Here is a 72089-nt window from a genome sequence, read left to right as displayed (position 1 = left end):
CAGACGCATCCCGTCGCAAGGTTAATACGCACTAAAAGACTCGATTAAGTCTCAAACTCTACGGATTTCAGGAATCCGAATCTGACTAAGAAAACAGCCCAGACCCAATTTTCAACGCCTGGCTCTGGGCGCCGAAATCTTCGGCGCCCAGGCCTGGGCGCTGAAAATACCTGGGTACGTGTTTTTTCCTAATTCTTTATGGATTAGAACTCTGCAATTCTATCTTTCCACGAACTCTTCCCTATAAATACAGCCCTAAATTCGACGTGAAAAGAACACACACACAATTCATATTCTGAGTATTGACTCCAACCCTTAGCCTAAGCCTCACGCTGCGAAACTGTTCACGCGTTCTGTCGCAATCGATCCATAAATCGAACATAACGTATCCTGTCCCATAATTGAGATTCGTTAAATAAAAAGGAGAAATAGCAAAGTCAAAGTGGTTAGTTTTCTGAGAACCGTGACGCACCTCTCAAAGGTGCGTCGTAATGTGTCCCTTTTCGATGATTTAACTGCTTTCCTCGCCCTTTTTATGAACTGGTAAACTAACTAAATCTGATTGTTCTATCACGCCTAACAAATATAATATTTTTGGGAAATTGGATTATCATGCTAGGTCCCTTAATACTACTTAAATCAGATAATCACGATCGATCTAGTATTATATGTTGCATATTGCTAAAATCAACTCAGATTAGTTTAATAGTTAACGCATGTCCCTTCAATTATTTATGCTGAGCTAGTAAGGATATCCTGCCTCTGGAGTTATCGACGAGAGAAGTACTCCTCTCGGTAGTTACAGTCCCTCGAACCCTCAATCTCTACCTTGCGGGTGTATGTTGAGAGATCCCCACACCAGGGATCACAAGGGAACCTACGGCCATCGTGGTCAAACATAATTGCACTCCCTTTATGTCACGATAACCGGGTTTTGTCAGTTTTTCTCATTGTCGTTAAAAACTGAATGGAGACTCCTATATTACTAGTCAATTGGGTGTATACTCATAGGAAATCCAATTACACTTGATTGAATAAAAGAATCGTCACACCCACGAGGGACGAGGTCACGCATTAGCCTCGTGCTTTTTCGACCCCCTCACAGTGGCGACTCCACTGGGGAAGTGAAGGAAATACTCGTGCTTGTAGGTAATGAAAATAGCCGAAGGGTGAAACGATCCTACCCCGCGTTTATTTCCCCTTCAAGTTGGGACGACCTGAAAATCAGCATATTAATGTGAACGGGCAGAACCGCATAACGAATCTCGGCTCCCTCGGGAGTTGGGACTAAGGATACCTTTTTCCGCCAATAGGGGGGTGCATACGCCGCGCATGTTGCCCACTCGGTACTTGTGCAGGTAGTACACCTATCCCGAACCCAATCGCTCGCTCATTAGGTCCCTCTCGCCTGCATGCCCCCTTGGCTTGCACTTGCGGGTTGGCCTCTTGGGCGAAATTCGTCTGTTGAAGACACTACCTCGACCGGGGCATGTGTTGGATCTACGATAGAAGCGGTACCAAGCCAGGCGCAAATAAACTACCCATAGAAGCTTATCATAAACTATGTGACATGTTTAACTTTCAAATCCATGTTTGTAATGTAGTTATGTGTAGCGAAATATGTGATTGTGTGTGACAAACTATCCCGGAAAACCAACGACCTTAAAAACTGCCCAAATATTCATAGACTAATTTGCAAAAGAGTTATACCGAAACACGTGTTTCGCAAACCCGAATGATCGCCACAAAAATAAGCGACGCTCGGGATGGCCTGTAACGAATCCCACATACGTTGTTACGCGTAAAGAACGTTATTAGGCAAGCACGCAAATCGAAGTCGCATAAATAGAAGACAGAAAACGAGAACCAGCCAGGGACGCATTTTCAACGCCCCTAGCTGGGCGCCATAATTTCTCACGCCCCTCGCTGGGCGCTAAAGTTGCTGCTTGGCCTTTGGTCAAGCTTAGCAGCCTCGGTACCCGCGCGAAAGGAAAATACGTAGCACAAAAAATGTTCGTAAAAAGAATTGCTACGAGGGCGTAAGAAAAGCACTCGATTTCAAAAGCGACTCGTGAAAAAATTAATAACTCTTTGTGTCGTTGTTAGGCCTCCTACGACGACAATGCTCGGCACCCAAAACCGAACGTGCTAATAACTATGAATGTCACACGGGCAAGTGTTTCGAAAATCCAAAGAATGACCAAAATAAAAAAAACCAAAAAGTGTACCGACAAAAGAAAGAGTGAAAAACCAATTTAGAGAGTCGAAGTCTAGACTAAGTAATGCTTGAAACTTTGGGAACCTAAACTTTAGCTTATCTTATGCCTAGGACTGGTCCTGCCATTTGGTGCCGATCAGGGAATCAAGGGTTAGTGCGTCTCGAAGATACATCGCCAACATCAGGTTTAGTGACTCCAAGCTCCGTCCGTCATCCCTCATTTCAAGGATCTCCGCTTCCCCAACCTCGATTCGCACCTTCAAACATGTCCATCGAAGATTTGCAAGAGCAGATGGCTCAAATGACCCGACTCATGGGCCAACTAAAAATGGAAAATGATGCTTTAGCGGCTGCGCAAGCCAAAAATTACCTCGATAACGAGAAGAGGATTGAAAAAATGGTCCTACAGAAAACCATGGGGAGCAAATACTTCTCCCTCGATCCTGAACCTTTTCCTGGCAAACTACCAGAAAAGTTCAGTTCATCTGACTTACCAAAGTTCAAGGCCACGGACAACCCCCGTGATCATCTACTGAGCTTTGTGAATGCCATGAACTTGAAAGGCGTGGACAAGTCCATGTACTTACCTGCCTTTCCTTTGTCCTTGGAACCTGTGCCGCTCAAATGGTACTATCACCAGGACCCTAAGCTCTTCCCCACTTAGGAAGACTTTGTCAATGTCTTCATCAAGCCATACTCGTCGAACATGGATTTCCAAGTCACCATGCGCGAGCTGGAAGTTCTCTTCCAAAAGAAAAATGAGGGTTTCACGACCTACTTTGCTAGATGGAGAGACCAGGCGGCCCAGCTAATCAATAGGCCTCCCGAAACAGAATTGGTCCAAAAATTCATTGACAACCTGGACCCGGCTTACAGACAACACCTTAGGTACCTGGGACTTGAAACTTTCAAAAGAGTTTATGATGTGGGAATAAAGATTGAGGATGACCTCGTCAAAACCATACAAAGCAAACCCACATATAAGAACAACACCTATAATCGGGGTAACACATCCCAAGCCCAAGAAGTCCATGCTGTAGAAGAGACTCCCGCCCGAAGAAGCCCTGGAAGATGGGTCCGAGACCGAAAGTTTGCCCCACTCGGGTCGACTTTGGTACAAGCCTTTGAAAGACTAACCAACAAGGAAAGTTGAGACCTATAGGCCCCACCCGTGACCCTCCTGTCAAAAGCAAATATTGGGTCGAAGGTACTTACTGCAAATTCCATCAAGGAAATGGGCATGACACTGAAAACTGCTGGAATCTAAAACATACGATCCAGGACATGATAGAGGATGAAGTGATACCTCTCCCTAACGTTGGCAAACCCAACAACAACAAGAGCCCACTCGGCTCTTGTCACATCTCTCTCGACCAACCAGAGAATTTCGACCCCACGGTGTATATTACACTTCAAGGTGCACCACTCGCTGTGGTCCCTATGGATCGAATCGGGAGGGAAGTGTGCGGTGTGTGGAATGATGATGCTGAAGATATTTACCTATCTCAAGTGTCGGGCCAGGACCTCTTCACTGAAACTTGGCCCGGGTATGCTCTCATTGACACCACCCCTCAGGAGCCCGAGGTCGACAACCTCACCCGATCCGAAAGAATATACCAACCGGATATTCCCCCACCTCCTATGGACGACATCCCGGTTAGGCAAACTCCTGAGAATGGACGGCACGCCACCGTCGCAGAAGTCATTGAAAATCCTCTCCTGAAACAACTAAAAAGAACCAAGGCCGAGATTACCATCTGGGATCTTATGTGTACTTCAAAGGAACATCGCGAAAAGCTTATTCGCTCACTTGACCTCATCTCAGTACCTACAGATATCACACCTGACTCATTGGTTATCCATGTCACGAGAGATGCCGGAGAAAAGGCCATAGTTTTCACTGATAAAGACTTACCCAAAGAGGGGGGTGCTCACAATAAATCCCTTTACCTAGTGGTTGGATGCAAAGGACAAAACATCCCCCTAGCGCTCGTAGATAATGGTTCGGCGGTTAATGTCTGCCCATTGCGAACCGCCCATTGCTTGGGGCTAGGAAACGATGACTTCCAATCCTCCACGCAAGGGATACGAGCTTATGATAACTCCCGAAGGCCTGTATTGGGAAAAATCAACCTTACCATACAAACCGGGCCTGTGGCACGCACCATGGAGTTTCAAATAATCGACATCAAGCTCACTTTCAACCTCCTCTTGGGGCGACCTTGGCTCCATGACTTAGGAGGTGTGGCTTCTACCTTGCACCAAATGGTTAAACTTAACCATAACGAGGTAATACTAGAAATCCGCGCCCCTCCTCTCGACGTCAGTTGCACTATGGTTGGAACGGCCGAAACTGCAGACGACGTTTACGGGTTTCAAATGGAAGAAACAATCCAGTTCATCGAAGATTATGACCCAGCATTCCTAGACCCGCATGCATCCCGAGTCATCCCTAGAATGCTGTTAGCTCAAGGTTATTTCCCAGGAACCCCATTGGGCATAAGGAAGAAGGAATACACATTCCATCCTTTTCCCGACAAATCTACTCCCTTTGGCTTAGGTTATGAACCAACGGAGGAAGATATTGCTGACCGCCTGTCTAGGCTACGCCTTAACAAAGCCAAACAAACCACCCTCCTTCCTGTTAGGTTATGATACATATGACAATTCATAAATCATGCGAAAAAACCATTAAGCCAGGAATACATATTATTTACACATAATCATTTAGCATAGTTTAGATGCATACTCTTTGTTGCGTGCCTTCCCTAGCTGCGCCCGAACCGAACAAGAACAAGTCTTTAGGACTCCAAGTGTCGTCCCTCCGTAGATAGTCCACAGCACGTCGGGATCCGCCTTAAGATTGACCAACTAGAATCGCCCTTAAGGTACTCTGAATTTTCGGCACTTTATAAGCAATTGTGTGACTGAATTTTGCTCTCAAAACTCACTTTGAATACTTGAATTCTCGATGTAAATATGTGACCCTAGGCACTTATTTATAGAGTTTATGGAAAGGAATTATAATCCTATTAGAATACAAATCTATTTAATTATAATCCTACTAGGACTCTAATTAAACAAACTTTATCTATTAGGATTAGATTTAATCATATTACGAATCCCGGTAGCCTTAGGATTTGAGTAGCACACACGAGTGGCGCACAAGCACCGCACACCCGCACGCAGGCCTTGCGGCCCACGCCGAGCGCACGGCGCAAGGCCCACTGTCGCAGCCTTGTCCGCGCGCGCGCCGAAGATTCGGCTGGGCCTGGCTTTTGCGCTGGGCCTGGTCGTATGCTTGGCGTGTGGTTGTTGCGCTTGGCTTGCTGGGCGATGGCCCGGCTTCGTGCTGGGCCTTCGTCTGGCAGGCCTCGTCCGATGCTAATTCGTACGATACGCTTCCGATTAAATTCCCGATTCCGGAATTCATTTCCGATACGAACAATATTCAATATTTCCGATTCCGGAATCAATTTTCGTTTCGAACAAATATTTAATATTTCCGTTTCCGGAATTATTTTCCGATTCCGATAATATTTCCGATTCTGACAATATTTCCGTTTCCGGCAATATTTCCGATTCCGGCAATATTTCCATTTCCGATAATATTTTCCGATACGTACCATGTTTCCGTTTCCGGCAACATCTACGACTTGGATAATATTTATATTTCCGATACGATCCATATTTCCGTTTCCGGTAATATCATCGTTTCCGGAGTATTCATTTCTTTCCTGTGACGATCTCAGCTCCCACTGAAACCAAGATCCGTCGATTCCGAATATCCATAGATGGAGTATTTAATGCCATTAAATACTTGGTCCGTTTACGTACTATTTGTGTGACCCTACGGGTTCAGTCAAGAGTAAGCTGTGGATTAATATCATTAATTCCACTTGAACTGAAGCGGCCTCTAGCTAGGCATTCAGCTCACTTGATCTCACTGAATTATTAACTTGTTAATTAATACTGAACCGCATTTATTAGAATTAACATTGAATTCATACTTGGACCAAGGGCATTATTTCCTTCAGTCTCCCACTTGTCCTTAGGGACAAGTGTGCATTTCCTAATTCCTTTGTCGCTCGATGCTTGCTTTTGAACATAAGGTAAGAGTTGTCATCCTTATTATGTCCAGAGGTGTTCCTCGGTTTCAGAGTTCAACTGATCAAATAAACAGATAATCATAGCCTATGATTCATCCGAGCACGGCCATGCATTTCACAGTTTCTAGCTCTCCGAGTGGCCTTGTACAACTTTTAAGCATCTCATCCTGATTTATGGGAGGACAATCCCAATATTGCGATCTTGAGATTAGACTTCGTTTGATAGGTGATTACCTGAGCGTTGCCTTTATAGCCTCCTTTTACGGTGCGACGGTTGGTCAACGTCAAAGCAACCAGTTCTCAAACAAGTAATCTCAAATCACTCAGGTATTGAGGATTTAGTGTCTAATAATTTTAATGAAATTTACTTATGACAGATTTTCATCTCTTACAGTAAAGTTTCATAGGTCTTGTCCGATACTATTCTTCCCAAAGTAAGTATCTATGCAAATGATTATGACATTGCCATGTCCACATAGTTCAAGAAACAGAACTACTAGTCATCTTGCATTCTAGTCGTCTAACGTTTTCTATGCGTCCAATTTTATAGAAAACTCCGACTAGGGACCATTTTCAACCTTTGACATTCAAGTTCACTTGATAGACATTTCTTAGTCACAGGACTGGTCCTGACAGTCTATCTTGAATATATCGTCAAATTGAAGGGACTCATCATTTAATACTAAACCAAGATTAAATGGAATATGAAAATGCATTTCATATATGATAAATGTTCAACCCCAATGTTTTACAACCATGGGCCTCAAACCCATCTTCTAAAACAGTTCATGGAATTTCAAAGCTATGCTTGATTTCCAGTGCTACAATGTAAGTGTTGCTTCTCACTTGTTGCATAGGTTTAGTTATCATGCTTTGCCAATCTTAATATCCTTTTCATCGAATGTCTCTTCGAGATAGATGATAAGATCTTTTGAGTATGTTTATTTTGTGATCTAGTCTTTCTCGCTACATTAGTGGTTCTACGCATTTTGCAATGAAGAACTATTAAGTCAACAGACATGTGATCTTCCTAAGTTCAATGAAGAACTCATATAAACAACTCTATTTTATTGCTTCTTAGGCAATAATTACTTTTACTTCAACTGTATAGGTTGCTAGTGATGCTTTGTTTGGATCTACTTATCCAAGCAGTTCACAGATATGTGGAAGACTCTCCAACTATATCTTAGAACATAGAAATTATTATTTTAATTTCCCACGCAACAACTCATGGTCTTCAATCCATGTTGCCATTTCAAAACACGATGCTCTTTAGCTCGTCCTTGTCAATGGTTAACTCCAAAGGGTCTTGCTTGATCCTTTGCCAGTGTTTATGCGTGTAGCATCAATATTTATCATATCTTTATTTCCTTGAATCAAGAACTATTCCTATGTACCTTTTCAAGTACCATAAGTGTTTTTGATCTCAATCTAGTTGATCTTCACTTAGATCAATAGAGATTGGTATATGTTCGTCATGCCTAAAGTCTTACGATACATTTTTTTGGCGATCCTCATATTATATCATACATGATAAATTCTTTTGCAGAATAATTCCCAATTGAATTCTATTCATGTAACTTTAGCTCATTCAATTTCAGTAGATACTGAATCCAGCTAAATTCTTTGACATATAATATAGGTTAAGAATCTTACTCAGATCCTTTGATGTTTAACTTTAGTAAATGCTTATACATAGTTCAAACATTCTTTACTTAGATTTATTCACATGGGTCGAATATCTCCAATGGAGTATTTCGTGTTTGATTTAGTAAATGCCATTACTTAATCCAAAACAATAATATAAGATCTTTGTAAATAGATCTTAATACCCAGTATGTACTAAGTTCCGCCATGGTCCATCATTGATGAATAACTAAGTCATTAGCATTTGAATGTTATTTCACAATAGAGAGATATGTGTGATACACATAGGACCAAATAAGTTTTACGTACTCCCACTAAACTTCTTATATATCTATAAGAATCATGTACATTTTATGAAACTAAAATACTTATTAGCTTCACTAAAATACATTTCTAATTCCCAATTGCTTGCTTAAATCTGTACTTAGATTTTATAAGCTAGCTTTCCTTTTCAAGCATTTATTTGGATCCACAAATTCTATGACATACCATGTACATATTATATTCCAACATTTGATTGAGGAATACGTTTTGTCATCCAATTGCTATATGTCCCAATATGCAATCATTGCTTGAATATAGACTTGAGCATTACGATTATGCATGAGGTTTCAACACAATCCACACCGTGAATTTGCTTGTAACTTTTAGCAACTAATCTAGCTTTGTGTGTGAACACAATTCAATGTTTGATGGTTTTTATCCTTTAAAACAAACTTGCAACCAATAGGTGTGAAACTATTCTTGCAAATCAACAAAATTTCAATTTTGTCATCAAAACATTGAGTATGTTTTATGGCCTCTAACCATTTAAAACATTTGAGTCTATATATGGCCTCTAACCATTTTAGGAAATCTGGGTTTCGTCATAGCTTTCTTACAGGTCACAAACTCATTAATCTACATGATAATAGTTTGACTGCAAGTTGTAGGTTTCTTCACTATTTAATAGAAGAATTGCATAGTTTCAGTGACCTGAACTCCATGTTTCTTCACTATATAATAGAAGAATCTCATAGTTTCAGTGACTTGAACTCTATGCCTACAAGGGTATAGAACATCAAACAACAGAATGTCAATAGCCACTTAAAAGTCCTTTGAATATTCTGTTCTCCTTGAAGCACTTGTAAAGTCTTCTAAGAGATGTCTATTCTTTAAAGCCACTTCTAAAGTCCTTAAAGAATACGTGTTCGGATTTTCTAAAGAACTTCGAAAAGCCTCCGGAATGTCCGTTTATGTTTGTTGATCGCCTCGAAAACTTTCGAGGTCTATTTTCTCCCACTTGTCATTTTGGAAACGAATCTCCAAAAGGACATTATTTCGAGCAAACAAACATTATGTTCTCAAAAGTTCGTGGTAGAAACAATACCCTTGTGTCTCATTTGAATAAATCATAATGAAACATATATCTATACTTGGGCCTTAGTTTGTCGAATGACAAACACTAAGCTCCCACTGAGTTTTGCAACTCTCTAGATATATTTTATGAAAAGTTATTCTGAAATTACTTTTCAATAGCTTTGACGAATTTGGTTTAGTTTGGTGGTAGTTGAGCATTTTGTTTTAGAAATTATAGGAAAAGTCTTTATGATTCATCATTAATCGAATCAAGTACTAATTGACTTCGATTATTCCAACTAAGATATGCCATATCTTATGGACCTAGATTGTGAAATTACAACACACAATCATTGATGATCATATTTGGTCTCAAGTAATCATCAACATGATCTAACCTAGATCTTTATGATTTCTTGCCAAGTGGATTTTATACTTCTGAATCTTTGAACTAGCCAAACAGATTCAACTTATATCACATTTGAGTAAATAAACCTATATTTACTCAAATCCATGTGAAATAATAAAGTCATAAAATCTTTCTTTAGCTTTGAACTCTATTGTCTAGGCGTTCTAACAATAGTTCATATCTTTTGTTACTTTCAACAAGTAAGACTAGTTGTCTTAAAATGATCTAGAAATCAATCAACTTTTAAAAGTCCATCAAAATAGAGCTTTTGAATGTTAACTTGTTGATATGGTCTAAGCAACAATGTCAAAGATTAGTGGAACTCAAATCAAGGGGTTGATTTGAACCTAGTAAAGTTCTTTAAAGAGTTGTTTGTTTTAATCAAGCATATTGACTCAACCCTTAAATGACCATTTCATTCAAATAAACAAACAAACATTGTTTTTGTTCTTCTGAATGTGAGTCTTTCTGTGTTTGAAAACAGAAATTTAGGTATGCTGATTATGGAACAAAATAGCCATTAAGTTCCAGCCTTTGAAAGGACTTAAAACAAACTAGATGACCCTACAACTAATGTAGCATTGCCATGCTTCATTTCCCATTTGTAGGCCATTAGTGTATCCTAGCTTCCATTGTTTTGAGTTATTACTGAAGTAAGAACCTCAAGCGGTATATGATACCAAGGAAGTTTGATTGCTAGGTCACTTCTCTTTAAACATAAACTTATAGGTAGAACCGGAATCGTAAATTCCTTTCATTTGTTCCTCGTTTTCCTATTTCTTGTACCCTTTCTTATAGTCTTAAGAATTGAATTCTTTAGTGTTGACTTTTATACTTTGTTAGACATGTCCAATGTCACCCCAACAAGGTTCTTACCATTTAATTTATGTTGAATATTAAGTTTCAACTAGATGATCTTACCAGAAGCTTCTAAAGTTCTCTAAGCATCGATCTATTCGAATGTCTAGGGACTAGACTCATTCGAGAATTAAATGGACAAAGATATTAGGTTGTTAACCATTGGTAAAGCTGAGCGTATTAAACTCAATGCTTTATGATCTCAAAACTACATTGTATTTTGAATTCACAAGCACCAATTGGTTTGCCATTCGATTTTGATATTCGAAAACAACCATAAAAGTCGCTATAAGAAACGTACATTATAAATTGCTCACTTTCTCTCATTTCCGTGAATCGTTCTTGGATTCACTACCAATCGAGGAAATTTACTGTTACCTTTCTAAAAGGATTTACCGCAGTGCAAGATATTTAATTATAAACAATAATTAAAACATACATTGAAGCATGCAAAGTCTAAACATTTATCATGAATAATAACTTGAAAATGAAAACAATCATGCAATTTAAACAAGTCATTAGCATTTTATTCGAATTATGTGTTCCGGCAGGTGTGAATAAAATGATTCCAAGACCCTAAAACCATTGAAGAATTAAGCACAGTTTGTCGACTCAATTCTAAAACATTTTAGGTAAGCAAAAGCCTTTTGCTAATAGTCTAGAAACTATTCTTGGTTGATAGGTACGTCTAAGAACTTATTAGGTAAACCTATCGATTTTGCCACGACATAAAAGGACTCCTTACTTGTATCGTTGAGTTTCACCAAAACTAACATGTACTCACAATTATTTGTGTACCTTGCCCCTTTAGGACCAATAAGTAACACCTCGCTGAGCGAAAACTATTACTAGATTGATGTAAAGGATATCCAAGCAAGTGTATATTTTGGCATGGCACCTTTTAACTCAATTTTTAAGTTTGGAACTTAAGGCTCTTACTATGTTGGTTAGATTTTAAGTGAACTAAAATCCTTAATCATGCAACATAATCAAGCTTTTGATCTCATGCATTTTAAGACATATTTAAAAGCAATAAATAACTTAAAACATGCATAAGATAAATGTGATCTAGTATGGCCCGACTTCATCTTGAAGCTTTAACTTCAAAGTCCGTCTTAAAAATCTCCGTGGGAGGCACCATTTTCTTCAAATAGGATAAGCTATAATTAAAACTAATTACAACTATTTGATGGTACGCAGACCATATTTGAATTGAAAAACAACTTTGGTACTTTAGACCAATTACATTCAAATTAATGGTACGCAGACCATACTTTCTATCCTATTTGGGCCATACTAGTCACTTCATAACCTGCATAACAGTACATATACAATATATACCATTCACCCATTCATTATCATGAATGGCCCACATAGCTGGTTAATAAAACACATTATGCATCACGTAAACATTTGCAGCAATTAATCAAGGGCACCAATAATCTACCAATTATTCAGTCCTTATTAATTCTAATCAAGTTGTTTTAAACTTAAGGATTTGTAGACCTAATCAAGAGTTTATGACTAAAAGGGCTCCCACTTAAACCAATAAATTCATATGCTTTACTAATTTTAAACATAAAAATGTATTTCTAGTCTAACCGGAAACATACAAATTTAATTAAAATTTAAAGCTCATATAAATTTATAATTGAATCCAAAAAGTTTAATTTAATTTCAGTCGTATTTAAATTAATTCACGATTTTAATTTTAGTAAAATAATTAGAATAAATAAAATTTATTATAATTACAATATTCAAAATTAAAATCCAAGAAAATAATTTAAATTATTAATTTTAAAATTAATTAAAATTACGTAAACTGAAAATTTCAAATTAAAATTTCAAAACGATCTAATGGCAACGCAAACACCCTACGCAACGTACGCCCATGGGCCACACGCACATAGCCATCGCTGGCCATGTGCGCGCAGCCCATGCGCTGCGTCGCATCGCTGCTGCTGCTATCCTTCGCAAGGCTCCACGCGAGCTGGTGCTCGCTGCGCGCGCGCCAGCGCTCGATGCACGCGAGCCAGCGCTCGCTGCGGGCGCTCGCCAGCGCTCGCTTTGTGCGGGCCATTGCTCGCTGCGCGCGCTTGCCAGCGCTCGCTGCGCGAGGCATCGACGCTGGGCGTAGCACTCGTGGCACGCGAGCTTGCGCTCGCTGCGCGCGAGGCTCCGCGCGCTTGCGCGAGGCAGTACGCGTTGTGGCGCAGCTCGCTTGCTGCCCACACGCGACTGCTGTGCCTTGCATTCGCCCTCGCCCATTCGTCCATTGCTCATAGCCCACGACACAAGGCAGGGCTGCTGCCTTGTGCTCGTGCACCATGGCCTTGCTCATTGCATTCGTGCCGCATGGGCGACGAGCTCCCTTGCTCTTCGTCTCATGCCCGCACTATACAACACCCCTTAAGGGTAACACGTAGCGTCCATTGCTTTGTGCGTGCAAGTTATATGAACGAATCGCATAAAATTTAAAAAATTTATATTTAAAATTAATGACAAATTAATAAATAATATTAATTTCATAATTTTAGGGCGAAAAAATCGAAAATTTATTATTCAATTGATTTCCGATTAACATGGATTCAAGTCTAGGTCATAAAAAATTTAAAATTTATCATAAATTTACAATTTTTATGGTGGTTTTTAATCATAGGTATCTAATTAAATTATAATTAATTATGAAAATCAAATTAATTCTAAATTATTCTAATTTTCAACAAATTAATCATAATTACAAATTAGATTGCATAATTAACAAGGCTAGGCATTCAAACTTGTTAAACATATACAGTAGGTCAATCAAAAATTCAAGATTTATCAACAAGAATCGCAAATATTTAATTTAACATCTTAAATTTACGAAATTTTGCATTCGAAAAACTAAAACCTCCGAAAAGTCATAGTTAGGCTTCGAATTTGAGAATTCTGGGTTCGGCCGAAAAGTACTATTTTTGTCAAAATTTTAGAATGCCTTTTACATGCGGAATTGACACAAAAATCACTCGATTTGGATGAGTAACGAAGAAACTGCCGAAAAACTGCGTACGTATAATTAAATAAACGCAATTTGCAATTAATTAACAATTACGAAAATTAATCACCCCTTTTAATTCTTGCAAATTTGTAATATTTAACCATGTTCATGCAATTTAGATTATGAAAATAATAAGAGGCTCGTGATACCACTGTTAGGTTATGATACATATGACAATTCATAAATCATGCGGAAAAACTATTAAGCCAGGAATACATATTATTTACACATAATCATTTAGCATAGTTTGGATGCATACTCTTTGTTGCGTGCCTTCCCTAGCTGCGCCCGAACCGAACAAGAGCAAGTCTTTAGGACTCCAAGTGTCGTCCCTCCGTAGATAGTCCACAGCACGTCCGGATCCGCCTTAAGATTGACCAACTAGAATCGCCCTTAAGGTACTCTGAATTTTCGGCACTTTATAGGCAATTGTGTGACTGAATTTTGCTCTCAAAACTCACTTTGAATACTTGAATTCTCGATGTAAATATGTGACCCTAGGCACTTATTTATAGAGTTTATGGAAAGGAATTATAATCCTCTTAGAATACAAATCTATTTAATTATAATCCTACTAGGACTCTAATTAAACAAACTTTATCTATTAGGATTAGATTTAATCATATTACGAATCCCGGTAGCCTTAGGATTCGAGTAGCACACACGAGTGGCGCACAAGCACCGCACACCCGCACGCAGGCCTTGAGGCCCACGCCGAGCGCACGGCGCAATGCCCACTGTCGCAGCCTTGTCCGCGCGCGCGCCCAAGCTTCGGCTGGGCCTGGCTTTTGCGCTGGGCCTGGTCGTATGCTTGGCGTGTGGTTGTTGCGCTTGGCTTGCTGGGCGATGGCCCGGCTTCGTGCTGGGCCTTCATCTGGCAGGCGTCGTCCGATGCTAATTCGTACGATACGCTTCCGATTAAATTCCCGATTCCGGAATTCATTTCCGATACGAACAATATTCAATATTTCCGATTCCGGAATCAATTTCCGTTCCGAACAAATATTTAATATTTCCGTTTCCGGAATTATTTTCCGATTCCGATAATATTTCCGATTCTGACAATATTTCCGTTTCCGGCAATATTTCCGATTCCGGCAATATTTCCATTTCCGATAATATTTTCCGATACGTACCATGTTTCCGTTTCCGGCAACATCTACGACTTGGATAATATTTATATTTCCGATACGATCCATATTTCCGTTTCCGGTAATATCATCGTTTCCGGAGTATTCATTTCTTGCCTGTGACGATCTCAGCTCCCACTAAAACCAAGATCCGTCGATTCCGAATATCCATAGATGGAGTATTTAATGCCATTAAATACTTGATCCGTTTACGTACTATTTGTGTGACCCTACGAGTTCAGTCAAGAGTAAGCTGTGGATTAATATCATTAATTCCACTTGAACTGAAGCGGCCTCTAGCTAGGCATTCTGCTCACTTGATCTCACTGAATTATTAACTTGTTAATTAATACTGAACCGCATTTATTAGACTTAACATTGAATGCATACTTGGACCAAGGGCATTATTTCCTTCACTTCCCCCATATCAAAGGACCCTTAACGGGATGTTCGTTCGGGAAGGAGAAGAACACCAATGCTGTGATTTCCCTGAACCCTTCGTTCAGGATGGCTTGCTAAAACCCGGATTTGAAGTTTTCCATGACTGCCACACCTTGGATGAGGCACCCCTCCTCACCAAGACTAAAACAGCTGAAATATTGGACAACCAGGCTCTATGGACATTGTTTAACGAATCGAGGCCTATGGAGAACGAGACTGTGATGACTACCCTAGCTTTACAAGATGAAGGTTTCGATCCAACCCGGTTAATCTCTCCTGCATCAACACTAGAAGAGGTCGAGAACGGATGGGTGAAGACATATCAGTGGGTCAATGCAAAAGGAATGGAATTCAAGATGAGTACCGGTGAAGGACCGAAGTTTTATGAGACTAAACCCCAGGCTTGAGCCACATAGAGCACCATTAGTAAAAAGCGCCTAGTAGTTCTTTAGATTGATAGAAAAAAATAATAGAGACTTTAGATGGTCCTAAGGCCCCTTAGAATATGGGTCAGTTTTATTTCAGTGTGTTTTCCTTACTTTCCGAATCAATAAAGGCATAATATTTCTCCTAAAATTTTATTCTAACACTAAATAAACACCAAATGTACTTGCAAAATACAAAAATAAAGAGGCGGCCCACTCCAGGCCCAACAAACAAAACCCACTCGGTTTTGAAATAGTGCCATGGGAACCAATTCCCGAAACCCACAAAATAAACCACACTATCCCATTCACATCCCGAAAACCTAGCCAAACCAGTGTCATCATAAGAGTCAATCCATGCAACCCAGAATCAAAGGAAATCAAAATCCAAAACAATGCAAATGTTACCAAAAAAACAGATTCATAAAACATAGATTCCATCATACCCTTCACTAACAACACGTCAAAAACCTACACAAAGATCTTCATAACTTCCGCACCCTAACCCCATTTTCAAAACTGTTCCGAGTCACGAATAGAAAAATTTGATTCGGACAAAAACGCATTTCACGCTAACAGTCAAAAAAGCCTCCAAAGTAGCCTCAAAATTGGCCTTTAAATACGAGCAAAATATCAAGGCACAAAAAAAAGAAATGCAAGAACATGTGAAGCAAAGCGTCAAAAATTGACCGCCCAAGTCATTTTAAGCGCCCAGGGCTGGGCGCCGAAATTTCTGACGCCCAAGCCTGGGCGTTGAAAATCTCTTCCTGACAAAAAAAAAAATTCTTTTCAAAAGTGCTCGTCATTTTATCCGCACACAACGGAAAAATAACGAACACTTGGGGGGTACAGTACGTATCCAAATAGGCTTACCAACCAAGAATATAGCCATACGAATTAGTCGAATTTCGAATTTCATATTTTACACGAGTTATGGCAAAAAAATGGCAGATGAAAATAATGATAATACTTCACTCATTTGACCGACTAAGTAATATGTTTCCACCTCAGGGCATATCTACCGAAATCCGGCATACTAGAACTTATTCAAAAGCTAGAACTACGCGCGACCTGATTCTGACAAGATACGTAGGCAATCCTTACCAAGGATTCGGTCCAATAAAAAAAAACAAATATTCTTTGTGCAAAAAGTGTTAGACATATAAAATACATAAAAAAGAGGAGAAACAAAAATAAATGAAAATGAAAAATAAAAATACGCCTTTATTAAAAAATAATAAGAAGGAAAACAGAGTGCTAAAAATAAAAACAAACACAACTGAAATAAATGGAGGGCACCTACACCCTAGCAAGAACTACACTACTCTAGTTCTTCTGGATCATCAAATAAAGTCTTGTAGAGGGCAATATTCGCAGGATCCACCCCCACAGTCTTCTGCGCTGCCCCAATGTCAATCTCCATAAGAACCGGCTCCTGGACACTAACTTCCAAAGATGCCAAGGCTTCAGAAACATTCTCAGTTATAGCCTGCTCAGCCTCGAGGGCACAGGCAATGGTGGGAGAAGGATTATTATCATCTACTAGACTAGCCACTGTTTCTACAGGCGGCTGAGCCTTCCTAACCCATACATTGTTCCGGCGACGATCTCCGCGAGAGCTTGCATTTCTTTTAACAACAGGAGGCCCCTTCATGTTAGGCATCTTTTTAGGCCTGAAACTGGAACGGGTAGGAAATTCCTTTCGCTTTCGATCAGGACGAGCTTTCACAGTCTTAATACTATAGGTACGAGGTCTGGCAGAATCAGGACCCTCATATTTAACACGAATACGAGGTATCAAAAGCTCAGTCGGTTCCCCATTTCGAGCCTCGGTCCTCACATCTTTATCATTGGAGCTCATCCACAACTTGTAGTTTTCAGAAAGACCCACAAAGCCATTTGTAGCTACGGCCCAACGCGGGAGACCATCATAATACTTAGCCCACGCTAAGACCCGTGTTTGTGAAAAGGCCGCTACCTTAGGTGGTACCGTATCAGAAAAGGGGATAGTCTGCCTTAAACCATATTGACGCATGACTCGGTAAGGGAAAATATAAATGGGACGAGATAGCCCCAACAAAGAAACATAAACCGATACATCAGAACCACCTGTCATAGTAGTCAAACCCCACCATGGTACCACCCACTTAATAGAACAAATGCCATAAGTAAAAAAAGGAGGTCCATTCGGCCTCGTCCTGGCCTTGGTGCAAGTATTTTCGGTTACCCGAGGTTATAGGGCGATAATGTTTAGGATCGGCAGGACCTTCCAAAAGTCTAAGCCGTTCCGCAAGCCAAATCTGCGAAAACAGGTACAATCGAATCAAAAGAATGAAAAAAAAAAAAAAAAAAAACGGTCCCTGGGGCGCAGTTTCAACGCCCAGGACCAGGCGCCGAAAACTCCAGCGCCCAGCCCCGGGCGCTGAAACTCAGCCCCAGGCAAAAAATATATATGCAAAAGTGGCGTATGCGTGCGCAAAGAAGAAAATTGATTACCTGCAGTAGTAGGGGGCTTCCCTTAAAATGTTCAGATTTGGCATCCTTCTTCAGCTCATCCGCACTCAGCAAAGTCTCGGCAACAACCAACGGCATGATAGAATAGCAACTTTCCATCTGGCTAATCAAGGGGATCAACCTTATGTCACCAAACTCACCATTGTTATTCGATAGCAAATAATGATTCAACAAGCAAAATACAAGGGCTCGAATATTCAATTTCTGTTCGGTCATATTCTTACTAGGCCTAAAGTAATGTTTTACAAGTTTTGCCAAGTTAACCTTATCATCTACAACAATTTCAGCAAACATGTTATCATCTAGTCCTAGGAAAGCCCTTATGGTTGTTTTACCCTCTTCAATAGTGCCAGGGGTAACAGGAGTAGCATTAGTAGGATAACCAAGGATCGCAGCAAATTCATCGGGCAAAGGACATATTTCGTTGCCCCGAAAGGCAAAAACATGATGATCGGAGTCCCAAAAGCTTAGGGCAGCATGCAGAAAGTTATAATCAATATTAATTTGTTGTAAGCCTAAAAGTGCCTCTAAGTGGTATTCTTTTAACAAAGCTTTTTCTGTGGGAGTAAGGGCCCGCAGCCAACGCCTAACAGTCCGTTGGAGTGAGAAAGTAGGGATCGACATGGCAAAAGCAATGAATAATTAAAGCACAGCAAAAAGGAGAGAAAGAATTTGAGAGTGGTGGAAAATAGGGACGTATCTAGCCCCTATATATAGCTGAACGCACCCAATGACATCCTGATCCCATTCGGAAACGTGTTAGGAAATCCGAAAGTCAAATATCACCAGGAAAAGACTTTCAGCGCCCACGGCTGGGCGCCGAAATGTTTAACGCCTGGCCTTGGGCGCTGAAAATGCTGCCCAAGGCCCAGATTTCACAAAACACGGAACAGGAAAGGACTTAAGACCGTGTTGCTAAACACGAGGCCCTATTGCAAGTAGGATCAAGCCCAAAGCACCTTTAGCTCCCAAATAAGCAAAAAAAATAAACATTAAAAACTTGGTCGAACCTAGACTCGTCTCAGAAAATGCTTATGTACACTTTTCAAAAAACAACTTAAATATCATGGTCATTCTTCGAAACACCAAAAATGTGCATCGTTAAGTCATTGGTTTTCCAAATAAAAAATGTTTGTCAGTCAAAGGATTAATCCGGGCCAAGCTAAAACCGGATGTCGCCTGAAAACTAAAGTCGCACTCCACGGCTTCGCTAAAGTAGCACACTACTATAAAAGGTCGCTCGCACATACGAGCATGACCCCAAACATGATTACAAGATGCGAAAAACGACCGACGAACCCCAGTGCTTGGGGGGTCGCGAAAAATAGACTCCAACAAGGAGCGCACGATCAAAATCATATTCCCGGACTGCGCCATACACCATATCATGTTTGGATATCTCAAAAAAAAAAAACAGGTTCGACCTCATCGAAAGGTCGTCATTGACACTTGTGCACGATTCTCTGATCGAAGATCAAGTCGAGCCGTAAAGACTAGCTCAAAATCACGAAAGCAGACGGTCGCAAGACAAAGGTCCGTCTGAACACGTTGTCAGCCCACGTTCAGGTTACAACTAAATTCGAGCATCCCCCGAAAGAATTCGCTCTTGCAAGAATGAATAAAAAGAAATTCTCAAAAGAAATCACAAAGAACCAAAGAAATAGGAACTTGCCCATCTTCAGTCGGCAAGATCGCGTCACAAACCGCGCGAGTTCCCAAATCGAAAAAAAACGAATTCAGGGACGTCCACCCTCAGCGGACAGGGCTCGCCCACCCTCAGCCGGCGGGGTCTGCGTCACTAGCCGCGCAGGTCCTCAGTTTTCGAAAAAATAAAGTCTTCAAATTTAAAATAGGCTCGCCATCTTTAGCCGGCGGGGTCTACGTCACAAACCACGTAGGTCCTTATTTTCAAAAAAGCAAACAAACTTCAAAACAGATTCGTCCACTTCTATCGGACGGGGTGTCCACCCTTAGCGGACAGGTTCGCCATCTTTAGCCGGCGGGGTCTACGTCACAAACCGCGTAGGTCCTTATTTTCAAATTTCAAAAACAGATTCGTCCACTTCTATCGGACGGGGTGTCCACCCTTAGCGGACAGGCTCGCCATCTTTAGCCGGCGGGGTCTGCGCCACTAACTGCGCAGGTCCTTAGTCGCTGCAGCGATAACACTTTCTGGTTTTCCCTTTTCCAAAAATTAAAAGGATTGGTTTTCCGTTTTTTCCAAAAAAGAGCGATGTGCTGGATTTTCCTTCGTTTTACGTCCCATAAAAAAAAGGGGGTTTTCTCGTTTAGTTAGCCCTGAAAATGAGAATCTTTAAAAACATTTTTACCTCGTGGTTGGGCTTGGCCAGGCCCAATTGCACTTTATAGCTTTGATTTCGAAAACATTTGTAGCTACTCCCAATGACAAAGTGAGGGAGTTTCTACGCACCTTTAGATCCTTCCAATGACAAAGTGAGGAAGTTTCTATACTATCAGTTGACTAATCCCAATGACACGTGAGGGATATGTCGACATTTCAAGTGATGACCCTTAAGTCAAATGTTATCACTCGGGGGCTCGTGAGACCCTCGCAAAACAGGTCACATACACCATGGCTTGTGTGATGCACTCCGTCTAATACTTTGACCATCGTCTTACTCCAAGACCCAGTCAAAGTGGGGGCTAACTGTAGACACCTACTTTTGTCCCCATTCCCGAAAGGGAAAGGTTCGATGATGAAAACATAAATCTCCACTTGAGAACGCATCTCCTTAAAATAAACGAATCTCAATTCCCCTTTTCATTTCCCCCGAAACCTGATATTTATAGAAAATTGCTATTTATGGAAACCTGCTAAAAATAGTAACTGCCGTAAAAGGTAGCTTCTAAAAGTGGCAAATCATAAAGGATAGAAACCTGTCAGAATTAGGTGTTGCATTCCAACATAAATCCTAAATGAGATAGAAAACTGCGAGAATCCTATTCCTAATATGATTCGGAAATAAAGAGTTACGTAATAATTAAAATCCTAACGAGCCTAGAGTTCGTAACGGGCCCAGACGCATCCCGTCGCAAGGTTAATACGCACTAAAAGACTCGATTAAGTCTCAAACTCTACGGATTTCAGGAATCCGAATCTGACTAAGAAAACAGCCCAGACCCTATTTTCAACGCCTGGCTCTGGGCGCCGAAATCTTCGGCGCCCAGGCCTGGGCGCTCAAAATACCTGGGTACGTGTTTTTTCCTAATTCTTTATGGATTAGAACTATGCAATTCTATCTTTTCACGAACTCTTCCCTATAAATACAACCCTAAATTTGACGTGAAAAGAACACACACACAATTCATATTCTGAGTATTGACTCCAACCCTTAGCCTAAGCCTCACGCTGCGAAACTGTTCACACGTTCTGTCGCAATCGATCCATAAATCGAACAGAACGTATCCTGTCCCATAATTGAGATTCGTTAAATAAAAAGGAGAAATAGCAAAGTCAAAGTGGTTAGTTTTCTGAGAACCGTGACGCACCTCTCAAAGGTGCGTCGTAATGTGTCCCTTTTCGATGATTTAACTGCTTTCCTCGCCCTTTTTATGAACTGTTAAACTAACTAAATCTGATTGTTCTATCACGCCTAACAAATATAATATTTTCGGGAAATTGGATTATCATGCTAGGTCCCTTAATACTACTTAAATCAGATAATCACGATCGATCTAGTATTATATGTTGCATATTGCTAAAATCAACTCAGATTAGTTTAATAGTTAACGCATGTCCCTTCAATTATTTATGCTGAGCTAGTAAGGATATCCTGCCTCTGGAGTTATCGACGAGCGAAGTACTCCTCTCGGTAGTTACAGTCCCCTGAACCCTCAATCTCTACCTTGCGGGTGTATGTTGAGAGATCCCCACACCAGGGATCACAAGGGAACCTACGGCCGTCGTGGTCAAACATAATTGCACTCCCTTTATGTCACGATAACCGGGTTTTGTCAGTTTTTCTCATTGTCGTTAAAAACTGAATGGCGACTCCTATATTACTAGTCAATTGGGTGTATACTCATAGGAAATCCAATTACACTTGATTGAATAAAAGAATCGTCACACCCACGAGGGACGAGGTCACGCATTAGCCTCGTGCTTTTTCGACCCCCTCACACGGGCGCACTTATTTTTAAGGAGCCGCTTGGCGTTCGAATCTCATGTGCCCAAGTACAAACTTCAATTATGCACCTTTCAATATCGCAATTTCAATATCACACTTTCAATATCGGACTTTCAATATTGCACTTTCAATACCGCAATTTCAATACCGCAATTTCAATATCGCAATTTCAATTTCGCACTTTCAATTCCGCACCTTTACTTGCCTAGTCCATTTCTAGGCAATGTGGACCTACTCCCTAGTCTTTTTCTAGGGGGTCTTGTATTTACTAATTCCGCACTTTATTTAGTATTGTGATGTTGCTTTATGTGCTTTATCGCTTTCATCACCAACATGCTAAATACAACAAAATACAAAGGTTACATCACGCTTAACGAAGATATTTTTGGACAAACCGGCCTTAGGTTCCTTAAATCAATCTTTAAAGCAAAGTGACCACCGTACAATTACAAATTCTATTTTTCTCTAAATTTCAAACCCACATAGTCTAATCTTAGGGTTTATTTTCGAAACAATGTTGTGCCAACGTACTTGAATATTTCTAAAGCTCGTCGAATAAGCATTTTCGTGCCCGAGCACGGATCTCACCCATCCGTTTCAAGGATTCAAGGCCTTATCCAAAAATAGAGTCATTTTGCGGTGTTCCCAAACGGGACCTAAAATAAAGTTTTGTGGCGACTCCTTCAAGGTGCAAAAAAAACAAAGTTCAAACGGTTCTCTAAACGAACCGCCCCTTGTAGGAAACGGGAGAACATATAAAAACACCCCCTACAAAAACCCTTCCACAACATGGACTCCGGGGGATCCAAGGGAACAAATCTACCTCCAGTACTATGTTGAAGAGTCACTCGCTCACCATATACCACATGAAGCGATAAACCCCCGGGATGAGCACCCGTCGCCCAAACAAGAAGAAGGCATGGACAGCCGAAGGAGGCACTGGCGCTTCAGCAAAAGGGCGCCAACACACCTACAGAACAGGCAAGTCAATCAATATACAAAATACAAATGGGTCAAAGCCCTACAAAATTCAAACATACCTCCTCGGGAGTCAGGACCCGCAAATTGCGGAAGGTCGCCAAAGACACCATCTTGCGCGCCGCTCTTTCCCAAGAGGCAGCAAACGGGTAAGCCGCAACTCTAGGGCGAGTAGGAAAATGCTCATACGCCCAGATCTTGAAAAGAAAATAAGACATCAGTCAGTCTTATGCATGCAAAATACAACATAAAAGTACGAAGTACAAGATTCAAAGAGTTCCAAATACCTCCAGCACCCTCCACAAGGCGACTATACTCACCGAACTCTCCTAGGCAGTCTGTGAGGCATTCTTCATCTCATACATGAGGTAGCCATATGCTAGGCTAGCCCACCTAAGGCCCGAGGCAGCCCGCAAGTCTCTCAAAGACCCCAAAAGGCCCATAAGCACGCGGCTATTCCTGCCAGGTGTGAGGGGGTCGAAAAAGCACGAGGCTAATGCGTGACCTCGTCCCTCGTGGGTGTGACGTTTCTTTTTGTCAAATCAACTGTAATTGGATTTCCTGTGAGTTTACACCCAATTGACTAGTAATATAGGAGTCGCCATTCAGTTTTTAACGACAATGAGAAAAACTGACAAAACCCGGTTATCGTGACATAAAGGGAGTGCAATTATGTTTGACCACGACGACCGTAGGTTCCCTTGTGATCCCTGGTGTGGGGATCTCTCAACATACACCCGCAAGGTAGAGATTGAGGGTTCGGGGGACTGTAACTACCGAGAGGAGTACTCGCTCTTCGATAGCTCCAGAGGCAGGATATCCTTACTAGCTCAGCATAAATAATTGAAGGGACATGCGTTAACTATTAAACTAATCTGAGTTGATTTTAACAATATGCAAGATATAATACTAGATCGATCGCGATTATCTGATTTAGATTGTTTTAAGGGACCTTGCATGATAATCCAATTTCCCAACATATTATCTTTTTTAGGCGTGATAGAACAATCAGATTTGATTAGTTTAACAGTTCATAAAAGGGCGAGGAAAGCAATTAAATCATGCGAAGGGGCACATTACGACGCACCCTTGAGAGGTGCGTCACGGTTCTCAGAAAACTAACCACTTTGACTTTGCTATTTCTCCTTTTATTTAATGAATCTCAAACTACGGGACAGGATACGTTCTGTTCGATTTTTGGATCGATTGCGACAGAACGCGTGATCAATTTCGCAGCGTGAGGCTTAGGCTTAGGGGTTGGAGTCAATACTCAGAATAATGAATTGTGTGTCTTTTCACGTCGAATTTGGGGCTATATTTATAGAAAAGAGTTTGTGGAAAGATAGAATTTTAGAGCTCTAATCCACGAAGAATTAGGAAAGAACACGTCCCAGGTAATTTCAGCGCCCAGAGCCAGGCGTTGAAAATAGGGTCTGGGCCGTTTTCTTTGTCAGTTTTGGACTCTTAGAATCCGGAGTGTTTGAGACTTATTCGAGTCTTTTAGCGCGTATTAACTTTATGACGGAATGCGTCTGGGGCCGTTACGAACTCTAGGCTCGTTAAGATTTTAATTAATACGTAACTCTTATTTTCGAATCATATTAGGAATAGGATTCTTCTTGTAATTTCTATCTCATTTAGGATTTATGTTGGAGTGCAACACCTAATTCTGACAAGTTTCTATCTTTTATGACTTGCCACTTTTAACAACTACCCATTAAGGCAGTTACTATTTTTAGCAGGTTTTCATAAATAGCAGGTTTCGGGTGAAATGAAAAGGGTGATTGAGATTCGTTATTTTATAGGAGATGCGTTTCCAAGTGGAGATTTATGTTCTCATCATCGAACCTTCCCTTTCGGGAATGGGGACAAAAGTAGGTGTCTACACCAGGGGCAACTACTCGGCCTACAAGGGCCAAAAGAAAGAGCCGAACCCTCTGCTCCGTTGTTAGACCATCTAGGAGAATCCCTGCCATAATCACCTCTGTCGAAGCAGAAGAATCACTATCCGTGATCAAATCAATAGCAGGACCGATCAAGTCCCTAACGCCCTCAGAATTACATTTCATGGCAGTGTCGAAATTAACCTCCCTCTCAGGAAATGGGAGGCCAGTAATCATGGCAAACTCAAAGGGAGTGATGGTGATCCCTCCCAGCTCATGTAGAATGTGTCGGTAGCTTCCCACCACAACTCCAATAGGGCCTGTGTCCGGGCTTTGACGCCCACCAACTCTCTAAAGCCTTTCGTCGCCTCCCAAAAAGGAGCAAAATCGGCCAGAGCCCAAATCACTCAGGTCTCCTCGACGCCAAGAATGGTCGGAGAGACGGTACAAAGCTCATCTAAAGACCAGAACACTCGGATCATTTCCCTATCAGTCTACAAAAAGGGGCAGATCTTTACAAACTTATAAAAATTCAAGTAGGAAGTTCAAAAGCATAGTACAAAGCATACCAAGCCAGCGTGTGGCCGCTGAGACAAGTGGAACCTCGGGTGGAATACAAGGTCCTTGGGTTGCCTGCCATGACCGTCAAAAACAGGTCTTCCCCTCAGAGTTATGCCAACAGGCGGTGGGTCCATCTCAGCTGCTTTGTTGTCTGAAGCATCATCCATAGCCGCTCGGCTGCTCGAGCATTCACCAAGCTTACTCCGAGTGTGACGAGGCATACTAAAGCATTCAAAATTAAAAAAAAACAAATATCCAATTCTGGGGGATATCTTATACTATACTTGCCCGTACAAAATGTTCAAGAGCCTAAAAATACCTAGTGGCCATGCAAGTCTTGCAAGGGACCTCTAATTTCAAAGGATTGTTCAAAGTCTACACCAACGCCTAGGCTATCCATGCCGAAGCAGGTATACAAGTTCTACACAAATGCCTAGGCTATCCATGCTGAAGCAGGAATACAAGTTCTACACCAACGCCTAGGCTATCCATGCCGAAGCAGGGATACAAGTTCAACACAAACGCCTAGGCTATCTATGCCGAAGCAGATGTTCAACATCTACACCAATATCTAGGCTATCTAAGCCTATTTCTATACAAAGACCCATAAAGGTCCCTAGTGAAATCACTATCTACAAACCCTAGATACAAGATTCAAAATGCAAGAATTCAAGTCCACATTCTACAAAGTTCCAACAGTTCAAATTCAAGGTGGCTACCAAACAATTTTCTCCATACAAAATACAAGAAGCCTACTACTATACGAGTACAACATCAACAAATATAAGAGAGTTTCAAGTACAAAAAATCTACCCTTCATGCAATCCTAAGGTAATTTCATAAACAAACACTAGTAGAAAAATCCTTATAATTGACTCATTATAGGTGGCGCTTATCACACAAGCTCCACCTTTGAGGGAAAAAAATTTAAAAATTTAAAAATTTCCTCAGGTTCACACAAGCGCAGCCTAACCTAAAAACATACTCTCATTCTTTGCTCCCGTGTTCTCGCTGCTCGCAGAGTCTCCTGCGCAAACTTGAACTAACGTTCCAATGGTGGAATCTACTTCCAACAGCCGCACCAGAAACCTTAATTGCCTTCTACTGCGCTCCGGCCACCTAGTTGGACCTAATTTTGAACCCAATGCCGAGGTCTTCTTCTTTTCTCATTCTTCCCTTCTATTTTCTGAACAAATCGGTTTTGAATTTTGTTTGGGTATTTCTTCGAACACTTTGTGTGCATATAGATGTATACGGTTGTTTGGTTTGTTTTCCTTCATAGGTTTGCTTTAATTTTTGTGGGTTTTTATTGAATTTTGCAGTTGAGGGATTATCTTTAGGAATATGCTAGAGTTTTGGTGGACGGGGTTGGTGGATTAGGATGTGAATTGTTGAAGGATTTGGCTTTGTTTGGGTTTAAGAACATCAAATTTCTTAACATTATCGCACGTTCGTAAAGTTAAGTTCTTTGGGGATGTTGTTATTGATTTATGCTTTTGTTTTGCTGATGGTATCAGCTTGTTATTCATATAATTCATGTTGTCTGCTCCATGGTCGACAATTTAACATTCGTAATGTGATAGAATACTAGCGTTTTTGGTATTTCGGGTATCTTGAAGCTGCGTAGGAGGATGGAAGTAGTTTAGAAATTTGCAATTGCATTTCAGATTATGGACCTCAAACTAAAAATGTAGGGCAGCTTCAGTATCACTATCAATTATTCGTTTTTGGTTTTATGACTTCAAAAGTGTTTTTATATATTACTATCTAGTATTTTTCAAACAATCTCTAGTCATATTAATTGTTAATACTCACACCAAAAAACCAGTAGCTATGTTGTAAAGCTTATTAGAGCCCATGTTAGATGGGTTTTAGAATGAGGTGTCCAAATGTAGTTTCGTGGTTGCAGAAGCAGTCACTGTATTTAACATGGTGCAACCGTCATCTGTGTGCCTTTTAGTCTCCAACTAAAGTGAAATAAACAACATTATTTTACTAAGAATGAGAGTCTCTTATCTTAACCAGTTCGGCCGTAGTACAACCAAAGTTGAAATATCATTTTCTATCTGTACCAGGCAGAGTGGGATTAGCTTGGTTTAGTCAGTTCTATTTAGAAATTTACTTTGTGACCTTTATTTAGGATTGGTGAAGTGGCTATTTTGTTTGACTTGACTTCGGTTAATGCTCTGGAGTGGGATTTGGGAAGGTTGAATGGATCAGAATATCAGATACTTAAGTTAAGCTAATTATTTTCCATCATTGATCGGGGTTCAAGAAATTCAATCTGCACTTCAGTTTGTTAAGCTCTAGTTATTACCAAACAATTCCAGCGTCTTGCCAGATTCAGCCTAAAACTGAAGTTCTTTGGCGCGAAATGCTAGCATCTTTGTCTTCAAGAGACCTAATGAAGCTCCTGCATCAGTTATTTGTCATTTGTCAAATAACTCATTTTCAGATTTTCTTTCTCCAGGCACAATCTTACCCTAGCTTATTAAGGTTTCCTTTGAGCTGAGCTAGAGGTCTTTCGTTAGCATTCCTTATTGCTCATAATGCTACATGATTCAATTTCTTTTTCACTAGTGCTTATGGTGATCATTCATTAGCAAGATTTTATTTTAGCATGTACTCATATCATTTGCCTGCTAATCTATTGAAGAGGTAAATGGTTACTTTCTTATTTTGAAAGAATCAGTATGACTTGCAAGGCTGCGAGTTTGTTTTTGCTTACTTGCAACATTCATGTTTGTTTGCAGACGATTAATCAATTAATTGAGACTGGTGATAGTGAACTTTCAGAAAGCAATACAAGAGCAAGGTCGTGGTCAGGTGTGTCATATATCCCTGTTTTCCACTTTCTTTCCTCTATATTACCTTCCCGATGGGGTGAAAATCTAGGTGGAGTAGTAAGACAGTAGAATCACCCCCTTAAGTCTTTGGCAGAAATTTCTTTTCTGCAAGATACCTAGTGTAGTAGTGCAAAATTTTGTAAGGCTGTCAATTCGTTAGATGCTTTTAATTTAAGGAAAACCATATTCCAATACACGTAAATTTCGAAAAGCATTGGAAATTCGGGTTATTGTATTTTCTACAAGAAAAAAAACAAAAAAAAACTCAATAAATGCTAGGGATGATAATCTTTCTTAGGAAATTGCTCATTAGTTCTATATCCATAGAAATGAGAAGAATATTAAGAATAAAAGTTGTCCCATAAGGTTAAAATCATTTTATACTTCGACTTGAGATATTGGGACGGATAACAGTCGGGATGACTCGGGAATGCCTTTGGTACGCAGCAATAAGAATTGGTTTGGAAACCTTTTTTGTCAATCTGTTGCTTGTTTATATGCATGATCAAGCTCATGTTGAATTCTTGACTTCGATTTAATTTGTTTCTTTCGAGTCTGTTGTAAACTTATAGTGTTATACGGAGTATGCTATATTGCTAGGCCCATGGTATTCATAGTTGTATTTAATATTAGCTACCCGTTATTGTAATTCTCTTTATCAATTATCTTGTATAAGCTCATTTTGGTCAGTTCGTGGGGCATAATTAGTGGAAGAGGCCCTGTTTTGCAGGCCAAGGCCCACCTTGGGTAGTTAAAAAACTACATAGTTCATACCAACTGCCATAAGCTTCATGGGTGGGCTTTGGTTCGCTAAACGAGATGCCTGATATACGTTGCTTGTTGGTTATCCAAAGCATATGTTATACAATATATTTGAACAGAAAACATCAACTTTAACTTATAGTCCCTCTGTTCAGAAATTAGTCACATAATCCCAATCCCATATCACATGAACCTTATATTCACTACTACAAAAACACATTTTCGTGTCGCCTTTAAATTGCCTCTAGTGTCGCCTATGGTGCGACTCTGAATCTAGGGACTCTAAAACTTTTTGGTGTTTTGGAGTCGCCCCTTTGAGGCGACACGAATAACATTATACATGTCGCCTGTTATGGAAGAGTCGACACTGAAGATATATTTTTCAAAAAAATTAATTTATTAATTAATATTTCCGAGTCGCCTATTATAATAAGAGGCCATACGAAAAGTACTTTTTTATTATTTTAAAAGAATTAATTAACCTTTAGTGTCGCCTCTAATCTCTATAGGCGACACGGAAAATAATTCCCGGAATTATTTTTTAAATTTTTTAGTTATACGAGTCGCCTCTAAAGTTTATAGGCGACACGAAAACATATTTTTCGGGCATTTTTATTAAATTTGTTAATAATCGAGTCGCCTAATATACTAAGAGGCGACACGAAAGATGTTTTGCACAATTATTTTTATTAAGCTAATTACCTTTAGAGTCGCCTCTTAATGTTACAGGCGACACGAAAAGTATTTTCCGAATTATTTTTTAAACGTTTTTACGAATTTTGAGTCGCCTATTATACCAAAAGGCGACACAGAAAGTATTATATATATATATATATATATATATATATATATATATATTAATTAAACATAAGGAATCGCATGTAATTATAAGAGGCGACACCTAAAGTGTGTATTATGTTTTTAGTTTTTTTATTTATTTTGTTCTTGCTAATTTAAATTATTTCTACATACGTAATAAATTCAAAAAAATAATAAATAGAGCTGAGATTTGCAGAATTGCGAAAATATTTTTGTATTAATTCAAACAAGAAAGTTGGTTCAACGAACAATTGTAAATAATTGTATTCCAAAAAATAACCTATTTTCCATCTCTGAAAACTAGAAAATGACTACAAACAACTACTAATAAAATATCTACTCCATTTTTCTCGAACATCATCGATTTCCTCTTGAGTGTACGGGTTTGGAGAAAATATCTGTACTTCAACAAAATAATGTACTAATTAGTAAAGCTTAGATAATAGCTAGCGCATATATAGTAACAACTGAGATAAAATAATAACAAATATACATGTACACGTATCTCTTCCACATTACTAATACTTTGTAATCCAAGTAAAACTATTTGATACATGTACTTCATGACGTAATAGTCACATTCAAGCATTTCCGATTCGCGAGAACACTAAGATACAAATATAATACACATTAAATTAAAGAATAACATATATATGAATGAATTACTATAAAAATAATAATCAAACTAATTAAATCTTACTGTAATTTCTTTCCATCTTAGAGACTTTCGAGATCCTTTGTTGCTGGCTTGCCATGTCCGATAACTCCTAAACATGAGAACAATTGTTCCAAGTATTATAAGTTGTAGACTCTTGAAACACGGTTAATCACTTGCGTGGCATATATCAGTCATTTGAAGACTATTGAAACTGAACAGATACATCAGATACATGCATAATAAAAGGACAGCTCCATTTACACCACTAATACAGTTTCCTCAACTATGATACGCTCAGTTACAACATTGTTCTTGAACAGATACATCAGATATGCATGTGATCACCGATTTATCCTGTAATACTTTCCATTCTTAAAACCAAATGACCCCAAAATTTAAGAGAACCCTGTATAAACCAAATGACATAATGTATAATGGACAATTAGAACATAGTAATTAGTTAAGACTGCGACAGTGCAACTACTGAATTGTGCAAAATAGATTGGCGAAAATCTATTAGGTTGCTGAAATGGAAGACCATATACTTTCAGTTTTTTAATAACAGCATATCCAATACAGCACATATCAACAAGCTAACATCTCAATTGTGTCTCTTAACCAAGAAAAAAGGATAAGAAGTAGTTATATCAATTGTGGAAATATTGCAGAAGTCTCTTCCTCTTTGAAAGAGAATGAGGATAAGGGGAATTCTGGTAGATCCGATGTGTCCAGTTTGAAATATGGATGAAGAAACTGAAGAACATATATTTAGAGGTTGCTGGTTTGCTGGCATGATATGGAGGGCCTGTTCACTTGGCATTAAAGTGGATACTGTAATGACTATTAGTCTTCAAGAGTGGGTCAAGAATTTCCTCAATTTCTTCTGGAGAGAGGATGGAAAGGAGAGTGAAAGAGCCATGGAGTTTGTTGTGGTGATTTGGGCTTTATGGGTTCATAGGAACAATATTGTTTTCAATGGTGGCAGAGTTAACCCAAATTTTATCCTCCAAACTGTGATAGAGTTGAGAAAGATGGCATCTAAAGCCATTGAGGAGAAGAGGAAAGTAGACTATAGACTGAAGAAACCTAATACACAGTGGCAAAACAGGTTACAACATCATCAACTCTGTAGACTGGAAGGCCGGGTAATCAATGTAGATGGAGCTTGGAAGGTGAACGAAAGATCCGCAAAGGTGGAAGATGCTATTGGTTGGATAATTGAATTGAATGGAGAATCTTTGAGTGAAGGAGGTTGCAGGGTACTGCTCAAAATGCGCAGCAGACTATGCTGCTCTTTGCTATGAAATAATTAGTATAGCTGCAACTATGGCAAATGTTGTAATAATTAAATGTGATAGGAATATAGTTAGTCGAGCACATGATCTGGCTAAGAAGGCTAGGCTGAATGTGCTCCAGGTTGTTGTTTTTTGCTGTTTGTATCCACTGCCAAAAAGAAAACAATAAGATGCAAAACGGCCATTAAAATGCAAGGCAACTACTAAAGGCATGGCCCATGTAAATTTTCAGACTATTGAACATAGTCGGACATACGTGTCTACATGTAAAAGAGTTAATCCCACCTCCCCCTCCCCTTTTGGTGCAGTGTTTCAACAGTTATCCCACAGGCCGGACACCACATCTAACATTCAGATTATAGCCAACATAAAAACATCAGTAAAATGACAGGAATTTGACAATAGTAAAACCAGTTTAAGAAAGAGAACAGAGAAGTTTATCCTAATCTAAAACTTACATAGATATCTGTCCTTTTACTTGCACTCTATCTAATCCAACTCCTGCTGAAGCGAACAAGAAAGCTTCTCCTCTTTGAAGGAAAAGTAGTATCAACATCCAATGTGATCTTCACAAAAAAATATGTATTTTCAAATGATATTTTGCAAAAGAAAAATTTGGATTTACGATATTGAGCACAATAACAACTTAGAACACTTACTTTTGATGGAATGGAATGAGTATAAATTGCTTCTTACTTTGCTTGGATATTGAATGAGTCAAATAGCTTGTAACCGTCGAAGATCGACGTGTTACCATAGAAAGCTTTTTCGGACAAAAAAAATCGATCTCACCCTGAGTTTTGTTCATCTTGCAATGGCTTTGCAAAAATCTACACCAATTGTATATTAATAGTTATTATTCTACGTGGATACCGATGTTTAAAAAAGTTATATATATATATATATATATATATATATATATATATATATATATATATATATATATATATATATATATATATATATATATATATATATATATATATTTACCTTATCCAAATATGTACACATGATGTACTTAGATAACTCATCTTAAGCAAATTCTTGAGATCTTCACCAACGACATAAGCAGTGAAACTTTCTTGCGCGGGAATAAAAAGTACGTCATCTTCAAAATCAACATCAATAGTGAAGTCACACTCTAGATTTTTGTACAGGTTATACAACTCCTTACAACTTGGGGGAAACGCCAAGTAGGTGGCATTACTGACTAGAAAAATTGGGTTGCCTTCATCATCATTCCCCTTGTCACGAAATCAAACTGCTGACCCAAGGTCATTACCCTTGTGATTTTTTTTCAATCTTATTCTTTGCAGGTTCTTGGTTGACTTTTTAATTTTTCAAGAAAAAAATAGAAAATTAAACAAAATATCAGTGTAGTATATATGCATTATGAGTGTAGCATATATGTATTATGATCTGTTTATGAATTAAGTTTCAAAGTTACCTCATTTGACGATTTGACAATTTGACTTATTTTTTAGGCCATTGAGCCCAACGTAAATCATGTCCGAAAAAGGGTAAAGGTAGAGGTGTATGTTCCTCTCCATCAAGTACATGAACGATAGTGACTTTGACATGATCTGCGAGTAATGGGACATTATGAACAAGCTCCCCCGGTTGACTTTGGCATAATATCCCTGTTGCCAGATTTCGATAACCAAGATTATCATCAAGGACCATAAGGTCACAAGGAAGTTCGTCCTGTAGGTAGAATTTTTCAAAACGTGGGATAAATTATAAATACAATTACGATGTCAATTTATGCATAATAAATAAAGTGGGTAAATACCTTAGATATGTTTGTGAATGGGTCAAGATCAGCATGATCAATCTGATCAATATCAGTCGTCTTATCAGTACTAACTAGCTGACCAATATCATCGACTGACTGGCAACTACTAAGGTTATGTAGGGGCATATCCACCTCAACATCAGTAGGAACTTTTACACCGCAATATTTGAGTATGTCAAGGGCAACAACTCTCATTTCAAATCTTGTTTGGTCCCTTACTTGTTCTATGATAAGACGAGCAAATGTTTCCACTTGCACATATGTAAATACTCCTTCATTGTGACAACTTCGCTTCTTCCTTTTAAAAATTGAAGTAATAGTTGCTCTCCCTCCAACTCCCCTAACATGTCCACCATGCTCTGCATTCCCAAGCGCTTCAGTCAAGATATCATGGCTTCTAACAGATTTGAACTCGCCTGACTTTTCTTTTTCCATCAGTTCATACTATTTCAATGTAAGAAAATCAAATGATTAATAATGCATAATGAAATCCTTATTGAAAAAATACATTATATTTATTTATTAAACGAAATGGGATACTTACTATCAAATCTACTATCTCTTGAGTCTTTTTGTTTGTGATCCTACCCGTCTTGTCTTTTCTTCCCTCGATCCAGCTCTCATGACGAGGTCTCGGAGTCAATGTGGGTTTCTCAGATGATGAACCTGACAAAAGGGACTGTTTAATCTACTTTTTGATGTATTGATTTTCTCTTGTTGCATATCCACCACTACCCAAATGATGGGGGTACTCGTTTCTAGCTTGGTTATCTCTATTTCTTGCACTTATAGCCTGTAAAAGAAGATGGTCAAAAAGACGCATGGCTTACACGATACAAAAAAGTAATCAATATAAAATTTAAAAATATGCAGGCAGCAGTAGACATATAAAATCTGCTATGAAGATATGCTATTTAATTGACATGTACTGAATCTGCATCAGTTTAAGACAATAAACAATAACAGATGTATAAAACTAATGCAGATTGAAGTGTCTACTGATATGAACTGATGCAGATTGAACAATAAAATATGCAGGCTTGCTTAATGAGGCACAACAGATAATAAAAGAGATGTCAATAGAACCAAATGCTATTATATGAAGATCACTGCTATCTTGTTGTAGGAAGCAAAACCGTGATATATCTAGGCCTCTAGGATGCGTTACCCTCTATATCAAGTTTCCGACGGTGTCTTACACATTAAAATATTTGACAGTTCAACAGACATACTTATGTCTAATGTATATGCAGCCGCAGGTCAGTATGCAGATCAGATCAGTATATGCAGCCGCAAGAATAATCTATTTGTTTTGTTTTCTGAAGTCACTCATTTGTCAGATTTCCCATCTGCCAAAACCAGTGCCTTTTCTGGCTCCGTCATCCTGCTCTGCCATATGCTAAGCTGCTAACTATTTCAATATATTTACTGAATAACTGACCTCCCATATTTACAACTGTGATCAAGGAAACACTTCGTTTATATCCTCCAATTTCATTCTTAGTGACAAGAAAGGCAGTTGAAGATTTTAACTTCATGGATCAAATATTAATTATACACTACAACACTATGAACTAATACCCTTTGGAGCAGGAAGAAGGTTGTATGTAGGGGTTTCACTAGCTCATAAGATGCTTAATTTTGTGTTGGATTTAGAAAGTTATATGACTCTTGAGACGATTGATTGGGAGGATAGGATATGATTGACATCATAATTCATGTTATGACAGCAAGTACACTCATAAATCATAATAACCACCTGCAATGAAAGTGTCATAAAGCCCCCAAGAAATTCAAGCCAATCTAAATAACGTTTATTGAAAATAACTCCAATCATTAACCAATGCCCTCATTGTAAGCATTACGCAACGAAACTAAACCACAAATGTTAAATATCTCATCATGAATGGTTAGGCTACAAGGGATCAAAACTAGAATCTAACCAGAGAGTCAGGATCAGAGAACAATACGGGGAAAATATCTCCAACATACCAAAAGAAAATTGTCTCCTAAATTTTCTAATCGATTGATCACAGATGCAAGACAGATGCAAAGGCTTGAGAATATGCTTGAAATTTGCAATGAAAATGATAAATGACAGGTGTTCCTGTATCTATCTACAATACGCGCGTAAACATGACCACTTGAATCCTATATAAAGGGCTTAAGAGATGTTATGGAGATCAAATAATAGATGGTACAATACACACTCATGAAGGATTTTCATTCCGTCATATCAAACAAAGTAAAGTGCATCAACTGCAGAAAAGAAAATATCTCAGGAATATAAAACTAAAAGTCACCTTAAATTCATCACTTTCACGTTGTCCTTTAAACTCTTTCCAATCATTCTCGTCAATGCCCACATATAAATCCCATGGTGGGTCATCCACTACATTTTTTTTTCTTTTTTTTTTACGTCATGTCCTCCACTGCATCTTTCTTTTTCTCTTCACTTGTGAAGTATTCTCGTGTCAATCTTGTTTTGAATTCTTTCCACCTTTTATTGCAATCCTTAAGTACTGCTTCTTTCATATCATCATCACACATGAACATTTTCTGTTTGTTTTGATTGATTTGTTAAGGAATTCATTTTAACAAAAAAATAACATTTCATTTGTTAGAATTGCAATCGGTCTAAATGTAAATTACTTCCCATAACAGCAGTCCACAAATTTTCCTTAGTATCTTCTGCAACCTGACTCCAATGTGCAATGGTTATCTTTACCTTAGCATGTGCCATATACCCGGTGTAGGCTGTGTATCTATTCTTGAACTCTCCTATCACACAATTATGCTCATTCCATTGTAGAGGAAATGGTCCATCATCTTTTTCAATGATGTACTTGGCTGTTGAAGGCCCTCTGGTCTTCTAACTTGAGTTTTTTCGATTCTCATTGTTAGGATGAGAGCCATTATCATTTTGAGAAGCCATGCCAACAAACCTGACAAAAAAATTTAAAAACAAATATGAGAAATCAGTATTCTGATAAGCACAGATAGATTGAAGCAACAATATGGTGAACTATCTATTTTAAACAATCAGAAAAGAATAAGGCAGAGTGAGAAATGACCTTCACAGTCAATTGGACAACTCACCAAGCTAGATTTCCTAACTCAAAATCTAGTAGAAATTGTTCTAAGTTGGTGCTTATTGATGCATCAAGTCTCCCTAGAGGTTTAGACTCCTTAAGTACTCGTGTTGTCACTTCTTTAAGTACTCGTATACTGACCCTTAACTGTTATCAAATGATACATAGACAATCAAAGTGGTCATATGCAGATAATTGGTAAACAGCCTGTAACTTTCAAAGTGATCATATGCAGATAAATAGCCTGCAACTTATCATATGTAGATAAATAGCCGGTAACTGATCATATGCAGCCTTTCAAAAAAAAAAATTGAACATTTGCAGATATATAAATATGGTAAAAACAGCCTGCAATATGGGATTAAAATGATAACCAAAATACTAAGCTTCAATATTCAATCACACTAATCAAACAGAAATAAAACTGATATGTAGCAAAAACAACTAGCATAGAACAGAAAAAGAAGCAACTACTTAATATAAAAAAATCGTCACCAAAATAACCAAACCAATATTACAGCAGCCTTAGCCTTATCTTCCCCTTCCCTGACTGACTTTCAGTTTTTTCAGTTATTTGTAGTCGAATCTGGGACAACCCATACACCTTCATTGTGATCACCTCGCAAATGATGATCTGTTGAATCATCTACTTGCATTGGTGTGTTTTGAAACATAGAAAAAAAACCGGGATTTCATCAACTTGTCCATACTCATCTTCATTTGGTACAAGATCAGCTACTGCAACACCATGCTTTTTTCCTTGAATGACTATTGACTTTGAAGTGTCAGCCGAATATATCATATAAAATACTTGCTTTGCTTGAGATGCCATGATGAATGGCTCATCACGATGATCCGGTTTATTGAAATTCACTACCGTGTATCCCATGTCATCTATGTTCACACCTTTGCCTATATCCACCCAGTTACACTTAAATACAAGCACCCTAAACTGAACGAAATCAAGTTCAAAGATATCCTCAATCATGCCATAATATTTCATCTTTGCATGTTGTAGACTATTGTCCTTGGCACTAGAAAAATGTAGAGCTGATGCCACTAAAGAAACACCACTATTTTGCGTAGTACTACTAGCATCCCTCCTCTTAGTGTTAAAACAATATCCATTTATATCATAACCTTCATAGGATACAACATTTGCATCTGGTCCAAACGCTAACCATTCAATGTCTTCACTTACATCATTTGGTGTTTGTTTTACATCACGAGCCACTTTCTCTTTGAACCATCTGATGAAAGATCGATTGTGTTCGTCTCTCAAAAAAATTTCACCTCTTCCATGATATTCCTGCCTAATCAGATTCATATGGTCTGCCAAATATGGTTGCACCTCATCAATTTGTTGTAAGATGTAGAGGTAAGCTTGATCAACTTATTCACGACTTAAGTTTAGCACTTTACGACCAACTGTACCAAAACCTTGTAATCTCTCCTCGTTGTGACGAGGCTTTGGAAGTCCAAGTGTTTCTAAATCTTCCAAATGCTCGATGAAATATCTAAGGACCTCATCAGTTAGATATCCCTCAACTATGCTGCCTAGACGAGATCGATTCCTCACATAACCTTTCAAATCACCCATATTGCGCTCAAATGGATACATGTACCTTAAATACACCGGCCCACAAAGTTTGATCTCTCTCACCAAATGAACAACAAGATGCACCATGATGTCGAAAAAGGAGGGTGGAAAATACATCTCAAATTGACACAATGTGACAATGAGTTGTGATTGCAAAGAGTCTAATTTACCAGGATCAACTACTCGCGAACATATAGCTTTGAAAAATAAACAAAGTCTAATTATAACTTGCCGTACTTGTTTCAACTTAATTGCAATCGGCAATATCTCTTGCACTAAAGTATGACAATCATGAGAATTCAATCCAACTAATTTCAAATCTTTCAATGACACAAGGTTTCGAATGTTCGACGAATATCCAGATGGAACTTTCACATTATGTAAGGACTCGCATAATACTTTTTTCTCCTTCTTAGATAAAGTATAACAAGCTGGAGGTAGGTAATATCGCTTTCCCTTTTTGTAGGTTTCAATTAAAGGCGTATTCCCATCTTGACCATGTCATTTCTAGCCTTCTTTCCATCTTTAGTCTTCCCTGGCATGTTCAAAAGCGTTCCGATCAAACTATCAAATACATTTTTCTCAACATGCATCACATTAATACAATGCCTTACACTAAGATGTTCCCAATATGGCAAGATCCAAAATGCAGACCTCTTTTTATAACATAGCTTGTCACCAAGAGACTTGTAGGGATTGCCGAAAACACAATTGATGTCCTTTACACGTTCATAAACTTGTTTCCCAGTAAGAGGCTTAGGAGGAGATCTATGTTATGGATTTCCATTAAAAACCTTGCGAAGCCGACGATAAGGGTGATTGCGAGGTAGAAATACTCATTGAAACGGGTATACTACCTTCTTGCTGGTCTTTAATTGAAGAGCTTTGGTATCATCTTCACAAATAGGACAAGCTTTGTATCCCTTGACAACATGGCTAGATAAATTCCCGTACGCAGGAAAGTCATTAATTGTGCAGAAGATCATAGCACGCAAAGTAAATTTTTTCTTACGATATTCATCATACACAGGCTCACCTTCATCCCACAACTTCTTCAAATCCTCAATCAGTGGTGCCAAGTACACATCTATGTCATTTCCAGGTTGTTTAGGCCCAGATATCAAAAATTGACAACATAATGTATTTGCGCTTCATGCACAACCAAGGTGGTAAATTGTAATTCAACAAGAGAAATGGCCAAGTGCTATGCTGACTACTCATGTTACCAAATGGGTTGATTCCATCTGTACACAAGCCTAGCCTTAAATTCCTTGTTTCACGACTAAAATTCGGAAAAGTAGTATCAATATGTTTCCATTGAGGGGAATCAGCAGCATGCCGAAGCATTCCATCTTTATTTCGCACGTCTGCATGCCATGTCAAATTCTCTACATCTTTAGTATTAGCAAACAAGCGTTTGAGCCTATGCACTACAGGTAGGTACCACATTACCTTAGCAGGTTCATTGGTGTTTTCACCGTTGCTCTTCACTTTATATCGCGATGTCCCACAAGTTGGACATTCATGCAAATCATTATAATCCTTTCGATACAATACTCAATCATTAGGGCAAGCATGTATTTTCTCAGCATCCAAACCCATCGGACACAACATCTTCTTAGTCGCATAAGTAGAACTCGGAAGCTTGTTACCTTCGGGAAACATATCTTTTAATTTTGCCATCAATTTTGAGTAACGAAAATCAGTCCACCCGGCTTCCGCTTTCAGTTCAAATAATTCTATTGCACCTGTTAATCGAGTGTACTTACTGCACCCTGGATACAAAGGTGTCTCGGCATCAGTCAACAAACTTTCGTAAACAGGTGGCCCCTCTGTTAGATTATCCTCCATATCGTGCAACATCTCATCAGACACCTCATTTTCATTACCATGGTCTTCGTAGCTATGATTCTCAGTACCCGTTTCTCCTTCACCATGCCATATCCAATCAGTATAATTTTTGGAAAAACCATTCCAAAAAATATGCTCTCGTAATTCATCTTCTGTAGACACCTTATGCATATTACCACAAGTCTTACAAGGACAACATATTTTTTTCTCCTTCTTTTTTACGTATAAGTACAATACGAATGAACTCCTCAACCCCTTGACGAAATTCAGGTGTAGTACGCTTACGTGAAATCCAACTTTTGTCCATATCTAACCAATGAATATGTCATATATATCAATTTCAACTATGTATACACATGTACTAAATCAAATAAAATCATCCATTGTAATCTTTTTAATTGGAAATAACACTTGCAATATCACAACATATAAAACGCCACTCTTCCAATTGTCCACAAGGCCTAAAATGTCGCCCTTATGTCAAATATTAGACTATCTCTCCAGTATCAATTAGAAATCGGCGCTGACAAATATCATCCTACAACTAGGACAATCCTTTACTAAGCATGCATATAATCTCATCAAATTCACCTTTCAAAAAATTCAAAAATCCAATGTAAACCTCCCCTGATTTCAAATTAAACATTGATCTTAATAAACAAAAAAGCTTAGTAATAATTAATTATTTACATAATCTATCAATAATTATTCACATGCTTGAAAGTTGGAACTCGATTCACAATTCTTTTTCATACTCATGTGATGCAACATTTTCTATAACCAAATTATTTCAACTCCGTACCAAAAATCATATCCCACCCAACTAAAAGTCACCATGGACGAAGCTACGTTGGGGCCCAAGGGGGCCCCGATCACTGTCAGAAATTTAAAACAGATTATAAAGTATTAACTCTAGTAACTACAGACAAGGAATATAGGTGCTGCAGTGGTTAGAAGTTCAGTACAGAAGTAAATAACCAAGGTTCAATTCCCAGCATCTACTAAATTTTCAATTTTATTTTTTTTCCCATTCTTTTTATTCATTTCCATTCGTTTTCCCTTTACTGTAGAGGGTCTGGGAACGTTTGACCAAAAAAGGAAAACAATTGCTTATTTTGGTGAAAAATAAAGTGTATAGGAGAAAAGGTCAAAACCATAACTGTAGGGGAATACAGTTAAACATAATAACATGTGCGGAACAATCCCCAAAGCCAGAAAACATGTATAAAGCACAGATTAAGCAAACTTACATTCGAAGCGTGTTTTCCACAATAATCTGTCAACGAACACGAACAAAGAACTCCACTTGTCGTTCCTCTACTTGGTTCACCGGCATGTTCAGATCCGTCTTGATAATCGTAGCTTAGACAATCATTCAAGAGTTTGTGCTTTTGGGAAGAACACATCCATGGAGGCTAAGAGAGAATTTAGGGTTTTCTCTCTCTTCCTTAGGGTTTGATGTGTGTATTCTAAATTAGGTTTTCTGATTGGAAAAACAACTAGTAAGTGTGGAATATAACCCTAAGGATATATTTTGTGTAACCGGCTAAGGCACAAGCCCTAACCGGCCACACAAGCCTACACTCACTGAAGCCCATGTGTGCAACAACCAAGCAACGCAGCAGTGGGCCGCGGGCCTTGCTGCTTGCTTGTTGCGCTGCTGCCCAACTGCGCGCACATGTAGTGCCGCGGGTTGGCTCGTTGCTGCGCGCAATCTTGCTGGCTTATTGGGCCTCGCGCGCATTCGTGCTTGGTTCGACGGGCCGGCAATTCCATTGCGGCTCGTATTCGCGACTAATACCTTACGGCTATTATTTATCGTATCGTATTCGACGAATCACCGTTGTACGATACGATTATTCGTTTTGCCAAGCTTACGGATATTCGCGATACGATATACAATTCCGATCCAACGTCATATCGTATATTATGTTTTTCCGAACTAATTCCCGAAAAGCTATTTAAATGAATTTCCGATTCATTTAATCCGGTGATCTGTTACATGCCATTGGTGTGACCTTGTAGGTTCAGTCAAGAGTAAGTTGTGAGCTTAATATTCATTAGAACTCACTGATCGGAAGCATTGCTCCAGCTAGATGTTCCGATCACTTGATCTCACTGAATTAATTGTTCGCAATTAGTCTGAACCTTGGTATTAGACTTAATGCACCTTGGGTGAAGGACATATTTCCTTCAATCTCCCACTTGTCATTCAGACAAGTGTGCATCCACATTCCTTTGTCACTTAGTGTTACTTACTGAACATAAGGTAAGATCCAAGCCATCCTTATTAGGTCCAGATCGAAGTGTTTCTCGGATTACAGAGTTCAACTGTCAAACTTTTGCAGAAGGTTAAGCCTAACCATTCTGAGCACGGCCATGCATTTTACAGTATCTAAATCTCCGAGAGGCCTTGTTATACAACAACAAAGATAAGAGGACAATCCATTCGTGCAATCTATGAACACTCACTTTGATTCATAGTACGCCCAATAACTGCTTTTATAGCCTCCTTTTACGGTGCGACGTTTAGCTAGTATCAAAGCGAACTAATTCTCAAACGAGCAGACATAATCGCTCATGTTCTGAGGAACGGTTTCTAATCACCATTAATGAGAACTACCTATGACATGACTTTAATCTCTTAAAGTGTTCTCATGGTCAATCCGATACAGGATCCAATAAGTATCTATGCAAAAGATTCTAACATCCAGTCACTCTAGTTCAAGAAATAGAACTAAGTAATCTACTTGCAATCTAATCTTCATTAGTCATTGGTCGTCCACCTTTCAATGACCTGGATTTGGGATCCTTTGTGACTTCAATATTCAAGTTCACTTATGGGTGTTTCTTTGTCGAAGAATCCATCTTGAGATCCCATTTGAATGATTTGAATCACATGGACTTATCATTTAATACTAAACCAAGATTAAATGAACTATGAAATATAATTTCATAAATGATAAATGTTTAAACCAAATGCTTACCAACTTGTGAGCCTCTAACCCAAAATCAAGCATTTAATGTTTTACAGATATAGGCCTTTCACCCAATACTTAAAACATTCATGGAACTCAAACTTGATTCCATATCTGCATATGAATGTTGTGTATCATTCAATGCAGAGGTTTAGTTTATCATACTTTGCTATCCTTAGCATCTTTTCTATCGAAAGCCTTTCGATGTAAGATGAAAAGATCTTTGAATATGTTTCTCGAATGATCTAGTCTTTCGTTGCTGTTCAGAATGATAATCATATCTAAAATAGAAAATCATCCAGGTAGCAGACTTGTGATCAACCTGAGTTCATTGAAGAACTCCCACTAAAAACAATTCCCTTTTATTGCTTCTTAGGCAATAATGAATTCATTTCAATTATGTAGAATTTCAAATGATGCTTCCCTTTCGGAATACTCCAACCAGTTCACATAGATGTGGGAGATACATCTTTCAACTGAGAACTTGGAAACTAATCATTGATTCAGTTTCCCATGCATCACATATGGTTTAGAACCTATGTAACCACCTTTTAATCACGACGCCTAATTGCCCGTGTATGTTTGTGGTTTGCCTAACAACAAGATTCAACTTTTTCTTAGGCAAATGCATGTAGCATCAAAACTTTAGTTATATTCACTTCCTCTTATCAAGTGCTCATCCTACATCTCCAAATGTATTGGATGTTCTTGATACTGTTCCAATGATCTTTGATCTAGATCAATAGAGATTGGTATAAACTCGTCACGATCCAATGTTCACGAGTTATCTTGGCGATCTGTATATCACATTATACATGATTGATTGTAATGCAAAGACCATTCGCATTTTAAAATCCATCCATGTAACTTTTAACTTCATTCTGTTTCAAGAGACACTGAATCTTGCTAAAATCGTGGCATTACCATGTGATATAAGGTGAAGGCACCTCTTCAAGGTCCTTCATGCTTAACTTTAGTGATAACAGCCTAGCTTTATACTTAGTTAAAGCATTCATAACTTAGACTTACTCATATGGGTCGAGAGTCTCTTTTGAGTCTCTCCATTGTGTTTGATTTAGTAATTACTTTTACAGAATCCAAACAACGCTTTAGATCCTATCCAATAGATCTTTAACCCAGTATGTTCTAAGTTTCGCCATGGTTCTAATATGGACAAATACTTCAAATCTAACCATTTAGAATTTGAATGTCATTTTCAATAGAGAGATTTTTATCTCATATATAGAACCAATAAACTTGACTTAGCTCCCACTAAACTCCTCATCTATAAGATGATCCATATTTTCATAAATCTATGATTGCTCAATAGCCTTTTAGACAAATATGGTCCAATTCCCACTTGCATATATGCTTTAATCTGAGGCAGAAATTTGTAAGGTAACAGGTCTCACTGAGGTCACACTCAGAAAAGTCTATAAAGAGCTGCTTGAAAACTGGGATGATCTTCTACCGTCTAATTATACTCCAGTTGTCCCTCCTGAAAAGGCATTCCCAACTACTACTATAGCATCCGGCCGTTCTGTAACCCCTAGAGCCGAACCACCAGAAATTCCTACTTTAGACCGGGAGAGCAAGCAGCCCAAAACGAATCAGATTTCCGAGACAACTCACGTGGACAGGGTCAAGGGAGAGAATGACAGCAATACCCCCAGTACAAAAAAGGTATCCTCGTTATAGGACTCATTTTATTCTCATTGATTCGTTATAGGTCGTATTTACTTTTAACTAAAGAACCTAAGGACTATTTGATTCTTATTACATGATTAATATGCATAGCTTTAACTTTCTAAAACTCATTTGAATCTATTTATGCACATTTAAGGCTCATTGGATCGTTATAGATCATATTTAGAGCTAAAACGACATTTTCGCTCCCAACTTTGAACTAAAGATCCTAAGGACTCATTTTATTCTTATTACATGATTAATGTGCATAGTTTTAACATTCTAAAACTCATTCCAATCTATGTAAGCACATTTAAGGATAATTGGGTCGTTATAGGTCATATTTAGAGCTAAAATGACATTTCCGCTCCCCAACTTTGAACTAAAGAACCTAAGTACTCATTTTATTCTTATTACATGGTTAATATGCTTAGTTTGAAGTTTCGAAAACTCATTTCAATCTACTTATGCACATTTAAGGCTTGTTTGGTCGTTATAGGTCATATTTAGGCTAAAATGAGCATTTTCGCTCCCAAATTTTGAAAAAAAAACCTACGGACTCATTTTAAACTTACTAAGTGTTTTATATGCTTAGTTTTGACTTTCTAAGACTCATACCAATCTATTTATGCACATTTGAAGCTCATTGGGTCGTTATAGGTCATATTTAGCATAAAATGACATTTTCGCTCCCAACTTTGAACTAAAGAACTTAAGGACTTATTTTAAACTTATTACATGATTAGTATGTTTAGTTTTAAGTTTCCAAGACTTATTCCAATCTACTTATACACATTTAAGGCTTGTTTGGTCGTTATAGGACATATTTAGGCTAAAATGACATTTTCGCTCCCAACTATGAACCAAAGAACCTAAGGACTCATTTTAAACTTACTAAATGTTTTATATGCTTATTTTTAACTTTCTAGGACTCATTCCAATCCATTTATGCACATTTACGGCTCATTGTGTCGTTATAGGTCATATTTAGGCTAAAATGACATTTTCGCTCCCAACTTTGAACTTAAGAACCTAATGACTCATTTTAAACTTATTATATGATAAATATGCTTAGTTTTAAGTTTCTAAGACTTATTCTAATCTATTTATGCACATTTAATGCTTGTTTTATCGTTATAGGTCATATTTAGGCTAAAATGACATTTTCGCTCCCAACTTTGAACTTAAGAACCTAATAACTCATTTTAAACTTATTATATGATAAATATGCTTAGTTTTAAGTTTCTAAGACTTATTCTAATCTATTTATGCACATTTAATGCTTGTTTTATCGTTATAGGTCATATTTAGGATAAAATAAGGCATTTTCGATCCCAACTTTAAAATAAAGAACCTAAGGACTTATTTTAAACTTATTACATGATTAATATGCTTAGTTTTAAGTTTCTAAGACTTATTCTAACTACTTATACACATTTAAGGCTTGTTTGGTCGTTATAGGACATATTTAGGCTAAAATGACATTTTCGCTCCAAACTATGAACTAAAGAACCTAAGGACTCATTTTAAACTTACTAAATGTTTTATATGCTTAGTTTTGACTTTCTAGAACTCATTCCAATCCATTTATGCATATTTAAGGCTCATTGTGTCGTTATAGGTCATATTTAGGCTAAAATGCCATTTTCGCTCCCAACTTTGAACTTAAGAACCTAATGACTCATTTTAAACTTATTATATGATTAATATGCTTAGTTTTAAGTTTCTAAGACTTATTCTAATCTATTTATGCACATTTAATGCTTGTTTGATAGTTATAGGTCATATTTAGGCTAAAATGAGGCATTTTCGCTCCTAACTTTAAAATAAAGAACCTAAGCACTCATTTTAAACTTAATACATGTTTAATATGCATAATTTTAACTTTATAAGACTCGTTCCAATCTATTTATGCACCTTTAAGGCTCATTAGGTCGTTGTAGGTCAAATTTAGGCTAAAATGACATTTTCGCTCCCAACTATGAACTAAAGAACCTAAGGACTCATTTTAAACCTACTAAATGTTTTATATTCTAGTTTTATCTTTCTAGGACTCATTCCAATCCATTTATGCCCATTTAAGGCTCATTGTGTCGTTTTAGGTCATATTTAGGCTAAAATGACATTTTCGCTCCCAACTTTGAACTTAAGAACCTAAGGACTCATTTTTAAATTATTATATGATTAATAAGCTTAGTTTTGAGTTTCTAGGACTTATTCTAATCTACTTATACCCATTTAATGATTGTTTGATCGTTATAGGTCATATCTAGGCTAAAATAAGGCATTTTCGCCCCCAACTTTAAAATAAAGAACCTAAGGACTCATTTAAAACTTATTACATGTTTAATATGCATAATTTTAACGATCTAAGACTCGTTCCAATCTATTTATGCACCTATAGGCTCATTGGGTCGTTATAGGTCATATTTAGGCTAAAATGACATTTTCGCTCCCAACTTTGAACTAAAGAACCTAAGGACTCATTTTAAACTTACTAAATGTTTTATATGCTTATTTTTAACTTTCTAGGACTCATTTCAATCCATTTATGCACATTTAAGGCTCATTGTGTCGTTATAGGTCATATTTAGGCTAAAATGACATTTTCGCTCCCAACTTTGAACTTAAGAACCTAATGACTCGTTTTAAACTTATTATATGATAAATATGCTTAGTTTTAAGTTTCTAAGACTTATTCTAATCTACTTATACCCATTTAATGCTTGTTTGATAGTTATAGGTCATATTTAGGCTAAAATGAGGCATTTTCGCTCCTAACTTTAAAATAAAGAACCTAAGCACTCATTTTAAACTTAATACATGTTTAATATGCATAATTTTAACTTTATAAGACTCGTTCCAATCTATTTATGCACCTTTAAGGCTCATTAGGTCGTTGTAGGTCATATTTAGGCTAAAATGACATTTTCGCTCCCAACTATGAACTAAAGAACCTAAGGACTCATTTTAAACCTACTAAATGTTTTATATTCTAGTTTTAACTTTCTAGGACTTATTCCAATCCATTTATGCACATTTAAGGCTCATTGTGTCGTTATAGGTCATATTTAGGCCAAAATGACATTTTCGCTCCCAACTTTGAACTTAAGAACCTAATGACTCATTTTAAACTTATTATATGATAAATATGCTTAGTTTAAGTTTCTAAGACTTATTCTAATCTGTTTATGCACATTTAATGCTTGTTTGATAGTTATAGGTCATATTTAGGCTAAAATGAGGCATTTTCGCTCCTAACTTTAAAATAAAGAACCTAAGCACGCATTTTAAACTTAATACATGTTTAATATGCATAATTTTAACTTTATAAGACTCGTTCCAATCCATTTATGCATATTTAAGGCTCATTGTGTCGTTTTAGGTCATATTTAGGCTAAAATGACATTTTCGCTCCCAACTTTGAACTTAAGAACCGAAGGACTCATTTTTAAATTATTATATGATTAATAAGCTTAGTTTTGAGTTTCTAGAACTTATTCTAATCTACTTATACCCATTTAATGCTTGTTTGATCGTTATAGGTCATATCTAGGCTAAAATAAGGCATTTTCGCTCCCAACTTTAAAATAAAGAACCTAAGGACTCATTTAAAACTTATTACATGTTTAATATGCATAATTTTAACGATCTAAGACTCGTTCCAATCTATTTATGCACCTATAGGCTCATTGGGTCGTTATAGGTCATATTTAGGCTAAAATGACATTTTCGCTCCCAACTTTGAACTAAAGAACCTAAGGACTCATTTTAGACTATTAGGACATTGTCATTAGTTTCTTGAATGTTAAAATGTGATATTTAATTTGTATTTAATCTAATGTTTAATTTAAATTTCTGTTTTTGTAAAGGTCTACACTCCGAGGATTGCGCCTTATGCGAGGAATTTGATGTGGTTCGTGAGCAATGGGCTAAGTTTTTTACCAACAAGTATTTATTATTGGCTTTAGCGCGCTTGATCGAGTTGGTTTAGTTGTTATAGAATAAATTTTATATTAAAATGTATGTTTATGTTGAAATTGGAACATATATTTAAATGTAATATGTGCACTTTGGTTTTGGGATATATAGTATACAAAACTCCAGTTGTTGTTTTTATATTTGTTATACAGGTTGCGTTATTCTATTATTGTTTTGACAGGTTTCGATCTATATTTGGTGCAAGGCACTCTAGGTATCCCTAAACAAAATTAGAATTTTCCCGCCAAAAGTGCTTTTTTGCAGCGTACATATATGTTGTACGCTGCAACAAGGGAAAAAAATTTGGCAAAAATTCAGACTTGTTGCAGCGTACAAATAAATGTACGCTGCAAAAAATTGAGTAATTCAGACTTGTTGCAGCGTACAAATAAATGTACGCTGCAAAAAGTTGAGTCTTTTGCAGCGTACATATATATGTACGCTGCAACAAGTCCAAAATTTTGCCAATTTTTTGGCACTTGTTGCAGCGTACATCTAAAAGCCCGCTGCAACAAGTCTAAAATTTTGCCAATTTTTTGGCACTTGTTGCAGCGTACATCTAAAAGCCCGCTGCAACAAATCACTTTTTGCAGCGAACATTGTACGCTGCAACAAGTTCAGACTTGTTGCAGGCCCCCCAGTTGCAGCATACGATGTACGCTGCAACAGGGGTCTAAAAGCCCGCTGCAATAAGGGTTTTTTCTACTAGTGATGCTTTAATCTACGAATAGATTTCTTAAACTTGCTCTTTTATCTAGCATCCAAAATTTTTACATTGTGTGATGTACACAATTCCTTTCTACAAGTCCAATTGAGTAAGGTGTTTCGTTTTCCAATTGCCATATTTTCATATGCAATGATTGCTAGATTTATCCAAAATAGTTCAAGCATTCCGACTTGGTGTAAAAGATTTCAACATTATCAACGCCGTGAAGTTGTTTCCAATCTTTAACCAATCTAGCTTCTCTTTTGTATGTGTATACAATATCATCTTTGTATGTTTTGAAAACATGTTTGCAACCAATGGAAGTGAACCCTTTATGCAAATCAACCAAATAATAGATTTGATTCTTTGAGATGAAGATATTTCGGATAAAATGGCCTCAAACCATTTTGTATGGCCTCGAACAATACTTATGTTTTTGATGGCCTCTAACCATACTTGGGAATTTTATTTCGTCGTAGCTGACCTGTAAGTCGTATGTTTTTGAAGCACTTTCCAAAGTCTTCATAGTTTTCATTCCTCAAGATATCTATGTATCTATCTTGGTTGAATTATATTCCTTATACGATTTACCTAGGTATTGAACATCAAACATTAGTGTCTATAAAGACATTACTCAAGTCCTTTAAGTATTAGGATTCTCTTGAAGCACTTCTAAAGTCTTCCTGAAGCACTTCCAAAGGCTTCTAAGTACGGAGCTTTTCCAAAGACTCCTAAGTATCCTACATTTGTTTGTTGCTTGACTCGAAGTCCATTCGAGGTCATTTTTCTCCCACTTGCCTTTTTGGAAATATGATGGTTTCCTAAAAGACATTATCTTAAGCAACAACCATATGTTCCCAGATTTGTGGTAGAATCAATACCTTTTGTTTCTATGAGTCGCTCATAAAGAAACATATATCTATTATTGAGTTTGTTTGATGTAAACACTAACTCCCACTGGATTTGACAACCCTAGATATATATGTATTGAAAATATGTACTAAACCGAAGTTCAATCCTTATGACATCTTATCTTTAGCTTTGACAACTTTGTTTAGTGTGAAAGTCACTTGAGAGTATCTTTTAGAAACTATATAGGAAAATAGTCGTGATTATCGTTAATCGAAATAGATTCCGATTTCTCCATTTGGACATACCATATTCTTATGGAGCTTCAATTGTCATATTTCCATATAAACAATCTAGATAATCTTTCTTGGCTTATGCAAACATCACCTTGACCCAGCCTAGATGTTCCAAAATTCTCGCCAAGTTGATTTTATACCCTTTTGTGAATTACATTGAAGTATTTCACATATTTCACATTGAGTAAATATAGCCATATTTTCTCAAATTCTTGTGAAATAGGTAGGTAATAAAATCCATCTTTGGCTCATGAACTTCATTGTGCAAAAACTTCTAACAATAGTCCATTTCTATGTCATGTTCAACAAGCAAGACCCACGTGTCTTAAATTAACCAACTTCCAGAAATCCATGCCATGGAATCTTAGAATGTTGTCTTGTTGATATGGTCGTATGACATTTCCAAAGATATGTGGAACACAAATCAAAATTTTTGATTTGAACCTTCTGAAGTTTGAGTTTGAAGAGATTCGTTTGTTTATTAATCAATCATATGACTCAACCCTTAAGTGACCATTTCATTCAAATAAACACTCAACGAATGTTTTTGTTTACTTTGAATGTGAGTCTTTCCGTTGTCCAAACAGAAATTGATTATGATGATTAATGGAACATAATACCATTAAGTTCCAGCCTTTAGAAGGAATTTAAAACAAACATGACGACCCTACAGTTAATGTAGCACAACTTTGCTTCATTTCCCACTTGTAGGTCAATTACCAGACTTAGCTCCCGGAATTTGAGTTCTTAACAAGAGTTTAGAACCTCAAGCGGTAATCTAATACCATAGGAGTTTATTTGCTAAGTCGTTTCTCTTTAACACAAACTTTTAGGCAGAAATTGAATATTGAATTCATTTCTTTTGTTCCCCTTTCCTATCCTTTCTAGCACGTTTTCTTATAGTCCTAAAGATTTTACTCTTTGCTTGATCTTCTTACTTTGTTATGCGTACAAAGTCCCTTTCTTTTATTCACTTTGAATGACCGCATCCAATGAGTCTAGTTCATTATCGAATCAAAAGAAAATTGGTTGTTAACCATTGGTTATACATTAGTCTTTAACTCAATACTTCATTATTTCAAAACTACCTAGTATTCTGAATATATGAGGTCCAATTGGTTTACCATTCAAATTTTAGTTTGAAAACAACCATGAAGATCACTATAAGAAAATAGCATTCAAGATACGCTCTCACTCTCCTTTTCTTTGAGAATTGCTCAAAAAATAGTTACCAATCGATCGAGGAAATATCGCAGTTCTATTGTCCGAACGCAATAAGGTTGAAGATTGACTATTCTACAAAATGAAGTAGCAAAGAAAAACATTTATCATACTTTAATAACTTGAAATAAAATCATTCACGCAATCATCAAAGCTATTAAACATTTCATTCATGCAAAAAGCAAAAACATGGTCCAAAATGAATGAAACGATTCCAAGACCCCAAAAGTCCTAAATCCTTACGCAGCTTTAGCATGTCTTAAGTAGTTTAAGATTTTAGGTAAGCAAAACCTATTGCTAATAATCTCCAAATTACTCTTGGTTAATAAACTAATGCCATAATTTATCCCATTGCCACAACATAATGCCATTGTTGTTTGAGTTGAAACCACAATCAACGTGCTCCTTTAGGACGCCTTACCACCTAAGTCAACTAAAATAGCACCTCGTTTTAGCGTAAACCTACTATCTTAGATCCCTAGATTTTTGTAAGTGTTGATTTGGAAGGCAATTTTTAAACTCAATATATTACTTTGGACCTAGTTGTTTCTATGTTGGTTCGATTATTTAGTGAACTTAAATCTAATCGATTCATAGGAAACAACCTGTTCATGCAAAGCATACATACATTCATACATTCACGCATTATATATATATATATATATATATATATATATATATATATATATATATATATATATATATATATATATATTAAATTGCATAAATAAATGGTGATCTAGTATGGCCCAAAACATCTTGTCTTGAAGCATCCAATCTTCATCACCTCCTTGTTAGCTTGGCATCGTCTTGAATCTTCGTTCAAATGCTAACTTAAAGTTTAAACTTAGAAATACTTGAAAATAATTAAATTACATCAAAATTTCTATGGTACGCAGACCATATTTAAAACTTTACATTCAAAGATAGAACGGTACGCAGACCGTATTTAACTATCCTAAATGGCCATACTAGTCACTTGGAGTACCTGCATTACATAAAATATACATTCTATGCATTCACCCATTCGTGTGCTAAAACGAATGGCCCATGTAAATATGCAAGTATTTAAGTGAATTAATTAAAATTCACGTTCACATAAACGCGTCCTAAAAGATTAATCAATTTCCAAATTATTAATCCTTAGACTTTATTCTAATTAAAATTGAATTTAATTAAAATAATGCGACCTACGAAAATAATTAAAATAATTATTTCATTTTAATTTCATTTAGTGGCTCCCACTCAAACCAATAATTATTCCGGATAATTAATTATGAAATATTAAATTAAAACTCGCGGCCCATGCCCAAGCAAATAAAATATTAAATTAAATATCCCGTTAGCCCAAATTAATGCAAATATACGAAGCCCAACGAAATAAACAATTTTCAACGAAAAAAGTTCAATTACGTAGTCGGGCTAGGCTTGCGCCCAGCCCCATGCCTTGCGTGAGGCCCAAGAGCGCACAAGCAAGGCTCGCACACCCACAGCCCCTTGCGCGCGCATCGCGTCCCCGCAGCTATGCTTCCCCTGCGTGCGTGTTGTGCGTCGTGTGTGTGCTGGACGTCGCATGGCTCGCGCCTTGCTTTGTCGCAGCCCCGCAAGCATTGCCGCCTGCCCCTTCCCTCGCCCAGCGCGCACAAGGCACGCAGCGTACCTGCTGCTGCCCGTGTCGCATGCGGCTCGGCCTAAGCACAATAGCCTCGCATGGCTCGACGAGCCATAGGTCCACCATGCTCATGTTCGTGCCTTTGGTTCGTGATACGGACCAACTTAATTAAAATTAAATTTAATTTCACGAACTTGCATTAATTTTATTTTTCAAAAAAAGTTACGATTTTTATTTTCGAAAAACAACGATTTTAAACGATTTAATAAACTTTAACGACAATCCAATTTCGTAAAATTATTAAATCAAGGGCTAACAATATTCAAACTTTTATGAACGAACGAATCAACATTAAAGTTTGAACTTTTAATTAATAAAATCCGAAGCTTTAAATCGTTCTTTAACAATTAAATTTCAGATTTTTAATAATTTGGTTTAAGTGCGATTAAAATTAACGAAACCATTCAAAATTTTAATCCAATAATTTTTAAAATTAGCCACTGACCCATGAAATTATACCTCCTTTCCCAATTAACCGAATTATTAAACCAAAATTAATTAAAATTCAATTAGGGTTTCAAATTTTACGAATTGGGGAAAAGCAAAATTAGGGTTTATACTTATCAGAAAAATCTGAAACCTTTATCATAGATCAAGCATGTACCCAGCAACATTTTGTCAAAATTTCAAGCAATTCCGAGTAGTTTAGGTCGACCTTTTTATTGAATTATTGTCCGACACTTTTAATTTTTAATGAAAAATTAACAAAAACGCCCAAAAAACGATACTTCGAGGCCTGTTTTTGCAATTCCGTTCCCATGAGTTGATCTTAGAAAATCCTTTTCAATCAAATTAGGGTTTTAAAACTCGAAAAAACGAATAGCTTTGATTTTGGACCTGATTATTACGCAATTCATCCAATAATTCGTAAAAATTCCGAAAAATCAACAAAAATTCCAAATTTTTCGACAGATGCAAAAACAATAATAATCATGCTAATTCATGCTTTGAATACATAAGTCTCATGATACCACTGTAGGGGAATACAGTTAAACATAATAACATGTGCGGAACAATCCCCAAAGCCAGGAAACACGTATAAAGCACAGATTAAGCAAACTTACATTCGAAGCGTGTTTTCCACAATAATTTGTCAACGAACACGAACAAAGAACTCCACTTGTCGTTCCTCTACTTGGTTCACCGGCATGTTCAGATCCGTCTTGATAATCGTAGCTTAGACAATCATTCAAGAGTTTGTGCTTTTGGGAAGAACACATCCATGGAGGCTAAGAGAGAATTTAGGGTTTTCTCTCTCTTCCTTAGGGTTTGATGTTAGGTTATGATACATATGAATAAACATAAATCATGCGGAAAAACCATAAAGCCAGGAAACTTATTATTTACACATAATCATTTAGCATAATTCAGATGCATACACTTTGTAGCGTGCCCTCCCTAGCTGCGCCCGAACCGAACAAGAAAAAGTCTTTAGGACTCCAAGTGTCGTCCCTCCGTAGATAGTCCACAGCACGTCCGGATCCGCCTTAAGCTTGACCAACTAGAATCGCCCTTAAGGTTACTAGGATTTTCGGCTATTTGGGTTGCAAGTGTTTGGCTGATTTTTGCTTGAAAATATTACCTTTTGAATACTTCAAATCTCGATGTAAATATGTGACCCTAGGCACCTATTTATAGAGTATTTGGAAAGGAATTATAATCCTACTAGGATATGGATTTATTAATTAGAATCCTATTAGAACTCTAAACAATAAATTTAATCTTTCAGGATTAGAATTTAATCAATGCACGAATTCCGATAGGATTAGGATTCGTTACGAACACGAGCGGCCCACACGCATGAGCGCTGCCTCGCAGCCCACGAGCACGCTCAGCGCGCGCGCCAGCAGCCTTGCTGGGCCTGGCCTTGCGCTGGGCCTGGCGAGGCTTATGGCCTTCGTGTTGGGCGCTCGGCTTGCTGGGCGTGGGCCTGGCTTCGTGCTGGGCCTTCGTCTAGCAAGCCTCGTCCGATGCTAATTCGTACGATGCGCTTCCGATGAAATTCCCGGTTCCGGAATTTTTTTCCGATACGAACAATTTTTAATATTTCCGATTCCGGAATTAATTTCCGTTTCGAACAAATATTTAATATTTCCGTTTCCGGAATTATTTTCCGATTCCGATAATATTTCCGATTCTGACAATATTTCCGTTTCCGGCAATATTTCCGATTCCGGCAATATTTCCATTTCCGATAATATTTTCCGATACGTACCATGTTTCCTTTTCCGGCAACATCTACGACTTGGATAACATTTATATTTCCGACACGATCCATATTTCCGTTTCCGGCAATATCATCGTTTCCGGAGTATTCATTTCTTGTTTGTGACGATCTCAGCTCCCAGTGAAACCAAGATCCGTCGATTCCGAATATCCATAGATGGAGTATTTAATTCCATTAAATACTTGATCCGTTTACGTACTATTTGTGTGACCCTACGGGTTCAGTCAAGAGTAAGCTGTGGATTAATATAATTAATTTCACTTGAACTGAAGCGGCCTCTAGCTAGGCATTCAGCTCACTTGATCTCACTGAATTATTAACTTGTTAATTAATACTGAACCGCATTTATTAGACTTAATATTATATGCATACTTGGATCAAGGGCATTATTTCCTTCATTCTCCCACTTGTCCTTAGGGACAAGTGTGCATTTCCTAATTCCTTTGTCGCTTGATGCTTGCTCTTGAACATAAGGTAAGAGTTGTCATCCTTATTATGTCCAGAGGTGTTTCTCGGTTTCAGAGTTCAACTGATCAAATAAACAGATAATCATATCCTATGATTCATCCGAGCACGACCATGCATTTTATAGTTTCTAGCTCTCCGAGTGGCCTTGTACAACTTTTAAGCATCTCATCCTGATTTATGGGAGGACAATCCAAATCTTGCGATCTTGAGATTAGACTTCGTTTGATAGGTGATTACCTGAGCGTTGCCTTTATAGCCCCCTTTTACGGTGCGACGGTTGGTCAACGTCAAAGTAACCAGTTCTCAAACAAGTAATCTCAAATCACTCAGGTATTGAGGATTTAGTGTCTAATAATTTTAATGAAATTTACTTATGACAGATTTTCATCTCTTACAGTAAAGTTTCATAGGTCCGTCCGATACTAGTCTTCCCAAAGTAAGTATCTATTCAAATGATTACGACATTGCCATGTCCACATAGTTCAAGAAACAGAACTACTAGTCATCTTGCATTCTAGTCGTCTAACGTTTTCTATGCGTCCATCTTTATAGAAAACTCCGACCAGGGACCATTTTCAACTTTTGACATTCAAGTTCACTTGATAGACATTTCTTAGTCACAGGACTGGTCCTGACAGTCTATCTTGAATATTTCGTCAAATTGAAGGGACTTATCATTTAATACTAAACCAAGATTAAATGGAATATGAAAATACATTTCATATATGATAAATGTTCAACCCCTAATGTTTTACAACCATGGGCCTTGAACCCATCTTTAAAACAACTAGTGGAATTCAAAACTATGCTTTGATTTCCAGTGCCACAATGTGAGTGTTGTTTCTCACTTGTTGCATAGGTTTAGTTATCATGCTTTGCCAATCTTAACATCCTTTTCATCGAATGTTACTTCGAGATAGGATGATAAGATCGTTTGAGTTTGTTTATTATGTGATCTAGTCTTTCTTACTTCGATAGTGGTTCTACGCATTTTGTAATGAAGAACCATCAAGACAGCAGACAGGTGATCTACACAAGTTCAGTGAAGAACTCTTTAAAACAACCCTGTTTTATTGCTTCTTAGGCAATAAGTACTTTTACTTCAACTGTTTAGGTTGCTAGTGATGCTTTGTTTGGATTTACTTATCCAAGCAGTTCACAGATATGCGGAACACGATGCTCTTTAGCTCGTCCTTGTCAATGGTTAACTCCAAAGGAATCTTGCTTGATCTTTTGCCAGTGTTTATGCGTGTAGCATCAATATTTAGCATATCTTTATTTACTTGAATCAAGAACTATTCCTATGTACATTTTCAAGTACCATAAGTTTTTCTTGATCTCAATCTAGTTGATCTTCACTTAGATCAATAGAGATTGGTATATGTTCGTTATGCCTAAAGCCATACGATACATTTTTGGCGATCCTCATATTATATCATACATGATAAATTCTTTTGCAGAATTATTCTCAATTGAATTCTATTCATGTAACTTTAGCTCATTCAATTTCAGCAGATACTGAATCCAGCTAAATTCTTTGACATATAATATAGGTTTAAGAATCTCACTTGGATCCTTTGATGTTTAACTTAGTAAATGCTTATACATAGTTCAAACATTCATTACTTAGATTTATTCACATGGGTCGAATATCTCCAATGGAGTCTTTCGTGTTTTATTTTGTAAATGCCATTACTTAATCTAAAACAATATCATAAGATCTTTGTGAATGGACTTTAATACCCAGTATGCACTAAGTTTCGCCTTGGTCCGTCATTGATGAATAATTTCAAACCTAAGTTATTAGCAATTGAATTTTATTTCACAATAGAGAGATATGTGTGTGATACACATAGGTCCAATTAAGTTTTTTTATGTACTCCCACTAAACTTCTTATATATCCATAAGAATCATGTACATTTTATGAAACTAAAATACTTATTAGTTACACTAAAATATAGTTCCAATTCCCAATTGCTTGCTTAAATCTGTACTTAGATTTCATAAGCTAGCTTTCCTTTTCAAGCATTTATTTGGATCCATAAATCCTATGACATACCATGTACATAGTTTATTCCAACATTTGATTGAGGAATACGTTTTGTCTTCCAATTGCCATATTTACCAATATGCAATCATTGCTTGAATTATAGACTTGAGTATTACGATTATGCATGAGGTTTCAACACAATCCACGCCGTGAATTTGCTTGTAACCTTTAGCAACTAATCTAGCTTTGTGTTTGATGGTTTTTATCCTTAAAACCAATTTGCAACCAATTGGTGTAAACCATTCTTACAAATCAACAAAATTTTCAATTTTGTCATCAAAACATTGAGTATGTTTTTATGGCCTTTAACCAATTAAACATTAAGTCTATATATGGCCTCTAACCATTTTAGGGAATCTGGGTTTCGTCATAGCTTTCTTACAAGTCACAAACTCATTAATCTACGTGATAATAGTTCGATTGCAAGTTGTAGGTTTCTTTACTATCTAATAGAAGAATCTCATAGTTTCATTGACCTGAACTCTATGTTTCTTCACTATCTAATAGAAGAATCTCATAGTTTCAGTGACTTGAACTCTATGCCTACTTGGGTATAGAACATCAAACAATAGAATATCAACAGGCACTTTGAGAGTCCTTTGAATATTCTGTTCTCCTTGAAGCACTTGTAAGTCCTCTAAGAGATGTCTATTCTTTAAAGCCACTTCTAAAGTCCTTAAAGAATAAGTTCGGATTTTCTGAAGCGCGCACTTCGAAAAACCTCCGGAATGTCCGTTTATGTTTGTTGTTCGTCTCGAAGACTTTCGAGGTCTATTTTCTCCCACTTGTCATTTTGGAAACGAATCTCCAAAAGGACATTATTTCGAGAAAACAAACATTATGTTCTCAAAAATTCGTGGTAGAAACAATACCTTGTGTCTCATTTGAATAAATCACAATGAAACATATATCTATACTTGGGCCTTAATTTGTCCAATGACAAACACTAAGCTCCCACAGAGTTTAACAACTCTCTAGATATATATTATGAAAAGATATTCTGAAATTACTTTTCAATAGCTTTGACGAATTTGGTTTAGTTTGGTGGTAGTTGAGCATTTTGTTTTTAGAAATTATAGGAAAGTTCTTTATGATTCATCATTGATCGAATCAAGTACTAATTGACTTCGATCATTCCAACTTAGATATGCCATATCTTATGGAGCTAGATCGTGAAATTACAACACACAATCATTGATGATCATATTTGGTCTTAAAGTAATCATCGACATGATCTAACTTAGATCTTTATGATTTCTTGCCAAGTGGATTTTATACTTCTGAATCTTTGAACTAGCCAAATAGATTCAAACTTATATCATATTTGAGTAAATAAACCTATATTTACTCAAATCTATGTGAAATAATAAAGTCATAAAACCTTTCTTTAGCTTTGAACTCTATCGTCTAGGCGTTCTAACAATAGTTCATATCTTTGATTACTTTCAACAAGTAAGACTAGCTTGTCTTGAATTGATCTAGAAATCAATCAACTTTCAAAAGTCCATCAAAATAGAGCTTATGAATGTTAACTTGTTGAAATGGTCTAAGCAACAATGCCAAAGTTTAGTGGAACTCAAATCAAAGGTTTGATTTGAACCTAGTAAAGTTTTTATTGTTAAAGAGTTGTTTGTTTTAATCAAGCATATTGACTCAACCCGTAAATGACCATTTCATTCAAACAAACAAACAAACATTGTTTTTGTTCTTCTGAATGTGAGTCTTTCTGTGTTTGAAAACAGAAATTTAGGTATGCTGATTGTGGAAAAAAATAGCCATTAAGTTCCAGCCTTTGAAAGGACTTAAAACAAACTAGATGACCCTACAACTAATGTAGCATTGCCATGCTTCATTTCCCACTTGTAGGCCATTAGTGTAGCTTAGCTTCCATAGTTTGAGTTATTATCGAAGTAAGAACCTCAAGCCATATATGATACCAAGGAAGTTTGATTGCTAGGTCACTTCTCTTTAAACATAAACTTATAGGTAGAAACGAAATCGTAAAATTTCTTTCATTTGTTCCTTGTTTTCCTATTTCTTGTACCCTTTCTTATAGTCTTAAGAATTGTATTCTTTAGTGTTGACTTTTATATTTTGTTTAGACATGTCCAATGTCACTCCAACAAGGTTCTTACCATTTTAATTTATGTTGAATATTTTGTTTCAACTAGATGATCTTACCAGAAGCTTCTAAAGTTCTCTAAGCATCGATCTATTCGAATGTCTAGGGACTAGACTCATTCGAGAATTAAATGGACAAAGATGTTAGGTTGTTAACCATTGGTAAAGCTGAGCGTTTAAGCTCAATGCTTTATGATCTCAAAACTACAGTGTATTTTGAATTCACAAGCACCAATTGGTTTGCCATTCGATTTTGATACTCGAAAACAACCATAAAAGTCGCTATAAGAAACGTACATTTTAAATTGCTCATTTTCTCTCATTTCCGTGAATCGTTCTTGGATTCACTACCAATCGAGGAAATTTACTGTTACCTTTCTAAAAGGGTTTACTGCAGTGCAAGATATTTAATTATAAACAATAATTAAAACATACATTGAAGCATGCAAAGTCTAAACATTTATCATGAGTAATAACTTGAAAATTAAAGCATTCATGCAATTTAAACAAGTTATTAGCATTTTATTCGAATTTAATGTTCCGGCAGGTGTGAATAAAATGATTCCAAGACCCTAAAACCATTGAAGAATTCAGCACATTATGTATTTTGACTCAATTCTAAAACATTTTAGGTAAGCAAAAGCCTTTTGCTAATAGTCTAGAAACTACTCTTGGTTGATAGGTACGTCTAAGAACTTATTAGGTAAACCTATCGATTTTGCCACGACATAAAAGGACTCCTTACTTATATCGTTGAGTTTCACCAAAACTAACTTGTACTCACAATTATTTGTGTACCTTACCCCTTTAGTATCGATAAGTAACACCTCGCTATGGCGGAAAAATATTACTAAGATCGATGTAAACGATATAGTAAGTGTTATTTTGGCATGGCACCTTTTAACTCAATTTTTAAGTTTGGAACTTAAGGCTCTTACTATGTTGGTTAGATTTTAAGTGAACTAAAATCCTTAATCATGCAACATAATCAAGCTTTGATCTCATGCATATTTAAGACATATTTAATAGCAATAAATAAATTAAAGCATGCATAAGATAAATGTGATCTAGTATGGCCCGACTTCATCTTGAAGCTTCAACTTTAAAGTCCGTCTTGAAAATGGATTGAAACTCCGTCTTGAATTTCACCGTGGGATGCGCCATTTTCTTCAAATAGGATAAGCTATAATTAAACTAATTACAACTATTTGATGGTACGCAGACCATATTTGAATTGAAAAACAAATTTGGTGCTTTAGACCAATTACATTCAAATTAATGGTACGCCGACCATATTTTCTATCCTATTTGGGCCATACTAGTCACTTCATAACCTGCAAAACAGTACATATACAATATATATACCATTCATCCATTCATTATCATGAATGGCCCACATAATTGGTTAGTAAAAACACATTGTATGCATCACATAAATATTTGCAGCAATTAATTAAGGGCACCAATAATCTACCAATTATTCAGTCCTTATTAATTCTAATCAAGTTGTTTAACCTTAAAGGATTTGTAGACCTAATCAAGAGTTTATGACTAAAATTGCTCCCACTTAAACCAATAAATTTGTACGATTTGCTAATTTTAAACATAAAAATGTATTCTAGTCTAACCGGAAACATACAAATTTAATTAAAATTTAAAGCTCATATAAATTTATAATTGAATCCACTTATTTAATTTATTTTTCAGTTGAATTTAAATTAATTCAAGGTTTTTAATTTTAGTAAAATAATTAGAATAAATTAAAATTTATAATAATTATAATATTCAAAATTAAAATCCAAGAAAACAATTTAAATAATTAATTTTAAAATTAATTAAAATTACTCGAACTGAAAATCTCAAATTAAAATTTAAAACGCGAGAATCGTAACACGACGAGCACTTGGGCTTGCGCCCAAGCCCCGTCGAGTGTTCGTGTAGCAATACGCAAGCAGGCCACACGCAACGCAGCAGTGCAGACCACGCTGCGCGCGCCCGCTCGCTCGTCGCGCCTACTTGCCTCGCGTCTGCTTGCTTGCTGGGCGTGGCAGCGCGCGCTGTGGCGCAGCACACTTGCTGCCCACACGCGTCTGCCCGATGGCTTGCACCATGGCCCTTCGCCCTTGCCCACTCTCCCATATGCGCACAGCACTCGACACAGGGCAGCGTGCTGCCTTGTGCTCGTGTGCCATGGCTCTTGCTCGTTGCATCGTACCACATGGGCGACGAGCTCCCTTGCTCGTCGTCGCATGCCCGCACTATACAACACCCTTAAGGGTAACACGTAGCGTCCATTTCTTTGTGCGTGCAAGTTTTATGAGCGAATTGCATAAAAATTAAAACTTTTATTTCCAAAATTAATGACAAATTAATAAATCATATTAATTTCATAATTTTAGGGCGAAAAATCGAAAATTTATTAATCAATTAATTTCCGATTAACATGGATTCAAATCTAGGTCATAAAAATTAAAAATTTAACATAAATTAACAATTTTTATGGTGGATTTTAATCATTGGTACCGAATTAAATTATTAATTAATCATGAAAATCAAATCAATTCTAAATCATTCGAATTTCAACAAATTAATCATAATTACAAATTATGTTGTATAATTAACAAGTCTAGGCATTCATAATTGTTAAACATATACAGTAGGTCAATCAAAAACTCAAGATTTATCAACAAGAATCGCAAATATTTACAAACTTTTGCGTTCGAAAAACTAAAACCTCCAAAAAGTCATAGTTAGGCTTCGAATTTGGGAATTCTGGGTTCGGCCGAAAAAGATTATTTTTGTCAAAATTTTAGAATGCCTTTTACATGCGGAATTGAAACAAAAATCACTCGATTTGGATGAGTAACGAAGAAACTGCCGAAAAACTGCGTACATATAATTAAATAAACGCAATTTGCAATTAATTACGAAAATTAATCACCCCTTTAATTCTTTGCAAATTTGTAAAATTTAACCATGTTCATGAAATTTAGATTATGAAAATAATAAGGGGCTCGTGATACCACTGTTAGGTTATGATACATATGAATAAACATAAATCATGCGGAAAAACCATAAAGCCAGGAAACATATTATTTACACATAATCATTTAGCATAATTCAGATGCATACACTTTGTAGCGTGCCCTCCCTAGCTGCGCCCGAACCGAACAAGAACAAGTCTTTAGAACTCAAAGTGTCGTCCTGTAGACACCTACTTTTGTCCCCATTCCCGCAAGGGAAAGGTTCGATGATGAAAGCATAAAAACTCCACTTGACAACGCATCTCCTATAAAATAAACGAATCTCGATTTCCCATTTCACCCGAAACCTGCTATTTATGGAAACCTGCTAAAAATAGTAACTGCCGTAAAAGGTAGCGTCTAAAAGTGGCAAATCATAAAAGATAGAAACCTGTCAGAATTAGGTGTTGCACTCCAACATAAATCCTAAATGAGATAGAAAACCGCGAGAATCCTATTCCTGATAGGATTCGGAAATAAGAGTTACGTATTAATTAAAATCCTAACGAACCTAGAGTTCGTAACGGGCCCAGACGCATTCCGTCACAAATTGATACGCACTAAAAGACTCAAATTAATCTCAAACTCTACGGATTTTAGAATCCGAATCTGACTAAACAAAAACTGCCCAGACCCTATTTTCAACGCCTGGCTCTGGGCGCCGAAATCTTCGGCGCCCAGGCCTGGGCGCTGAAAATACCTGGGTACGTCTATTTTCCTAATTCTTTGTGGATTAGAACTCTGCAATTCTATCTTTCCACGAACTCTTCCCTATAAATAGACCCCTAGTTTCGACGTGAAACAACACACAACAACACATAATATATTCTGAGTATTGACTCTAAACCCCTTAGCCTAAGCCTCTTGCTGCGAAACTGTTCACGCGTTCTGTCGCAATCGATCCATAAATCTAACAGAACGTATCCTGTCCCATAATCGAGATTCGTTAAATAAAAAGGAGAAATAGCAAAGTCAAAGTGGTTAGTTTTCTGAGAACCGTGACGCACCTCTCAAGGGTGCGTCGTAATGTGTCCCTTTTCGATGATTTAACCTAATATGATTGTTCTATCACGCCTAAGAAATATAATATTTTTGGGAAATCGGATTATCATGCTAGGTCCCTTAATGTTATTTAAATCAGATAATCACGATCGAATTAGTATTATATGCTGCATATTGCTAAAATCAATTCAGATTAGTTTAATAGTTAACGCATGTCCCTTCAATTATTTATGCTGAGCTAGTAAGGATATCCTGCCTCTGGAGTTATCGACGAGCGAATTACTCCTCTCGGTAGTTACAGTCCCCCGAACCCTCAATCTCTACCTTGCGGGTGTATATTGAGAGATCCCCACACCAGGGATCACAAGGGAACCTACGGCCGTCGTGGTCAAACATAATTGCACTCCCTTTATGTCACGATAACCGGGTTTTGTCAGTTTTTCTCATTGTCGTTAAAACCTGAATGGCGACTCCTATATTACTAGTCAATTGGGTGTATACTAACAGGAAATCCAATTACACTTGATTGGATAAAAAGAATCGTCACACCCACGAGGGACAAGGTCACGCATTAGCCTCGCGCTTTTTCGACCCCCTCACAGTGGCGACTCCACTGGGGATAGTGAAGGAAATACTCGTGCTTGTAGGTAATCAAAATAGCCGAAGGGTGAAACGATCCTACCCCGCGTTTATTTCCCCATCAAGTTGGGACGACCTGAAAATCAGCATATTAATGTGAACGGGCAGAACATCATAACGAATCTCGGCTCCCTCGGGAGTTGGGACTAAGGATACCTTTTTCGCCAATAGAGGGGTGCATACGCCGCGCATGTTTCCCACTCGGTACTTGTGCAGGTAGTACACCTATCCCGAACTCAATCGCTCGCCCATTAGGTCCCTCTCGCCTGCATGCCCCCTTGGCTTGCACTTGCGGGTTGGCCTCTTGGGCGAATTTCGTCTGTTGAAGACACTACCTCGACCGGGGCATGTGTTGGATCTACGATAGAAGCGGTACCAAGCCAGGCGCAAAAAAACTACCCATAGAAGCCTATCATAAACTACGTGGCATATTTAATTTTCAAATCCATGTTTGTAATGTAGTTATGTGTAGCGAAATATGTGATTGTGTGTGACAAAATATCCTAGAAAACCAATGACCTTAAAAATTGCCCAAACATTCATAGACTAATTTGCCAAAGAGTTATACCGAAACACGTGTTCCGCAAACCCGAATGATCGCCACAAAATAAGCGACGCTCGGGATGGCCTGTAACGAATCCCACAAACGCTGTTACGCGTAAAGGACTTTATTAGGCAAGCACGCAAATCGAAGTCGCATAAACAGAAAACAGAAAACGAGAACCAGCCAGGGACGCATTTTCAACGCCCCTGGCTGGGCGCCAAAATTTCTCACGCCCACAGCTGGGCGCTGAAGTTGCTGCTTGGCTTTCTGGTCAGGCGCAGCAGCCTCGGTGCCCAAGCAAAAAAAGAAAATACGTAGCAAAAAATATCCATAAAACAAGGAATTGCTACGAGGGCGTAAGAAAAGCACTCGATTTCAAAAGGCGACTCGCGAAAAATTAATAACTCTTTGTGTCGTCGTTAGGCCTCCTACGACGGCAATGCTCGGCACCAAAACCAAACATGCTAACAACTATGAATGTCACACAGGCAAGTGTTTCGAAAATCCAAAGAATGACCAAAATAAAAAAAACCCCCAAAAAGTGTACCGACAGAAGAAAGAGCGAAAAAGTGAAAAACCAATTTAGAGAGTCGAAGTCTAGACTAAGTAATGCTTGAAACTTTGGGAACCTAAACTTTAGCTTATCTTATGCCTAGGACTGGTCCTGCCACTTGGTGCCGATCAGGGAATCAACGGCTAGTGCGTCTCGAAGATATATCACCAACATCAGGTTTAGTAACTCCAAGCTCCGTCCGTTGTCCCTCATTTCAAGGATCTCCGCTTCCCCAACCTCGATTCGCACCTCCAAACATGTCCATCGAAGATTTGCGAGACCAGATGGTCCAAATGACCCAACTCATGGGCCAACTGAAAATGGAAAATGAAGCCTTAGCGGCTGCGCAAGCCAAAAATGACCTCGAAAACGAGAAGAGGATTGAAAAAATGGTCCTACAGCAAACCATGGGGAGCAAATACTTCTCCCTCGAGCCTGAACCTTTTTCTGGCAAATTACCAGAAAAGTTCAGTTCATCTGACTTACCAAAGTTCAAGGCCACGGATAACCCCCGTGATCATCTACTGAGCTTTGTGAATACCATGAACTTGAAAGGCGTGGGCAAGTCCATGTACCTACCTGCTTTTCCTTTGTCCTTGGAACCTGTGCCGCTCAAATGGTACTATCACCAGGACCCTAAGCTCTTCCCCACTTGGGAAGACTTTGTCAATGTCTTCATCAAGCAATACTCGTCGAACATGGATTTCCAAGTCACCATACGCGAGCTGGAAGTTCTCTTCCAAAAGAAAAATGAGGGTTTGACAACCTACTTTGCTAGATGGAGGGACCAGGCGGCCCAGCTAATCAATAGGCCTCCGAAACAGAATTGGTCCAAAAATTCATTGACAACTTGGACCCGGCTTACAGACAACACCTTAGGTACCTGGGACTCGACACTTTCAAAAGGGTTTATGATGTGGGAATAAAAATCGAAGACGATCTCGCCAAAACCATACAGAGCAAACCTGCATATAAGACCAACACTTATAATCGGGGTAACACACCCCAAGCCCAAGAAGTCCATGCTGTAGAAGAGGCTCCCGCCCGAAGATACCCTGTAAGATGGGTCCGAGACCGAAAGTTTGCCCCACTCGGGTCAACTTTGGTAAAAGCCTTTGAAAGACTAACCAATCAAGGAAAGTTGAGACCTATAGGCCCCACCCGTGACCCTCCTGTCAAAAACAAATATTGGGTCGAAGGTACTTACTGCAAATTCCATCAAGGAAATGGGCATGACACTGAAAACTGCTGGCATCTAAAACATACGATCCAGGATATGATAGAGGATGAAGTAATACCTCTCCCTAACGTTGGCAAACCCAACAACAACAAGAGCCCACTCGGCTCTTGTCACATCTCTCTCGACCAACCAGAGAATTTCGACCCCACGGTGTATATTACACCTCAAGGTGCACCACTCGCTGTGGTACCTATGGATCGAATCGAGGGGAAGTGTGCGGTGTGTGGAACGATGATGCTGAAGATATTTACCTATCTCAAGTCTCGGGCCAGGACCTCTTCACTGAAACTTGGCCCGGGTATGCTTTCATTGACACCACCCCTCAGGAGCCCGAGGTCGACAACCTCACCCGATCCGGAAGGATATACCAACCGGATATTCACCCACCTCCTATGGACGACATCCCGGTTAGGCAAACTCCTGAGAACGGGCGGCACGCCACCGTCGCAGAAGTCATTGAAAATCCTCTCCTGAAACAAATGAAAAGAACCAAGGCTGAGATTACCATCTGGGATCTTATGTGTACTTCAAAGGAACATCGCGAAAAGCTTATTCGCTCACTTGACCTCATCTCAGTACCCACAGATATCACACCTGACTCATTGGTTAGCCATGTCACGAGAGATGCCGGAGAAAAGGCCATAGTTTTCACTGATAAAGACTTACCCAAAGAGGGGGGTGCTCACAATAAAGCCCTTTACTTAGTGGTTGGATGCAAAGGACAAAACATCCCCCTAGCGCTCGTAGATAATGGTTCGGCGGTTAATGTCTGCCCATTGCGAACCGCCCATTGCTTGGGGGCTGGGAAACGACGACTTCCAAACCTCCACGCAAGGGGTACGAGCTTATGATAACTCCCGAAAGCCTGTATTGGGAAAAATCAACCTTACCATACAAACCGGGCCTGTGGCACGCACCACGGAGTTTCAAATAATCGACATCAAGCCCACTTTCAACCTCCTCTTGGGGTGACCTTGGCTCCATGACTTAGGAGGTGTGGCTTCTACCTTGCACCAAATGGTTAAACTTAACCATAACGGGGTAATACTAGAAATCCGCGCCCCTCCTCTTGACGTCAGTTGTACTATGGTTGGAACGGCCGAAACTGCAGATGACCTTTATGGGTTTCAAATGGAAGAAACAATCCAGTTCATCGAAGATTATGATCCAGCATTCCTAGACCCGCATGCATCCCGAGTCATCCCTAGAATGCTGTTAGCTCAAGGTTATTTCCCAGGAACCCCATTGGGCATAAGGAAGAAGGAATGCACATTCCATCCTTTTCCCGACAAATCTACTCCCTTTGGCTTAGGTTATGAACCACCGGAGGAAGATATTGTTGACCGCCTATCTAGGCTACGCCTTAACAAAGCCAAACAAACCACCCTCCTTTCCCCATATCAAAGGACCCTTAACGGGATGTTTGTTCGGGAAGGAGAAGAACACCCATGCTGTAATTTCCCTGAACCCTTCGTTCAGTATGGCTTGCTAAAACCCGGATTTAAAATTTTCCATGACTGCCACACCTTGGATGAGGCACCCCACCTCACCAAGACTAAAACAGCTGAAATATTGGACAACCAGGCTCTATGGACATTGTTTAACGAATTGAGGCCTATGGAGAACGAGACTGTGATGACTACCCTAGCTTTACAAAATGAAGGTTTCGATCCAACCCGGTTAATCTCTCCTGCATCAACACCACAAGAGGTCGGGAACGGATGGGTGAAGACATATCAGTGGGTCAACGCAAAAGGAATGGAATTCAAGATGAGTACCGGTGAAGGACCAAAGTTTTATGAGACTAAACCCCAGGCTTGAGCCACATAGAGCACCATTAGTAAAAAGCGCCTAGTAGTTCTTTAGATTGATAGAAAAGAATAATAGAGACTTTAGATGGTCCTAAGGCCCTTTAGAATATGGGTCAGTTTTATTTCAGTGTGTTTTCCTTACTTTCCAAATCAATAAAGGCGTAATATTTCTCCTAAAAATTTTATTCTAACACTAAATAAACACCAAATGTACTTGCAAAATAAAAAAAATAATAAAGAAGCGGCCCACTATAGGCCCAACAAACAAAGCCCACTCGGTTTTGAAATAATGCCATGTGAACCAGTTTCCGAAACCCACAAAATAAACCACACTATCCCATCCTCAAAAAGCCAACCATCATAAGAGCCAATCCATGCAACCCAAAATCAAAAAGAAATCAAAAATTTAAAACAAATGCAAATGTTACCAAAAAAATAAATTCATAAAACATAGAATCCACCAACAGAGGTTTCACATAGATTCCATCATACCCTCCACAAAGATCTTCATAAGTTCCGCACCCTAACTCCATTTTCAAAACTGTTTTGAGTCACCAATAGAAAAAAGTTAATCTGGACAAAAATGCGTTTCACGCTAACAGTCAAAAAACCTCCAAAACAGCCTCAAAATTAACTTTAACTACGAAGCAAAATATCAAGGCACAAAAAACGAAATAGAAATAAACGCAAGAACATGTGAAGCAAAAACGTCAAAATTGACCGCCCAAGTTATTTTCAGCGCCCAGGGTTGGGCGCCGAAATTTCTGACGCCCAGCCTGGGCGTTGAAACTCTCTGCCTGCCAAAAGTTTTCCTTTTTTCGAAAAGTGCTCGTCATTTTACCCGCACACAACGGAAAAATAACGAACACTTGGGGGGTACAGTACGTATCCAAATAGGTTTACCAACAAATTGGTCGAATTTTACGCAAAACTATGGAAAACGGCAGATGAAAATAATGGCAAATACTTCACTCATTTGACCGATTAAGCAATATGTTTCCACTTCAGGACATATCTACCGAAATCCGGCATACTAGAACTTATTCTAAAGCTAGAACTACGCGCGACCTGATTCTGACAAGATACGTAGGCAATCCTTACCAAGGATTCGATCCAAATAATAATAAAAAAATTATATTCTTTGTGTAAAAAAGTGTTAGACATATAAACAAAATTGAATGGGAACTAAAAATACACCTTTATTAAAATATAATAAGAAGGAAAACAAAGTGCTAGGAATAAAAACAAACACAACTGAAATAAATAGAGGGCACCTACACCCTAGCAAAGAACTACACTACTCTAGTTCTTCCGGATCATCAAATAAAGTCTTGAAGAGAGCAATGTTCGCAGGATCCACCCCCATAATCTTCTGCGCTGCCCCAATATCAATCTCCATAAGAACTGGCTCCTGGACACTAACTTCCAAAGATGCCAAAGCTTTAGAAACATTCTCAGTTATAGCCCGCTCAGCCTCAAGGGCACAAACAGTGGTGGGAGAAGGATTACTATCATCAACTGGACTAGCCACTGTTTCTACAGGCGGCTGAGCCTTCCTAACCCATACATTGTTCCGGCGACGATCTCCGCGAGAGCTTGCATTTCTTTTAACAACAACAGGCCCCTTCATGTTAGGCATCTTTTTAGGCCTGACACTGGAACGGGGAAGAACTTCCTTTCTCTTTCGATCAGGACGAGCTTTCACAGTCTTGAAACTATAGGTACGAGGTCTGGCAGAATCAGGACCCTCATACTTAACACGAATACGAGGTATCAAAAGCTCAGCCGGCTCCCCATTACGAGCCTCGGTCCTCACATCCTTGTCATCGGAACTCATCCACAACTTATAGTTTTCAGAAAGACCCACAAACCCATTTGTAGCTACAGCCCAACGCGGGAGACCATCATAATACCTAGCCCACGCTAAGACCCGTGTTTGTGCAAAGGTCGCTACCTTAGGTGGTACCGTATCAGAAAAGGGGATAGTCTTCCTTAAACCATATTGACGCATGACTCGGTAAGGGAAAATATAAATGGGACAAGATAGCCCCAACAAAGAAACATAAACCGATACATCAGACCCCCCTGTCATAGTAGTCAAACCCCACCATGGTACCACCCACTTAATAGAACAAATGCCATAAGTAAAAAAGGAGGTCCATTCGGCCTCGTCCTGGCCTTGGTGCAAGTATTTTCGGTTACCCAAAGCTATAGGGCGATAATGTTTAGGATCGGCAGGAGCTTCCAAAAGTCTAAGCCGTTCCGCAAGCCAAATCTGCAAAAACAGGTATGATCGAATCAAAAGAATGAAAAGAAAGAAAAAAGGTTCCTGGGGCGCAGTTTCAACGCCCAGGACCAGGCGCCGAATATTCCAGCGCTCAGCCCTGGGCGCTGAAACTCAGCCCCAGGCAAAAAGAAATATATAAAAGTGGTGTATGTGTACGCAAAGAAAAAAATAGATTACCTGCAGTAATAGGGGGCTTCCCTTAAAAATTTCGGATTTGGCATCCTTCTTCAGCTCATCCGCACTCAGCAAAGTCTCAGCAACGACCAACGGCATAATAGAATAGCAACTTTCCATCTGGCTAATAAAGGGGACCAGCC

General features: G+C 38.1%; 2 protein-coding genes across 2 annotated transcripts; one reads left to right on the top strand and one right to left on the bottom strand.

Annotated features, from left to right (window-relative positions):
- Window positions 1–38359: 38359 nt before the first annotated feature.
- Window positions 38360–40015, bottom strand: LOC130464781 (uncharacterized). The gene is made up of 4 exons (XM_056833993.1): window positions 39793–40015; window positions 39424–39653; window positions 39064–39285; window positions 38360–38974 (listed from the first exon to the last, which is right to left on the bottom strand). Exons 1-4 carry the CDS (start codon window positions 40013–40015, stop codon window positions 38360–38362), a joined length of 1290 nt encoding a protein of 429 aa, XP_056689971.1.
- A 1237-nt stretch (window positions 40016–41252) lies between these two features.
- Window positions 41253–49200, top strand: LOC130464778 (plant-specific TFIIB-related protein 1-like). The gene is made up of 3 exons (XM_056833992.1): window positions 41253–41294; window positions 44779–45078; window positions 48954–49200. The coding sequence occupies exons 1-3, from the start codon at window positions 41253–41255 to the stop codon at window positions 49050–49052; spliced, it is 441 nt and encodes a 146-aa protein (XP_056689970.1). The 3' UTR covers window positions 49053–49200.
- Window positions 49201–72089: the final 22889 nt, after the last annotated feature.

The sequence above is a fragment of the Spinacia oleracea genome, chromosome 1 (assembly GCF_020520425.1).
Source record: "Spinacia oleracea cultivar Varoflay chromosome 1, BTI_SOV_V1, whole genome shotgun sequence".
Classification (NCBI taxonomy): domain Eukaryota; kingdom Viridiplantae; phylum Streptophyta; class Magnoliopsida; order Caryophyllales; family Amaranthaceae; genus Spinacia; species Spinacia oleracea.
This window is presented reverse-complemented; position numbering and strand designations above follow the sequence as displayed.

What these genes read in the sequence shown, in the direction of transcription:
- LOC130464781 (XM_056833993.1), bottom strand. Translation starts at nt 40,015, where the DNA reads ATGTGGTACCTACCTGTAGTGCATAGGCTCAAACGCTTGTTTGCTAAT. An exon ending in AGATGGAATCAACCCATTTG is followed by an intron (nt 39,654 to 39,792) that starts GTAACATGAGTA and finishes GAAATGACATAG; the next exon opens with ATGTGTACTTGGCACCACTG. An exon ending in AATTAAAGACCAGCAAGAAG is followed by an intron (nt 39,286 to 39,423) that starts GTAGTATACCCG and finishes GAACGTGTAAAG; the next exon opens with GACATCAATTGTGTTTTCGG.
- LOC130464778 (XM_056833992.1), top strand. Translation starts at nt 41,253, where the DNA reads ATGGACGAAGCTACGTTGGGGCCCAAGGGGGCCCCGATCACT. An exon ending in CCAAGGGGGCCCCGATCACT is followed by an intron (nt 41,295 to 44,778) that starts GTCAGAAATTTA and finishes CTTTAATCTGAG; the next exon opens with GCAGAAATTTGTAAGGTAAC. An exon ending in ATACCCCCAGTACAAAAAAG is followed by an intron (nt 45,079 to 48,953) that starts GTATCCTCGTTA and finishes GTTTTTGTAAAG; the next exon opens with GTCTACACTCCGAGGATTGC.